Source organism: Peromyscus californicus, unplaced genomic scaffold (genome assembly GCF_007827085.1).
Source record: "Peromyscus californicus insignis strain IS unplaced genomic scaffold, ASM782708v3 Scaffold_4__1_contigs__length_199733344, whole genome shotgun sequence".
Taxonomy (NCBI): domain Eukaryota; kingdom Metazoa; phylum Chordata; class Mammalia; order Rodentia; family Cricetidae; genus Peromyscus; species Peromyscus californicus.
The window spans coordinates 195,530,683-195,586,763 of NW_026294562.1; the positions used below are offsets into that span (position 1 = coordinate 195,530,683).

Sequence of the window (56,081 nt, forward strand, 5' to 3'; positions counted from 1 at the left end):
GCTGGCAAGTTCTTGCTGCTAGCATAGCCCAGAAAACACCACCGAGGAAACGTAATAAATTGGAATAGATGTTGTGCCGTTTGGCCCACATTCTGATGGCTCTCAGAGTTAAACTGATGTTGTCAATGTTTGGTACTAGATGTAAAATCACATCGGTTACCCTGCAACCATTAAGGCTTCTTATGTATCTTTTATCTAGGTTTTTAAGCAGACTGTCATCTGATAGGTACAAATCTTCTGGAATAGGCTGCAGTGCTAATGTTGCAAACAAAATATCAATCTCTATTCCATCAAAACAGAGTTTGATAACTGGTACAAATGCCTCTTCAACAGCTCTTAAGTCTTTTACTTCTTGTAATTTCAATTTATCATAGAATGAGGTGAAAAAGTCACTCCGATCAACATGTCTTGGTGCAACACACAATGCATTAATATCGGACCTTTCGTATGTACTCCTATTCTGTAAGATCCAAATGTAAAAATTTTTCCTCCAACATTTTACAGATTGTGGAAGATTCCTGCTTTCACTAATTTCTCGTATCCATTCTTTCACCAGGTTATTTAATTTTCCCAAAATTAAAATCGTGCGCTGCAGTTCCTCTTCTTCTTCAAAAACCCCAAAGAGCTTCAGAGTCTCATGAGTTTCTGTGTGAGTAGGCAGTCAGTCTCCTTGGGGGCCGCTAAGCTGGTAGGAGAGGTAATGCCATAGTGCCTCTGTTGGGGCTGCATTTGTTGTGATCCCTGCGTTGTAACTGGAAAAGGCATCATCTCGGGCGACTGCACCACCCAGTCACTTACCACCGCCTAAGCTGCCGCACTGGGCATGATCCAACTAGGCAGGTGGGATAGGCCTGCCTCAGCCCTAGTGCCAACCCAGTCCCACAACTGGCCCCGCTGCTTTAAGCGCTTCTCCTCCTTCCCCTTCATCTTAACATGGGACCCATGAGCTACCACAACAACATTCTAAAACCATCTTTGGGATTTTTAACTGGAGAGAGAGATTTGATTATAAAGGCTCGTTAGTTAAACCAATATGTATATTTTAAAGGTATCTTGACTTTAAAATTTGTGTCTAGGAATATGTTGCTTTGGAAAAGACATTCTGCTTTTGTTTCCACAGAAAATTAGAACCTGTGGAGTGCTTCTAGTCTAATATGGTTTGATCAACCAAGAACCCCTGAAAGGTCGATAATGGCTCAAACACTACTACAGCCATATTTTAACTATAACTCTTAATTTTCTCAGGATCCCCATAAGATTGCCAGAAACCCCAACAAACAGGAAGTAGTATTAGAAGCTATGCCCAAATTTCCAAATATTGTTTATAAATGTTTATTTTTATTTAAAGGTGGTTGATTATAAATGCAAACTTTTTCTAAAAAGAAAAGGGGATATAGATCTGATAGGATAAAAGGGTAGATTAATGAACCTACTTTTAAAGAGCAACAATTTGTTTGAAATGTTTTACATTGCTATGGATTTGGGTTTATTGATACAAATTTAAAGTTAATTTTGTTACACTGTTTATATATTTTTATTTCTGTTGAAGGTATTATGTTTATGTACCTCATTTAAAAATGTAATATATAGTTAAGAAATACAAATTAATAGTTAATTGTCTTTTTTGGTTTTTCGAGATGAGTTTCTATGCATAGTTTTGATGCCTGCCCTGGATCTCACTCTATAGACCAGGCTAGCCTCAAACTCACAGAGATCCACCAGGCTCTGCCTCCAGAGTGCTGGGATTAAAGGCATGTTCCACTACCACCCAGCTAATACTCAAATTTATAGTCATGTTAAGTTTTTTTAGATATACAAATATGTATTTCAAGTGGGTAGGTTTTCGTCAAACACTTCAAAGACATACAAAATATGGCATTTGCAGTGTTTTAAGAACTTAGACTTTTCTGAACATTGAGACATGTCTGCTCCTCGCAGCACCAACTACTTCAGAGATGATGGGCATTGAAGAAACTCGACATGGAGCTTGCTTTCTTTATGGCAAGAGTTAGCCATTTGGGAAAAAACTGCTCTTGCCTTGATTGCTTGATAGTATGTCTTATAACTTGGACATGCAGGACCCATAGGAAAATGAACACTGAATTTTGCAAAAACAAGGCAAGGTGGTCCTCCAGGTTATTGCTTTGCAGAGGAGACTGCCAGACATTGTTCAGGAAACAGGGAGAAGTAACTGAGAAGCTATAGGCCTATAGGCTGAAGATAGATGCCCCAACATTAAGGAGGAACTTTGAATGACTTTCCAGGCAGCCAGATGTCTCTGTCATTTCTAGAATTTTGGAAGTTGCTCACAATGCAATCCTGTTTACTTAGGTAATATTATATCTTTCTGGGTCTTTGATGGCGTTGGACTAGATAGTTATAATTATAGTTTTTTCTTTGTTATGATAAAAGGCAAATAAGATATAAAAGTTTAGCTCCACAAATATAGGATAGATGATAGAATATTTTCTTTAATTTTACCAAATACAAACAGATTAGATAATGTAACTCTTGCTTGATAACTTTTGTTATATAAAACTTTACTGTTTTATATAAAAAAAGGAGAAGAGTTGGGGGATGTCTTTCTATATGCTGTGAATATTTGTTGCTCCCATTTGTTAATAAATAAATCCGCATTGACCTATGGCAGGACATAATGGAACCAAGTGGGAAATCCAAATGAAAGAGAGAGAAGAAAATTTGGGTCAGGGCAGATGCTGTGAGCTGCTGCCAGAAGAAGCAAGATATGAGAGAATAAGTAATTCCACAAAGCCATGCAGCAACATGTGGATTAATAGGAATGGGTTGAGTTAAGTTGAAAGAGATAGCTAATATAAGCTAAGGCCATAGGCCATAAGATTGTAAATAAAATAAGCCTGAGTTATAAGTAGCTGCAGGACCATGGGTGGGAGAAATTCATCCCAACTGCAGGGCCAGGCAGGAAGAGAGAAACTTCCACCTACAAACTCTACTTGCACAATGCAATATGAAGCATACAACACTAGATCTTTTCTGAGTTACTGATCCCACTTCCAAAGTCTCTTTATCTGGGACATATGCTGTAGGGAGACAGCCAAGGCCTGAGATATGGCTGTGTGATTCCATGTGTTTCCCCCCAATTATCATCTCACCTGTGAAGACAGCAAGTATGCAGCTATGTGGAGTGTACTGTAGGGACCAGCTGACCTGTCCAGGAGTACTTGAATATGGGAGTGAGGATTAAGAAAGAAAAAGACAAAAGAAAGAAGATAGAATCAGGATGGCTCACAGTGAAGACTGCAGCAGCCCCGAATTTATTTATCATAGCCCTTTTATACCCAAAACAAGATTGTGGGGGGGGGGGAGGATGGGAAGACCTTCTTACCATGGTTCAAGCAATAAATAAGCATAAACACATCCTTAATTATCAAAACGTTTCGTAACCACACCTTTGACCAAACACCCTGTTACTTGGCCTTGATGAGCAAGACATCTAGTAACCAGTTCTTTGGCCAAACATCCTGTTATTCAGCCTTAAGGAGCAAAGCCAAATTTGAACTCTCTGAACTTAAGATTGAATCAAGCCACAAGCTGGAGTCCGTTTGGGGTCTCACAATTCTCCCCTTATTTTCTCAGGGTGTCCCGAACCCCTCAGATGAATGTTCCTGTATTAGGTTGCCTTTTTCAACTAACCAGTCTTATCCATCTTAGTCTCATGAATTCCATCATTCATTCACTGTTTAGGTAGTACAATGGTGAAAAGGACTTATGTGTCTTTAACTACCAGCCTCTGGAAAATTTCAATGGAGGATGCAGAGCTTGACATCATGTAACTCTGAACCAACTTTCCACCAAGAGTTCACAAATAACTTGATAATAATAGACAAGCAAATAATGCCTAGCAATACACATGTTCCTGTGGCTGCAATATACTCTAATAAGGGAGTAAAGGATGATTAAGATGGAATGACCTTGTTAAATTGGTCAAGGATGTCTTTAGCAGTTTTAGCTCCATCAAAATCCAACATTTCTTTTTTAATCACATCAAATCAAGGACTCAATACCATCACACCAAATTCCTCTCAAGTGAGCTCTAATCTTTTTCCAACCAGTATCACTTTCATTGTTAAAGAAGAGGTTACAAACAATAATGAGTTAACGTCATAATTCTAGTATGATTATTAAAAATGGACACACAATTGGTTAATTACAATTCTCCTAACTTACATTAAAAAGATTGTGCATTAACACAAACGAATACTGATCTATTCAAGAGACAAGAAAATGTGTTTTTTGTTGTGAGTGTGGTAGGAGTAACTCCATAATTCTGAATGTCTTATTTTCCCTATCCTAAAAACCAATGCATCACTGCCTCTGGCTTCCAAAGGTAACTTTCAGTTGCTCCAGTCCCGAAGTATCAAATACCAACAGCAAAACTTTCATCCCACTCCTCCTATTCATTTTGGAGGGCCTCTTTAGTACCTCCTAATTTGGTTTCCTGACCGGGCTAGCACATATCTCTGAAATCCAGTGATACTATTCTAAGAGATGCTTCAGCCACACATCGCTTTCATAATAGTGTTGGATTGCTCTAATAAGTCTCTCTCCCTCAGAGGGAAAATCTCTGAGGCACTTGTTTTCAGGTCTTCTATTTCCTTTTGGCAACATAGATACACACTATAATAGCAAAAGTGACCTCCTTGTCATAAGATATAGTGTGGATAAGTGGTCAAACACCCAATCAAAGGTTTATTTTGGAAAAACAGGGGAGAATTTCTCAGCTGGATCCAGAATAATTAATACTCACAGGCCTCTGGAATATAGTGTAGCATGTCTATCAAGAAGCTGAGAATCATTAACCATAACCCTAATCTCCTTCCTTTTCCAGACTAGAAGATGAAATATTGGGGGATCAGGAACATGGGTTCAGTAAATCTCACTCCAACCCCTCTGGGAAAGCATAAGCAACCACAGTATCATCTGGACTGGCAATCCTCTCTTCTGTACACCACCCCAAATGATGAGGCAGCCATCTAGCTTCATTTGTGAAAAAACACAAACTTGCCCTCGACCCCTTATCAAAAGAGGATTGATTCCCTTCCATAACCCAGTGAAAAGGTCCTTCCATTTCACCTCAGCAGAAGTTGTTCGAGTGCCATAATGCAAAAATCTATATGTGGAAGATTGCTCATGGGCATCCAATTTCAAAATATTTAAAATAAAAGGGAATAATTGAATGGATTTTATGGTGACTGAGGATATAAGTCCCCCTTTTGATTTTTTGAAGATGGATCTTGAGACTACCACGGGCTCATTCAACAATAACTTGTCCTTTAGGATTATAAGGAGAGACTGTTTTATGCTCAGTTTTCCATTGGGAACAAAATTACTGAAATGTTTACTAATATATCCCAAACCATTATCTGTATTTATAATTTTAGGAATCCACATATATGAAAAACATTTTAAGAAATGAGCTATCCCATGCATGGCAGCTTCCCCAATTTGCCCAATAGCCATCAAAAAACATGAATAGATATTGACTGTCAAATGCACATATTTTAATTTGCCAAATTCTGCATCATGAGTAACATCCAATTGCCATAAATAATTGGGAAGACACACTCAAGGATTTACCCCTAAGGAAGGCACAGGCAAATACTGTTGACACACATCACATTGTTTAACAATCTGACTAGCAACTTCCCTGGTAACGCCAAATTTTTTCTTAAACTTCTGCTATTCTGATAATGAAAGTCATGTGACTGTTGAGCCAATTCAACCTGTGATAAGGTGACCATCTGTGTTAATTTATCAGCTGAGGTATTATCATCAGTTTGAGGGGCAAGATGATTTTAAAGAGCCCTAATGGGAATCACAAAGCATGACAGCTTTCTTCAATAAATGACTTCTTAAAATAACTAACTAACTAAATAAATAAATAAATAAATGACTTCTTGAATTTGCTGAAATAACATCCTAACATGACCATTAGTAGTCCCAATGCAGGAAACAGTCTCTATAAATTGAAGGGCTCAAAAATATAATGACTATCAGTATACAAATTAAATGAGCTATTTACAAAAAAAATGGAAATCCATAGCCACAGCACAAAATTCTCCTAACTGAGCTCTAGCTGGAGCTGTTTGTACCACATAATCTTTACCATTAATGACATAAGCAACTCTTCCATTGAAGGAACCATCAGTAAAAACCAGCATAGCATCTTTTATGGGATCTTTTTTCACAACTTTATGAAATATAAATGAATGCATTTGGGTAAATTGAAACAATCAATCAGATGGAAAATGATTATCAAGTTGACCCCAAAACTGAGCAAAAGCAATTGCCCAAATATCATTATATTAAAATAAACAATCAGCTTGTTGTTTAGTAAAAGGAATGTTGATCACACTTGGTTCTCTACCAAAATATCACTTAGAATCTATAACTAGAGTTTTCCTGCCTGGCCCACAGTCAAGACTAATCTCTCTCACCTGACAGTCCCATAGCCGCTCAGACCCGACCAAGTAAACACAGAGACTTATATTGGTTACAAACTGTATGGCCATGGCAGGCTTCTTGCTAACTGTTCTTACAGCTCAAATTAATCCATTTCTATAAATCTATACCTTACCACGTGGCTCATGGCTTACTGGCATCTTCACATGCTGTTTGTCATCGTGGCCGCTGGCAGTGTCTCTCTGACTCAGCCTTCCACTTCCCAGCTTTATTCTCCTTCTTGTCCCACCTATACTTCCTGCCTAGCCACTGGCCAATCAATGATTTATTTATTGACCAATCAAAACAACACATTTGCCATACAAAACATCCCACAGCAAGATTCTATACATGTTTTCTGTGTTAAACAAGCTGCTGCTTCATAATAAGAGTTCAACAATCAGGCTGGTGAGACAGCTAGATTCAAAAACAATAACAGCTGTTGGAGTATGTCCTGTAGGAAGCACATAGATTCCCCATGGTTTTGCATAGTCCACATAGCAAAGTAGCTGATGTTGAATGGCATGCTCCACCAGAGCCAGTACTTGTCTAGCAACATCTGTAAGATACCTAGGGAAGCTAGGATCACTGTTTCCTGTAAGAATCTCACTGAGGGTTCCAGATCTCCCACAGACAACTTCAAATAGGGCCATAACCATTGAATATCCCCAATAATTTTTTGAAAGCCATTCAAAGTTTGTAAGCTATGTTTCCAAATTTCCATTTTCTGAGGTTTAATTTCTTTAGAATACAATATATGTCCCAAATACTGAACAGGCAGCTGTCTTTGCCCTTTCCTGTAGCAATTAACAACCTTGCACGAACAAGACTCTGCTGAAGCTGTATAGATGTGACAAGCAAAACTCCTTCATTTTTATGGGTAAGCAAAGTATTCCTTAAATAACACAGTGGATTCCTCTTGGTATCCTTCTTTGATTTACATTTTTTAGCCCAATGCTTCCCACTCTTGAATCCACAACAGGTAATCCTCTTGTGACAGGCAAGCTTTGGTCATCAGTTTCCAATCTTTGGTAGGTAAGGCTTATATCAGTCCCTGGGAACATATGAAATCCTTGCACATCCTTCCCTCTGCCAGCTGCTTCTCTAACACTAGCTTGCAGGGAGAGATGCATGATTAAAGGTGAGGGTTTTCCATGTTCCAGGAGGACTTTGCATCATAGCAATCATAGGCCAATATTCTACCCTAGTAGACAGCCCCCAGGTAGATCTAATCCAGTCCCTACAATAGAAAGAGAAATGCTCTTCCAAGCAGAGGAGACCTGAAGAGTCCCCCATTTTGTGAAAGGGAAACTATTAAATCTCTCAAGCCTTTCAGCTCCTCCTTAGTTTCATCACAAAATTTGTGCTTCTTAACATTCATGGTCAGAAGCAGAGCAGGTGAAATCTCCTGATTATGCTATTTAGTGGCTTCTTCCTTAAGCTCAGCTTCATCACCAGGATTGAACTGATCACCATTAAACAATTTTGTAAAGGAGTCTGTGTCTAATGGCTCCTCTAGTCTCATGGAGTATTTTGTTTCACTTTTAACCATTTCAGGGGGAAATGCCTTCTGCTGTTCTTGGCACAAATTAAAAGTGTCCCTGATAGATGCCCACAGAATAAGTGCATCCATTGTGACCTTCCCAGGCCCAGGCTCATTATAAAGCTGATGGATTTTGACTACAATTATCCTCCATGTGTCTGAGTCCAAGGTCCCATGCTTGGGAACCCAAGGGCACACCTGCTCTACAAACTAAAAATTTCTTTACTGTCTGCTGCCCTACTTTAGCTCCTCTGACTTTTAAAATATCTTTAAGAAAATGTATAAACAGCTGTCTACTATTACCCTGCCCCATATTTACAATTCCACTCCCAAGTTACTCAATGCACTTCCACCACAATAATATCTGAGTGCTCCATTCACCTGAATGTCCTTCATGAAAACTCCCATTTTCAGAACCCTGTTTGGGCACCACATATATGGACCAACTGACCTGTCCAACAGGATCTGAAGGGGGAGTGTAGATTTAAAAAAGCAAGAGACACAAGATAGATTTGGGAGGTTTCTCAATAAATACAGCAGTAGCCCCAAATTTATTTTGCAAAGCATTTTTTATACACAAAGCAAGAGGGGAGAAAGACCTCCTCACCATGGTTTAAGGAACAAACAAGCATAAACATCTCCTTGTTATCAAAGCATCTAGTAACCACACCTTTGTCCAAACATCCTGTTATTAAGCCTTGAGGAGCAAAGACAAGCTTCAACCATCTGACCTTAAGTCAAGATGGAATCGGAGTCAGTGCGGCTCTCACAAGTATGTCCTTATGTTTCTCTCAATTTCCTCAGGATCTGTTGTAATGTCATCTCTTTCATATCTAGCTTCATTACCTTAGATATTCCTTCTCATTTTATTGAATAATTGGGCTAAGGCTTTGTTATCTTCTTGATTTTTTTTGAGGAAAAAACCTTTCATTTCTTTTATACTTCATTTGGATTATGCTGTTGTTTCTATCTCATTGATTTCATCCTTGATTTTCACAGCCCTGATTTGTAGCCCTCTTATTTCTTTTTATCTACCATTTTCAAGTATTGTTTTTCTAGAGATTTCAAGAGTGTAATGAAGTTATTAATAAGAAATCACTCCAGTATTTTTATGTAGGCATTCAGTGCTTTGAACTTGCCTCTTAGAACTGCCTACATTGTGTCTCATTGTTTGGATATGCTGTGTTTTCATTTTCATTCTTGGTTTCTGTCTTGACCCACTGTTCATTCAATAGTGAGTTGTTCAACTTCCATGAGGTTGTGTATTTCCTGTTGGCATTGTTGATATTCAGCTTTAATTCATAGTGGTGGACCAGAGTCCAGGGTATTATTTCAATTTCCGTATCAGTGGAGGCTTGTTTATTCCTTATTTGTGGTCAGTTTTGGAGGAAGCTTTGTGAATTCTTGGAAAAAGGAATATTCTCTAGTGTTTGGTTGTTATATTCCGTAGATGTATGTCATGACTATTTGATTCATGATGTTATCTAACTCCAGTGTTTCTTTGTTTAGATTATGTCTGGAAGACCAGCCTATTTGTGTGATTAGGGTATTGAAGTCACCTAGTATCACTGCGTTTGGAACATATGTGATTTTAGCAGCAGTACTGTTCCTTTTACAAACTTTTGTGCCTGGCATTTGGTGAGTACTTGCTTAGAATTGTTATATGTTTTCACTATATTTACCCTTTGATTATTATGTAATATGCTTCTCAACCTATTCTGTTTAGTTTGGGTTTGAAATTTATTTTATCATATAATATAAAAATAGCTATGCCTACTTTCATCTTAGATTCATTTTCTTGTAATATTTTATAATCTTTTTAAAGTATGAAATGACTGACCTTGATTGTGAAGTGTATATATTGGAAGCATCAGAAAAATGCACCTTGTTTTTTACTTAATCTGTTAGTCAGTATAGGATGTTAGTAGAATATTAAGCTCACCTGTCACATAGTTAAAATGAATAAATTATTATTTTCAACATTTTTAAAACAAAAAATGTCTATACTATGAGAAATTTTAGTCTCTTTTTTTGTTTGTTTGTTTTTGTTTTTCAAGAGAGGTTTTCTCTGTGTAGGTTTGCTCCTTTCCTGGAACTCACTTGGTAGCCCAGGCTGGCCTCGAACTCACAGAGATCCACTTGGATCTGCCTCCCAAGTGCTGGGATTAAAGGCATGTGCCACCATAGCCCAGCCTAAGTCTCATTTTTTACTATTAGATTAAAGCTGAGAGTAAGAAGAATTATCTCCATGCATTCATTGTCATTAAAGTATAAATTAATTTATTCCATTGTTTTTATTAAAGGACACCTTTTTTTTTACTCTCTATTGATTTTATTGTCAAGATTTACCTTTTCTCATGCATCTATATTCTTTGGAGGGGTCTGGCCTTAACACACATTCCCTTGACTAACATATTTGGTGTACCCTTTCTCTCCTTTTTTATTCATTTTTCATATCATCCACAGAAACAACTCTCTACCCTCCTTATGCTCTGCCCCTGACTTCCCCCCTGCCCAACCCACCTACAACAGGGTAAGTTCATCCTCTCCTCTAACAATGTAAGTTCTCCGATGGGAGGACAGCTAAGTCTGGTACATTTAGATGAGGCAGGACCAAGCTGTTCCTGGCCACATCAAGGGTGAACAGGATGTCCTACCACAGGTAATGGGATCCAAAAAGCCAGTTCCTGCACCAGGGATAGATCCTGATCCACTGCCAGGGTCCCCTCAAACAGACCCAGCTACCCAATCGTCTCCCATGTGCAGAAGGTCTACTCTGGTTCCATGTGGTATCCACAGCTGTAGAGGACAACTCCTTCAAAAAAAAAAGTTTGATGTAAATGGAAGGATAATTTATTTCACAACATATTTAATTACTTAGTAAGGAAAGCTAAAGAACAACATTAAAATTATTGACGATATAAATCAACTTTTAATGTCAATTAATAGAACAGCACTGTTATTTTTCTTATTATAGTGAAATACCATCATTTTTCCTTTCACTTCTCTCTGACTAAATGATCCTGAATACCTATTCTTTCTCTATTACAAACTCATGGACTTTTTTTTTAGTTGTTATTACATATATGTAGCTAGAGTTTTCCTGCCTGGTCCACAGTCAGGATAAATCTCTGCTACCCGCCAGTCCCACAACCACTCAGACCTGACCAAGTAAACACAGAGACTTATATTGGTTACAAACTGTATGGCCGTGGCAGGCTTCTTGCTAACTGTTCTTACAGCTTAAATTAATCCATTTCCATTAATCTATACCTTGCCACATGGCTTGTGGCTTACCGGCATCTTCACATGCGGCTTGTCATCATGGCAGCTGGCAGTGTCTCTCTCACTCAGCCTTCCTTCCCAGCTCTATTCTCCTCCTTGTCCCGCCTATACTTCCTGCCTGGCCACGGGCCAATCAGTGATTTATTTATTGACCAATCAGCAACACATTTGACATACAGACCATCCCACAACACTTCCCCTTTTCTTTTCTTAAAAAGGAAGGTTTTAACCTTTACACATCTCCAAAGTCAGCTTGGTATATTTGAGAATTTGGGCGTAGCTTCTCTTACTACTTCCTGCTGGAGGGGGGCGCTGTATCTTCTGGGGAAACAGAAAATTTTAGGATCATGGAGTAGTCCGTGAGGCTGTATCGTCTGAGCCAGTTGCCTTGAAACCATTTTGGACGTTGGATCATCTGGGCCTTGGTGTTACCTTTCAGGGAGTCTTGGCTGGTCAAAACTGATGTATCTTAATCTGGAACAAATCCATAGCCTCTGGCTTTCTGTGGGAACAAAAGCAGAATCTCCTTTCCAAAGCAACATATCCTTATATCCAAATTTTGAAGTCAAGTTACCTTTAAAATATACATTTTGGCATAACTCAACAGCTTTTACAATCAAATGTTTTTCTGCAGTTAAAAATCCCAAAAACAACACAATCTAGATTCTCTGTGTAATATTCATCTTTACGTGGCTTATTTTTTATATTAATTTTACTGTCTCTTTAAAGACTTTATTTTTTAAAACTATGTATTTGTTTTTATAACTCTATATATCACCTTTTTTGTCTTTTTTAAGCCTACGTATATTTTACACACATTCTAAACTATTACATCTGAATCTGTCTTATTGTGGGTCTATTGATTTAAGCTGCAGCAGCTGTGACTGCTGGCTCCGCCCATCTCAGCTTCCCAACATGGCGGTGGTATTACCACCAGCTCTGGGAGCCAACGTGGGTCCATGCCTTTATCCAAGCAGCGTGCAGCCCAGAAACCTCCCCTTTTGCTCTGCACCAGCAAAGGCTAAATCCACCATGCAGCTCAAAGTGCCACTTGCAAAGGTCTCATTCCCGCCATACTGCAGATCGAGCGCACATGCCAGCAGCTCATTTGAGAGAGACAATTAGGAACTGTTTTATCTCCATTTTAGAATCTTTTTTTTTTAGTTTTTAGGTGGAAACTCTTGCCCCACATTGGGCGCCATTTGTAGCTAGAGTATTCCTGCCTGGCCCAGAGTCAAGATAAATCTCTGCTACCCGCCAGTCCCACAACCGCTCAGACCCGACCAAGTAAACACAGAGACTTATATTGGTTACAAACTGTATGGCCGTGGCAGGCTTCTTGCTAACTGTTCTTACAGCTTAAATTAATCCATTTCCATTAATCTATACCTTGCCACATGGCTCGTGGCTTACCGGCATCTTCACATGCGGCTTGTCATCATGGCGGCTGGCAGTGTCTCTCTCACTCAGCCTTCCTTCCCAGCTCTATTCTCCTCCTTGTCCTGCCTATACTTCCTGCCTGGCCACGGGCCAATCTGTGATTTATTTATTGACCAATCAGCAACACATTTGACATACAGACCATCGCACAACACATATATACATTCAAATATCTGTGTACATATTAGGAATATAAATGTATTATAATTCCTATATAAAAATTATACCTTATATAACATACATCATATACATAAAATTTCAATTATAACATATAAATTATGTACTATATGATTCATATATATTAATACATATAAATATACAATCCTAAATTGTATATGAATACCATTTTGTCTTACAAATCATTTAGTGTGCTCTGCCTCAGGGAAGACTTTTTCTTCCTCTGTCAGCTTTACTTTGTTCCCTGTAATCCTTGTATTGTTGAGGTCTAATGAGGTTTGCCATTCACATATGCATGCCTTTTACTGTGTTCCTAATTCAGCTCATATTTATGAAGTCATGTTGATCAGACATTATGTGTGTTTATGGATAATGTATAAAATTCCTAAGAGACATAATCTCACAGCAAACTCACAGGTCCTCAGGCACTTAGATTCTTTCTGTCCCATCTTCACCAATGAAACCTGAACCTTAGGGGAGTATTTACTTTAAATGTATCAATGGGAACTGGGATCCACAATTATTTAATTTGATTGCTTGTGGCCATGTATAATTGTATGCATCTGTTTAAATATGACATATCCTTAAAGAGATCTGAAGAATACACTTAATTGTATATGAGAACAAATATTTAGAATGTTTAGGGACTATGCTAATTTAGTAAAGTGGCAGTTGTAGCTTCTCCTCTGAGATCCAAGACTTCAATAGTTCTTGGTTGTTGCTTTGGTTTCCATAACTAGGGTTGGTTTCCCTCTTGACAAGCAGTAAATATGTTCAATTACAGCTAACAATAGCATTTGTGAAACCTCCTAACCTGGTATATACACAAAAAAGCAAAAAGTCACCACAGCAAGGACAAAACTCATAGTAGTAAAAGTCTAACAATTTTATACAATTTTGCATTTATTTAATGATGTGGAAATAGAAAATATTTTACTTCATATATTGTATGTATTTGTATAAAGTGTTGATGAATTGTGGAAAAATATGTAATAAGAAAGTGGCACGTTGTAAACTATCCATGATTTTAAATGAAGAGTATATACTAATTCAAGGAAAAGCAGTTAATTAGAACAAGCATTCAGATAAATGGTATGAAATTCCCAGATTAAAAGGGAACTGGGGGGGAAGTAGTTAGCTAGACTTAAAACAGGTGGAAATGTGAACATACATCATATGAGGGCAAATAAGGGATACATGTAGTTAGACCTAGTTACTTGTCCTGATTGACTGACATTTGACATTGGGTAATAAAATATAATTCGAAGTAAGTCTACATTCTAACTTAGCAAGCAACATGTTATTCAATGACTGATGAAATATTATGTTCAAGAAGATTACATTTACATTTTGAAAATCCCATATTCTTCAGTATAATTACATAAACATGAATGAAAGCATAATAATTTAGTGAAGAGCTTTGAGACTTTAAAAAAACGGTGGATGTTCTTGTAAAAATCTGTTATATTAAAATTTGAATATAAAATAAAATTTTGATCTATATATTTTACCACTGTGATTGAAAGACAAGATAAACTTTTACTATGATACACTTTCAAAATTTAAAACATGTGATGTGTGCAATTGGAAAAGAGAATATACTGGATGCTTTCAAGCAATTTAAATCAATAACATGAATCTTAGCACTCTATATTATAGAAGGTTTCAGACAAGCCCAGATACATACTGAGGTCCTCCTCTTATGAAAATACAACCTGGATTTCAAATGTGGATAACTCCAATAGCTCTAGGACAAAGAGGCTCTAATAAAATTGGATGACTGTAGACAGAAATTTTCCTATAATCAGACTACCATGTAAAAGCACAAAGAATCAAACCCTTACTCTAACTGCATAACACATATTTTCAGTAGAGATGAACTGGACTTCATCTTTGAAATTCATGTCTTAATATGAGAACTATGTTGAGTTTTAAACTAGGTTTTGAGAGGGTTATTCTTTCTAGAATGTGGCCTGTTCCTGATATGATGAACTGAGTTCTTATCTGGCCTTATTAAGATAATATAGCACTTAGGGACAAAAATGAAGCCAAGGAGGGCTGCACTAGAACCCAAGATAGAGAAGACTTCCATAGCCACCATGACCTTTCCCTTGGTGCTGTGGTAGACAGGGAGGAATGTGATCCACACACAGAAGAACACCAGCATGCTGAATGACAGGAACTTGGCTTCATTGAATGTGTCAGGCAGATTCTGTGACATGAAAGCCATAGTAAAACTCCCAAGTGCCAAGGAGCAGAGATATCCCAGTATACCATGGAAGGCAAAATCTGAGCCTTTATTACACACAAGGATGATATGTCCATGTTCAGCATGATAGTCTTGGTCAAGGAATGGAGGAGAGGTTCCTAGCCAAATTCCACAGAAGACAAGGTGGATCAGAGTACATATGGGGATGATGAAGTTCGGAGCCTTTGATATTATTAACCACCTCACCACTCTCCTTGGAAAAGTAACCTTGAAGGCAATAACCACAGTGATAGCTTTGGCCAACACAGTGGCAAGAGCCACAGTAAAAGCACCTCCAAAAGTGATCTGCTGCAGGATACAGGTTGTGGTGTTAGGACAGCCAATGAATAGCAAGGAACAGAGGAAACAGACAGTGAGTGCGATAAGCAATGTGTAACTAAGTGTCCTATTATTAGCTTTGACAATTGGAGTGTCTCTGTGCTTCACAAAGAGTCCAAGAACCACAGTTGTGAGTACAGAGAAGCACAGAGCTATGGTTGTGAGAGACATCCCCAAGGCGTCCTCATGGTTAAGAAAACTCACAGCTTTCTGGAGGCAGTGTTTCTTCTCTGTCTCTGCATAATGACTCTCTGGACACTTCATGCACTTTTCCATATCTGATCATGAATGAAGGTGAGATTTAATCCAAGCTGAAGTTATCCCTTTTATTCTAAGCCATTTTTCTGTACTTTTTGACAGAACTACTATCCACATCACTTTCCTTTTTTCTCAGGGACAAAGAAACACAAACTCTGTAGTGAATGTTTTCATATTTATACCACCCAACTTCCTTATCTTTCAGTTACTATTCATGTGAACTTATAAAGTGTGTTGATCCAACTCAGCCCTCTTTCTTCTTGCTCCATTCTTTAACTTCTCCCTCTTTTACTTCCCACCTTAATGTGCTCTCTTGTCTCTTCTTTTTACATTTTAATACTCATTGAGTCTATTCAGTGCAGCTAGTATTTACATATTATGGAGGCAACAACTGGAATATGGGCAACATTTCAGAGTCCACAACCTTAAAGAAAAAGTGATGTCCCTCTTTTGGTAGTAATTATCAATTACTAGTAGATTCTCATACAACCCATCTTCTTTATAGTGATGTAAATTAAATACACCTTAATCTTTTCTTTCTTATACACCTTCAAGCCTCTTGTGCAATTGGTGTATCACTTTTGGAAGTTATTAGAATACTGAATTACAATACAGAACATACTTTATTTTTGAAACCACATCATAAGTCATACCACATCATTAATTTGAGTAGTGCAAAAAAGGGAATATGCCCTTGAAATTATTTCCATAAAAATACTCTTCTTAAATATAGGGTCTCCATTTTCTTATCATTATAAAATGCTTCCTGTTTTCTAATATTGACTCTTCTCAGTGGAAGCTTTAATGAATAGGCATTACTACATTGTTACAGGCTTGATTAGTGCACTAGTGAATAGTCGTCATTCAAACTGGAAAGGTTAGAACTACTGAGACAGTTTTAGGGTATGAAATAAAACAGTGTTATAATATTCTGCTCTTGACAATTCATAAAGTTCATCTTGTATTTGAAGTACAAGAACAGTGATTTATGCATGCCAGATTTCCATTGTCGTTTTTTGTATGATTTTAAAAAGAAACTAATCACCAGATTTTCAATTTTATTTTGTTGCCAAATTTTATTAACATATTATTGAACTCACTTTAGTAGAATAAAACTTATTTTTATATACCTTGTAAATAATGTTTCCTTCAGCTATCGTGACATATTGTTATATCTGTTCTTAGGACCTACTTTCAAGGTATAATCTCAGGCTCTGTTATTTCCTTCTCTTTTATGTGGAGGTGTTCATTTTGTTTTAGTTTTCTAAGTTTTAATGGAGGACTAACATGTATAACTACATTCCTTACTAAAGGCAAATGATACATGTAAGAAAAACGAGTATGTGAGTGTGTGTGTGTGTGTGTGTGTGTGTGTGTGTGTGTGTGTGTGTGTGTGTGTGTGTGTGTGTGTGTGTGTGTGTGTGTGTGTGTGTGTGTGTGTGTGAATTTGTGCATGCATATTCACTAAAAGTTTATTTCTTTTGAATAACAGCTTGACGGCACAGTCTTTTACATCTCAATGTGGGAAAATCCATGAAAGAAGTTGCAGAAAGAATGTAAAAGTCAGAAGTCCTACAATACTTCAAGTGAATAGAAACTTGCAGACACAGCTGGGCAGTTGAATATATAAATTTGAAGTTTGATACCATGCATATAACATATGAAAGCTCAGTGCAGACCAAATATCATTATGTATTGAGAGTTGGCATAAAATACTACACTTAACTGAGAAGTTATTTGACCTCATAGCTCTTATAATGGAAAGACACTTTAAACTTTAAGAATGTGACAGTAGGAATTAGTCCATATTCCATCCAGGATTGCACTCCAAAGAGTATTTGGGTAGCAGAAACTGAATTCAATGAGTTTTTCTTAATTTTTTTAACAAAAGAGAAAAGAAGTTAGGTAGGAAAGTGGAAGATTTGGGAGGGTATGAATATGATCCAAATACATAATATGAAATTCTCAAAGAGTAGAAAACATTTCAAAATTTCAAAATTGAAATAAACCTGTTCACAAATTTAGTATTAGGTATGTAAATACCAGCTTTTAAAGATTTTTCTTCCCAATGAAATATGCTGTGAATACGTTCAGGACCTATTCTTCTAAATGGAAATTCTATATTCCATTGCAGCTCTTAGTTCTTGGTACAACTCTCAGTAACAGACTGTTGGAACTGTTTGAGGATATTGTTTTATATATGGTTTCTCAGAATTGGAGCATAAAAATGGACATAATCCTATTCATTAAGGAAAATTTGAAATTTTAGTTATGCTCTACAGTCAATAATTATATAGTGGGGATATTAATCACAAATTGCTAATTTTCTGTTCTTGCTGGGAAGAATCATTATTAAAATAACCTATCCTACATTTAGGTGAGTTCTAATTATTATTAAAATACAGTTAGGAAAACATCCAAATTGTGTATTTTATTACTATGTGTTAAATTAAGTGGGGAAATAAAGCATATTGATTAGTACAGAGAAAAGGGGTTTCCTGCAGGAAACAATAGCTGAAGTTGATCATAAATGTAAATCAATTATAAATTTCTGTGCCTACTCTGCACCATTTCAAGACATGGTGATGCACATTTCATATCCTAAATAAGAGAAGGAATACATTTGTCCCACTTCTCTATAGATTTTTTTCAGTTTTTAAGATAAGGCAGAATTCTTTAGAAATGTGGAACCATTATCTGTAAGATTTATTCTTACCTGTCTCATTGGAAATCTCATTGTCTGCACAAGGAGTGGAATCATAGCAGCAAACAGCCTTGCCCTCTAGGGAAATTTTCCTGAATCCAGGACCACAGTTCTCAGTGCACACAGACTTAGGAATCTGAGAGAAAATGGAGCAAATTTAAGTTAAAAAATTCTCATGGTTTATTGAAAGTCTCAAGCGGGCCTTTAATCCCAACACTCGGGAGGCAGAGCCTGGCATATCACTGTGAGTTCAAGGCCAGCCTGGTCACCAAGTGAGTTCCAGGAAAGGCACAAAGCTACACAGAGAAACCCTGTCACAAAAAAGGAAAGAAAGTCTCAATAATATTTTTAGTATCACATAATTAATTTGCAAGTTTTATTCGATAAAAGTAGAAAAGGAATTTGAGCATCTGTGACCTATTCAAAATTGCTCTGAGGATTATCCCATTATTATACAGTTTGCATCATAATGAGGTAGGGACAGTTTTGATGAACGGAGGTCATAGAAGACATGACCTAAAAGGTCAAATGATCCTTCCAGATGGATCTTGTCTCTGAGTTTGCTTTCTAATGCATTGAGAAACTTTTATTTCCATCATGATTGTAAGTCTTGCTTGTCAGCTTAGCAGGACTTATCATCACCATGTAAACAAATTATTGGGCATCCCTGTGAGTGTTTCTAAAGAAAAGTTTAAAGGGTTCACTCTAAAAGTGAGCATTATCATTCTATAGGCTGTTTTCTCAGAATTAAGTATGAGAAAAAGGTGATTCATTGTATTTATTTTTTCTATTGACTGAGAATATGATGTCATCAGTAACCTCATTCTCCTAGAGCAATCAATTTCCAAAGATAAGGGCTGAAGGCTCATACTGTCATCCAAAAGAAACACTTGCTTAAGTTACATTAGGTATGTATGTATCTTCAGTAGCAGAAAAAGTAATAACATAAACACATGCACGCTCTAGTATTTCAATTCAAGGGGTGGATAAAAGTAATGGTAACTGTTTATCTTCTGTAATTTTAAGCATGGAATCAAGATGAACTACTCAAATTTCAGAAACAGTGAAGGAATTCTAATAGAGACATTGTGAATTGGTTTGAATGAAAAGTGGCAATTATAAACTCAGATATGTGAATATGTATTTCCTCAGTGGTGGTGGTATCTTGAGAGTTATTGCAAATTTAAGAGTTGCAGACTTATTGGCAGAATTATTTCAGTGGTTGGGGATTTTGAAAATTTATGATCCTCACCTAATTTCAGTATTCAATCCCTGCCTCCAGTGTGTGGACTGAGACATTATTTTTTTCAGCTTCCTACCCATCTCCCACAGATGCAACACACTGTCATGCCTCCTGAGTATAAAGGACACTCAAAACTCCAGAACCATAAGTCAGATAAACTCTTTTTTCCAAAATTCACTTCAGGTGATGGTGTTTGATAATAGCAAGAAAATATAACTTATTCAGTTTTCTGTTGTGAATGTAGAGATTTTCTACATCAGAGTTTTCTGTGAGACATTATGAGGATTGCATATACCACTTCTCAGGTGTACTTAATTTGTGTCAAAGTGACAAAATTTAACCCATGCACCACTTAATATTAACAGACATTTAAATATTAAAAAGTTCTTTTTAAATAATCAGGGGATTATAAAGCACTGTCTTTTAGTAGTAATTTTTTTTGTCTTTGTCTACTGGGATTTTATAGTACTGGGATTTATTTTCAAAAGTAGAAGTTGTTATACTGGAGGATATATTGGTATTATTATGATAAGTTTAATGCATTGAGATAATATATAACCCACCTCTAAATATCTTTCTGGCCATCGTATCATCTTCTCAGATAAAGTCAACTGTTGACTCTGTGGAGCATTGGGAAAAAAATTTCCTACTTTCACTTTAAGTCCAAGACCCTTTGGAAAATTCCAAAAGTTGAGAATATCATACTTATCATCATCTAACTTCTGTTTCCATTCTAAAGCCATATTGGCTCCCATGTGGATATTCCTCAAGAAAGGATGAAGCTGAAAGCAATGCAAGAACATGTTTTAATGTAGGTCTGAGAGTTTGACCAATAATGGATTATAGAATAACTCTCAATATTCATAATCTGTGGTGTAGGACAAAATAATAATGTAGGTATGATTGAAGGTCAGCAATGGTGACCTATGTAAATGAGATACAATTCTACATCTATGGAACAGTCAGCCTCAAGAACATCTTCTATACAAACTTAGAAATGGAATTGGTTAGTATTGATTGAAGCAAATCTCAATTTCTTTAAAAGAAAGCTATACCCATTTACACACAGGATTCATCCCAAAGTTCATTGAGTAAAATGTGGGTACTTATGACTAAATAATAGTTAAGAGAAATCATTTATGTGCTAACAACTTGGGATAATGAGCTTTCATTGTTTCACTAAGAAAATTCTGGTGTAATCATTACAATGAAAAAATTGTGCAGCTATTTGTGACATAATTTTGTATTCAAAAAATCATTTCCTCCTTGCCACTAGCACCTTGTTCCTCAGCAACATGAAGAGAAAGATCTGCACTGACATGGAAGATAGGATAACATGTGAAGAATCTCCTGTGGATGGACACACAAAAACACATACACACACACATGCATATGTGAATGTATACATACTTATACTATATGTAAAATTCTGAAATATGTAATACCTAGTTTGGTGCCTCTGAAGACTGTCAAAATTTCACATTGTTGATGCTCTAATACAATGGAAGGAATATTACCTGCCAGGGGAAGAACACCAATCTTTCCCCATTTCTAAATGATTGCATTTGTACTTGATGAAGGCTCATCTCATGGAGACTCTGGGCCACAGTATAGACAGCCTTGTATGTATTGTAGCTGTCTTCACTCATTACCATGTCAAACATATGTCTAGGCAGTAATTCCAAGGAAGCATTGGGTTGGCAGTTCTCCAAAAGATGACAATCCGGCTCTGAAAATGAGCACTTGAAGAACAAAAACCACAACTTAGGAAGGTAATTGTCTTCTGGGTATTTATAAGGATTAACTGTTTGGATGAAATTTTTAAATTCAGCCACCTGCTCATGGTGTTGTGAAAAAATGAGACTTCCATGGAATGAATCCAGCAAGAAATAATCAGCGATATTAGTAACATCCCACTCAGAGGTCATGACCCAGACTTTACTTGTCAAAATTTGTTGCCCTAAATTTGTCATTAAACCTTGTAATAAATCATTGTCACCATAAATGATGATAATATTGGCCAATGTTTCCTGGATGATGCCAAGACTATTCCAGTATTTGTATGAAAATGAATTCCAGGTGCTTTGGATCATTTCTACAAAAGCTATGCAGACTTGATTTTTCTCCATATTTTCACTGATATCTGCTAGAAATTGAGTCCCTCTGTGATCATCTGGGATAATCAGACCAACCCATGTCCAGCCAAAATGAAGCATCAAAGAGACCATGGCAAGAGACAGAGTTGTGCCTTGGGGGGCCATCTGGTAGAGAGAAGTAAACTGACTTTGGTCACTGAAGATAGGCTCAAAAGGACCAACAGTGAACTGAAGAGAAAAAAAATGGAAACAAGAGAAAGAACAATGGCATTATGCATAATCCTTGTTCTGCAGAAACAGAAGGAAATGGTTAGCACAATGATGGATTCACCCTGATTTTAAAGACAAATTTCTGTGAGAGAGGTTTTCAGAAAATGACTGGCGTATTTTCTATTTTTATTTATCCTCCTTGTCTACTCCAACCTCCCCTTTCTTTTCCCAGTGACTGAAATAGAGGTCTATCTCAAATTGTCTGTACAATTGTCATTGATATCTAACTAATCCAATTATAAACTTTTTACCTATGGACACACCTGAAATGTCAGCAAAGGAGATCTGGCTCTTTTGCCCACACAACTCCTCACCTGTGGAAATTTGTAGAGCTGAAGCAGTGTCCCAATATGGGCAGATTTTGCCCACGATGGTCCTGTTATTACAGCAGTTATCCTTTTCTCCTTTAAACAGTTATAATTACAGTGAAGACTGTGAAGGTTGCTCAGGCCTGTGAGCCAAATAAGAGCATTCATAAGAATGTTTTTCTCACTGTATGGGACGTTATAGAAGTCAAATCCTTGGCCGGGCGGTGGTGGCGCACGCCTTTAATCCCAGCACTTGGGAGGCAGAGGCAGGCGGATCTCTGTGAGCTCGAGGCCAGCCTGGTCTACAGAGCGAGATCCAGGAAAGGCACAAAGCTACACGGAGAAACCCTGTCTCGAAAAACCAAAAAAAACATAAATAAATAAAATAAAATAAAAAAAAAGGAGTCAAATCCCAGAGATATGTTTGGTAAAATGTGAGGGTTCCTGTTGATCTCCTCAATGGCAAATACCAGGGCCAGAACCAACTGGTGTATTTTAAAATTATAACTGCAGAGATTGAATAAAAATATATCCGAGGAAATTACAGACCACACAGAACTGCAGATTCCAACTACGAAGACTAAGGCACAGATGCCAGAATTCCTGGGTGCAGCTGGGTATTTCAGTGTTTGTGGAAACTGCAATGCCTATACATAAGCACAGTAGGAGAACTAAGACCCTAATCTTGACTGAGACTAAATGAAAACATTCAAGGCTTTAAACATATCTCTGATTTTGACTCCAGCCCTAGAACTTCCAGACGCCCCAAAACCTTTTCATTGCCAAAGCATGACACAAAAGACAAAGAGGTTTTACCCAAATGTTGGGACCATGGAAATTCCCTGTGATACATCATTCCAAATGATTGGCCCCTGTAGCTATATGTTGGTCCATATGTCAAATATGTGTGGATAGTCCTGCTAGCTTAATAAAAGAATGCAATCGAGTTAACTATTTTAAGACCTGATAATCACAGTATCTAGTAAAAAAGAGGTCTTCTAATGAGCAAAAAAAAAAAATTACCTGTTTAATGACTGTTTGACCCAGTACAAGACTCTACTCCTGGCCTCAACTTGGGTTCAGTTTGCCAACAATCAAGCTATCCCTCTTGCCTGATGATGACCTACAGGGGCTCAGATAAGACTGTCACCAGATGAATGATGAAACCAGGAATGTGGGAGATGCAATATGTACTTTTAATAAAATTGTTTGTGCCTAAACCAGGAACCTCATCCCAGGAAGAGGAACTGATTGTTCTAGCCCAGTATCTCATATGGGGAAAAGGAAACTCTACTACTATATACATGGATCATCAGTTGTTATGATTTTACAATTGGGTATGTCAACTCTGTGATCTATAGAGAAAGATGGTTTCTTACTGCTAGAAAAAAGGACATTAAAAAATCTTGGCCCTCCTAGGGGCTATGTGGCTTCCCCTAGAAATTGCTGTCCTCCATGGACACACAGTTGAACTCACTGTCTGACAGCTGACACTAAAACTTATTGATGTTCTGATGCCACATACCACAAAACAGTGCTACCTGAGACTGCAGGGTAAAGAAAAATGGTCCGTACAAAACTATATGTAGTCAGGATAATTCCTATGTCCGGGCCTGATGGCAGTTGGGGCAAATCTCTCCCACTTGCATCCCCCAAGTAAACACACAGACATTTATATTAATTATAATTGCACAGCCATGGCTCAAGGTTTTTGCTAGCTAGCTCTTATATCTTAAATTATCCCATAACTATTAATCTATGTATCACCACATATTCTGTGACTTTACCCGCATCCCACTAAATGTTGCTCCTTCACTGGCTCACTGGTGTCTCTCCCTGCCTTCTTCCTGTTTGTCTCCTTGAATTTCCCACTGTCTCTAAGCTGCTTTGCCATAAACCAAATGGCTTTATTTGTCAACCAATCATATCAACACATATTTGTAGTATACAGAAAGACATTCCTCCATCACCTATGTGTTGATGGAAGGTACCAGAAGAAAAGTTCATTCTCTCAGAAATAACTAGCTGGATTCTGGTAACAAACCCTTACCAGGCTATTCCCCTGGGTACCACAAAACCTTCTTATTTGTTCAAAACAATGTTTGTTATACCTATATGCGACGCACTAGCATGGTATATATCAGCAATATTCCAGGAGTGTGTTAAAGTAAATCGAAAACAGAGAGTCCTTACCCAGGAAGGGATCCAAATGAAAGAACAACACCCTGTCAAACATTGTAAAAACTGATTTCAACCAAGATCTGCCTTGCTGGGGAAGGGAAAAATATTTGCAACTTTCTTAAAGATATCGTTTTTGAGTGGTTAAAAGTATTCCCCACATAGACTAAAAGTGTTCAAATAGCTAAAAAGATGAGGCATAAATGAGTGTTCCAATTTGACCTCCTTCTAGCAAAAGGGTCCAACAATATCCTGATTTTCATAACTCAAACCCTCTTAAATAATAGCTACGGCTTTAGACATAGAGCAGAAACTTCACTGTGTATCTAGACCTCAGAGTTCTGAGCTGACAGAAAGAATGAACAGGACATCAAATGAAACTCCAACAAAATTCTCATTAACATCCAGAAAAAGGTGGATAGGCTTCCTCCTTTACTGTTCCTCAGTTTACTGTTTCCCATATAGGGAGGGATTAACTACCCATGAGATTATATTTGGAAGAATTCCCCACCTTCTTCCAAGGCTCAGCGACAAGCAGTGGACAAAACTCTTTAATCATTCCCTTATCAAGTCACTAAAGGCATTCCAGTTCTCCACACAGGCTATTCACTGATTATCTGAGATACTCAGCCATCTTCTGAGTGCATCACCAATTTCACCTTGCTTAAGTAGAGTGATATCCTCTGTGTCAAGAAAGTAGCCAAAGGGACACTGGAGCTAATCTGTTAAGGATCCTACAAGGTCATTCTCTCCACTCCTCTTGTGGTGAATGTAGGTGCCCTTACATCACAGACCCACCCCACCCAGATAAAGAAAGTGGAAGCCACAGATACTATTCTCAAATGGAATGTCTCTGAACTATGGACCCATTAATAATAAGGTGTCATTTGTCCCCAGGTTCTTGCACTCCCTGCTCTTATACCTCTTACTGAACATTGTGGTTTTCACTATAGGTACGAACACAGGGTCACAGTCCAAGCCTCACTGCTCTCAGGACTGGACAGGAGATTGAGGATGACAGATACATGGAAGGTATTATCTGATGTGACTACAGACCAGCAGCCTTTATCTCATCTTGATCTTTACTTGCTGATGCCTACTTTAAGTGTTTGTCTGTATTGGAGAAATGAAGGACTTGAGAATTTATCATTTCAGAGAGTAATACAGAGTTTATGATTCCATGCATTCTCCGTGGCTTTGTCCCCTAGTTGCCAGCATCAAGGCGGTTTCCATTGTAAAACTGGAGAGTCCTAAAAAGTTTGATTTAAAATGATTCGGGTTTTTGGGAGTTAGGAATAACCTAAGAAATCAGACTCTATTCTTCAGGTGGGACCTTAAGGATAGAGTTATATCACTCCCATCCAAAATCAGCCAGAATTGCTGGTTATGCTTAGACCATGCCCTCATGCTACTTAGGGATATGAATTAAACAGACTGTCAGCCCATTGACTGACATCTTATAGTGACTGGGGGTAGCCTTAATTAAGAATAGGACACTTACAAAGGACAAAGTAATATACTATCCCAAATTTTTAACCTACACACTTTACCTTATTGGGTAGCTGATATTCAGCTTAATGGGATGATTCATAACATTATGTGTGTGTATATATATATATATATATATATATATATATATATATATATATATAATAATTTGTATATGCAGTATTACTGGGCCTCTGGGACTACTTGGTGGACATATGCAAATGGTTTGACTCAATGGTTCATCTAATTGTTTCCAAACTAAGTAGATATGTTAATCAGAACTTAGAGGCCTTAAAAGTTCCTGTTTCTGAATTAAAAAAAAAAAAACAGATTTCTTTGCAGAAATGTTCCTGCAAAATTGGAGAGGCTTAGAGTTCTCATGAAATACAGGAAAGTATGTATGGATTTGGGAAAACCTGGTTTGTCTTTACTAACTGATCAGGAGCAATTAGAGAAGTTCTTGGCATGGTTGTGAAAATGTTTGCTCCTCCTGGCAAACTACTCTGCTATCAGCACTGGGTGGGCATCTAACTCTCATTCTGATTGGATCATAAAATAAATGGTCATGATTGGCTCATTCCCTGAGAACAGTGGTGAATGTAGCAGAGCCCCAGTCCTTAGTAGGCCTCCAGAGCTTAGCACATCTGACTGGATGGTGGAAGTGCCATTCAGCTTGTAAAGCTCAGCAAATGGACAGCACCACCTGATGAAAATGATAACAACACACATAGTTTTCAGAAAGACTCTAAATATGTTAAACTTGCTTTTTGCTTCTGTAGTTTGAATTCTAGCTCACTGTTCTTGTTAACTGATGTATTTTAACACAGAACATGGGTTTTTTTGTACTTAAAAGCTCATCCTGAGAAAGTCTCCATGCTACCCTGGGATTCTGATCACCCAGTATAGTTGGGGGCTGGCTAAGAAAGGTTTTCTATTGGCTTAAATCATGTTCCAAAATTCTTCTCTGGTGAATACCCTAAACACTAAATTGTATACATCAAACCAGGAATAAAAATTAGTTGATATCATCCAGTTATGAGCCCTGCAAGGTGCAAAAATAACTGACCTAATAAGACATGCCCTCTGATGCAATAGGAAAAGAAATGTTACAAGAATATTCAAATAATTTTCTGTTTGGATCAAGGGCATGTTCCATGAGAAGACATTCATTCATAGCATGGTTAATTGGAACACAAAAGAGACCATAAGCCCAAGGAGAGATAAAAAAATATTATTATGTTAAACAGATGTAGAATTATCATGATTCCTAATAATTTACTTTTCAAACCATAGATGAGAACATTGATCCATTTTTCTCACAGAAAGCTCTGCTGGTAGGTGTAAATTAACAGAGACCTTCAACTGATCATTTTGGAGAGAATGAGGCTCTGGATAATGCTCAGCTTCAGATGAGGAACACACATTATTCTCAGGTGCAAAAATCTCAGTGTTCTTCCAGAGGTTGTAGATAATTAAAAGAAAATTATTTTCCAGAAAGAACAGAGTAATTGTAGATACAAATGCATAGTATCAGTGGCACCAGAGCTGCAAAAGGTCATACTAGAAAAAAAAAACTCAAACATAGAGAAGAGAGTTTTGTGTGAAATCACACCACTAGTTGTGGGGATTTTGTCCTTGATAGATTTTGTGATAGTCAGTTATTATCAAAGCTTTGAACTCCAGTAGGTTTACCATAGTTGAGAGAAGGCTACAGTTTTATGGGTAATACCACAACATAGACAGGATTCTTTGGGGAAAAAGAAGAAATGTCAAATTGGTTGAAGGGGAGGGTTAGTATAAAGGAGCACATATGGAAGGAGTGGGGGGTGCTGTGGGATGGTCTGTATGTCAAATGTGTTGCTGATTGGTCAATAAATAAATCACTGATTGGTCAGTGGCCAGGCAGGAAGTATAGGCGGGACAAGGAGGAGAAAAAACGGGGAAGTGGAAGGCTGAGAAGGAGAGACACTGCCAGCCGCCATGATGACAAGCCACATGTGAAGATGCCGGTAAGCCACGAGCCATGTGGCAAGGTATAGATTAATGGAAATGGATTAATTTAAGCTGTAAGAACAGTTAGCAAGAAGCCTGCCACGGCCATACAGTTTGAAACCAATACAAGTGTCTGTGTTTACTTGATCGTGTTTGAGCGGCTTGGGACTGGCGGGTGAGAGAGATTTGTCCTGACTGTGGGCCAGGCAGGAAAACTCCAACTACAGGGGGGAGGAGTGAATATAGTCAAAACACACTGTACTTAAGCTCTCAATTAATTCATGAAAGCATTTAAACACCAAAAAAGCAGCCAGACACACCAAAATGATAAGTAAAGAAAGGCATGTACTGGAAGGGAAATGGGCACAAAAGTCCTTCATAGTAGAAACCAAGAAAAATAGTGGAAACCAAGTTATCTTTCCTAACAGAAAGATTTAAGTGTGTGTGTGTGTGTGTGTGTGTGTGTGTGTGTGTGTGTGTATGTATGTATGTATATGTATATATGTACACACATAGGATGCATGCATTTTGAGAATTTCTTACATGTATGTAGTCTTATGAGCATATTATATTCATAATCGCTGTTGTATTTTCCATGCAAAGACAGAAGAGGTGCTCAAAGCCTCCAACCACTAAGCAATGATAAGGGGATGAAAACTTTAATCACAAAATCTGAACAGTATATGTTAGATCTCTGTTTTTTCTATATATAGAACATCAAAAATTATGTCAAGTTCATATATGATACTAATATGTGGGTTTTTTGCTGCTTGAATGATTTGTTATTAGGTTTTTAAAATGAAGAAGCACTAAGATAGGTGTGGAGTACATCATATTAGTTTCTTGGAAGAGGACAATGGGAGAGAGAAGAAAGACAGCCACGCTTAAGTACTTGAGTTCATCAAACATGGAGGTCAGACAGAGATAGAGAAGCCACATTGCAGGGAAAATGGCTTCAGAGAAACAGAAAGGGAGCCCAAGATATCACAGAAGCATAGTGAGGATCTGCCCAGAACCCAAAAGAAAGAAATAGAAAGAAAAAAAATGAAATTAGGATTTTGAGAATGAGCACTCAGCTGCGTTCAAAACCAATGAAAGTTATGACACACTCAAGTACGTAAATGTTGGGATCTGGATATTCACTATTGTTATACCCAAGAAAGTTCAATCCTATCTCCTATGTAAAAGTTAAAATTGATTTTGGATTTTAATATATTTCATGGACATTAATTTTTAAAAATTTTGACCAACATGAAAAACATAAAAATTGGCAAAAATTGTGAGAAATAAAAATACAAGATTCTGTCTTTTCATAAATATATTTTAGTAACCTATGATGTACAATATTGTCCCTGGATGATTGCTGTAGAAGATGGACAGACATATTGAAAGGTATAGAAATCAGAGAATGTGTTGTAGGAATTATTGTCCCTGCATTGCCTAATTTCAACTGGAAATCATAGATGTCATTATTTATTAACTCAATTACATTAGGTATGAGAGTGACATTGGATAAATTAATATTTATTAATCTTATTAGACAAAATCAGTCTAAAATGGTCCAAATTATTACTTAATGTGAATACAGTGATAGATAGACACATATATTTCTGCAAGTGACACATTGAGGTAAGTAATAAAAGAATTCCCATAGTGCTAACAATAACAGCCATCAGTATTCACTTCTGTGAGAACCCCCAAAACATTCTTACACCAGGTAGGCTGGTGTGTATCTGATTAGCTGTATGTGTGTTTCTTGTTGTGTTGTAAAATACCATGGCAGATTACACATTTTTTTGTGAAACACCCTAAGAAAAGAGGAGCGAGCAAATAAGATCTCCATGCTAATGAAAAGTACAAAGTGAGGATAAACAAAGCACACGGGATACAACAGAATGGACACCAAAGAAAGGCTTTCTAATAAATTAATGCAGTCCACACAGACCTTCATACAAAGATGTAGAGAGCATTCAAAGTTCACTGTGCCCATATGAAGAGAAAAGGCCACAGAGCTTCAATTCATGGAAAGAAGAGATTGATTATGAGGCCACAGCCAGCAGTGGAGGGAAGAGCTCAGAATCATGATATAGATAGGCATCGAGATATTTTCACTGGTAATACACAAAAGGAAGACAGATTGTGAGGAAACATGAAAGCTGACTTTACTGTCTGAGTTATGCTCCATGAAATTGATAGTTATATCTCTTTATTGCTTTTTTTCAATTCCACAAAAATATATTGTATATATATATATATATAGTATTATATTATATTATATTGCATTATATATATAAATATATATATATATTTATGTGGTGTTGTTCTTAACTATTTGTCTTAAAAAGATAATGAAAACATTTATTGTTATCATTAAAAAGCAATGTTGATAAATCTTGGCCATTCCAAGTTAGATTATTTGTTTGAAAATTTTTACATTTTATAATCAATGTTTTATCCTGAAAGTTTCATGAACATGACTGCCTGAACATGATATGAATTAAGAATACAATAATAGATATACCAAAGTGGCTGGGAGAAAGATCATATGGTCTTATTTCTAGACAAAGAACTGGAGGGAACTATGGAAATCAAAAGTTAGAGAAATAGTCTTCTACAGGGAAAAGCAAAGCCATCAAATATCCAATAGCAAAATGTCATCCTCAAAACTATGCATAGGAGTACATTAATGTAGACTGATCTGTTTGTAGTTAGGAACATGTGTGTATATATATACCCTTATGTTTATATATTAATGATTTTTTAAACAGTCAATAAATTTGGAAGGAAGGAAGAAGACTTATGTGAGAAAGTTTGGAGGTAAGGAAGGAAAAGAGAAATACTCCAATTGCATTACAATTTCAAAAATAAATGAAGTAACAAAAAATTTTAAAACAAGCATCCCACTGTAAGGTGGTATTTTATTTGCACTGAAATGTGATTTTAATTGTATGTTAATAAATAAAGTTGCCTGGGGTTCAGAGCTATTAGAGCCATAGCAAGAGCCTGGTAGTGGTGGCACACGCCTTTAATCCCAGCACTTGGTAGACAGAGCTAGGGAGATCTCTGTGTGTTCAAAGATACAGCCAGCATTGCAGACACATGCCTTTAATCTCAATACCAACCATAGAAGACCTGGAAATCTCTACAGACAGGTAGTGACGAGGGCAGTCATGTGTTTGGGTTTACAACCAATGAGAAGGCAGAACAGAAAGGCTATAAAGACAAACACACAGGAAGCAGCTCCGTTTCGGAGAGCTCTTTGGCTGAAGAGGATCGCTGAAGCAGGAAGGTTGAGGCTCTTAGCTCTGACCTCTTGACTTTCTTCTCTGAATCGGCTCTGTGTTTCTTATTTAATAAGATGGTTGGTTACATCTACACCACTGCAATGCATTTTAGAATAAGCTGCAAGGAAATGCTTTTCGATTTTGATGTGTGAAACTGCTCACAAAAGGGCATATACTTATAGTAGAGGAGGAAAAACTTCTAACATCCAAATTTTAAAAGATAATATTAATGTGATACATGGATTTTTGTCACATTATTAACATAAGAAATGTTTGGAGATTTGGGGTAATCTACTTTGATATATCTAGTGAACCAAAATTTAAAGACAATGGGATAGACATGTTCTTCATCTCATTAATTTCTAGAGACAGTAACTATTTTAATTTGGAAGGATAACAGGCACCATGCATACAGGATTTGTCATATGGAAAAAAAATATTTCACCTAGGGCAAAAAACCTAGCACTGGGTATGGGATGAATTTGATGTCGACACACACATGGTGGAAGGTTAAGTTGTCCTTCCACAGATGATCTCTCACCTGCATGTGAGACTTGAGGCATGAGTGTACATGGACACACACAAAAATTTAGGTAAAAATGTCTTGTAAAGTCTATATTATGTGCAGTCCATTAGACTAAGTCATGCTGCCTCAAAAGAAAACTTACATTAATCTGGAAATTAATATATAATTTTATGTTTGTATATCATATTATCTGAAGAGTTACAATAGCCCTAAAATAAAATCTGTTTAAAAATTTAGACCACACAAAAACCAAAGTAGTGAAGAAAAATTCCTGCCCACAGCTAAGTTGTTTTTTAATCTTGATAATTAAGTTGATCATTTCTAGGCATGTAAAAATTATATGCATGAAAAAGACAAAGAAACTTAGAGAGCAGATATAATCCCTCTTTGAAAACATATATGCACTCTCTCAGTGTAATAAAGAATGTAATCAGAAGCCTTACAAAATAATTTTAGCTTTGAGATACATACATCTCTTGTTCCTCAACATGTACGAAAAAAATTAGGAAAAGTATTGTACAACGGAAGATTTTGAGGGAGTAATGGAAAATGAGAAACACACACATATTACTCTTTTGTAGTAACAAAAATATTTCGCTACCACAAACTTAACTTTATTTCTGACTTAGTAAGAAACAACCTTAAGTGGCTACAATCTTGTCAATGTGTTTTATGACCACATCCATGTAAATGAGATTAAAAACTTGTTAGAAATGCATGGAAAGACATGCAAAAGGGAAAAATGCTTCTGGTAGTAAAATGTTAGTAAATAATTAATTTAATTAAAAAATTTTGAAGACAGGCATAGCTGTTTTGACAAGAAGAAACTATTGCCAGCTTCTAAATCTGACAATTACTGCTAAATCAGTGGTATCTAGCAGGTGCAAAATAGTTACTCTACCATCACATCCCTCCATAGTAACAACTTTTGGAGGCATCACCTTTTTTACATGAGTACATATAGACTTTTAGACTGTCCAGAAGAGCCAGGTAAACTTTGATAAAACTATCCTTCCTCTAAGACCTAATATGAGAAACGTTACTGTAAAGGCATGGCCAAGAAAGATCCAATATTTCAATTGTCATATTTGGAAACAAAGATCAATAAACAAACAAGCAACTTACTGTATCATCTTTGAGAATACAAAATAAATGAAGAATAACATACAATTACATAAGGATTTTTGAATTAGAAGAGGGTTTTTCATGATAAAAATAAGAAGCATAGGAGCTTGAATACACATATCACCTGGGTCATTTGTAACATGAAATCTAAAACAGCATAAATGAACAACACTTACTGTATGCGAAAGTCGGTGTAAATGTTTGGCAGATAAGGATGTGGAACTTTGTTGTCTGTGTACAAAGTATGAACTGGGAAAAATACACCAATGTTTTCATCTCCTTCATGGTGAAAATCTTCTTTGATTCTGAAATAACACTCAGAGGAGTTATAGGCGTATGCATGACTGTGATTAAACAAGATCCTGATAATAATAACCAAAAGAAAACATCCCACCAACACATATGTCTGCTCAGACATAAGTCTGATGGATCCAGATCTCACAGGGTCCTGCAGGTTTATACTTAGCTCAAGTGTTTGTGACCCTCTGCGCTTCTAACTTTGTTGATGGGTGAGGCTGTCACAATAATCCAGAGAGCTGTCACACTCTGAGCACTTACTTATACCACTTCCACTGCCACTGAGAATTCTGGAACTCTTTCTACCCTTGGGCTATGCATCTGAGGCCCTGTATTCAGGTGAAAAACAAGCTGGAAAATATGTTTATAGATTTTCTTCTGCACCCTTAGGCACCATGATTTCACCTAAAACAACAGGCAGTAAGATCTCAGGGATGAACTCCTCTTTGGATTATTTGGTCACAAGAATGAAGCAAGAAACTTTTCATATCAAAACAACTGAGATAGATGTTAACAGTGGACATTAGAGGATGGCATTCCAAGTGTAGTGAGTAGAGAAAGGGTCAAAATCCCATGATGGAGGGAACCCAGCAAAATGATTGAGACATCATGATTTTCCAAACCAAAAGAAGTCAGTAGATTCTACCTTGCTTAGTGTCTGTGTCTCAGAGATTCTTTGCTTCTATGACACATCTATACATGCATATTAATATAATGTCCACATCCAGTAAAATCTGCTTAGTTCTCACTTTGAGAAAATTAATGATCTTACTAAATTATTCAGTTCCAAATTGACCAACTAACTGAGACATGAAGCTTCTTGTTTGGATTCTATGCTTTGAGGTACTGTAACTCTGCTGTCCTAGTTAATCCTCAGTAAATAATTGGGTAGATGTGTTGTTCTGATAAATACCTGTACCTAGTTCAGTGAGTTGACCAGCTATTTACCCTGTTTTGAGAACATGAGGATGATAGGAAATCCTTCTCTTTTCTCTATAAAGCATAATAATTTAATAGTCTCTAAATGTATCCTTCACACAATGAACCAAATGAAGCTGTTATGACAATCGTTCTATTTCCTAGTTCACAGGTATGCTAACACAGTCAAAGTCTTTTGTATTATGTTGTATAAATAAGTTGGTGCTCCAACACATTGATAAGTTCCCTAAAGAAAGGATGGAAGAGTGTTGTGAATAAAAACCCACAGACACTTGTCTGAGGATTGATAAACATTATTATTTCTTTTTCAGTCATGTGCACTAGAAGACAAACTTAAACATCAAAATAGTACAGTTGGCAGTGAAATTAGTAAATCCCTTCATCACTTGAGTTTCAGGAACATAGAAAGCAGGAGGAACTGAATTACCAAAACAGGATATCTAGATGCTGTGTGAATGTCTTCTAAGGGATTGCTGTTTATGCACAACCCTCTTTGAACTTTGTCACTGAGATTCTATGATATTTTGTTTTTTGTTTTAGCATATTATATCTCACTTTATATTTTGTTGTTACCTCTTAGAAGCTCATTCTTTTTAAATGAGAGACAGAAATCAAGTGGATCTCAATATGATCGAAGAGTGGGAGGGAGTGGTATGAGTAGAGGGAAGGAAAATTGATCAGGATATATTATATGAGAAAAGTATTTGTTTTTAATAAAAGGAAGAAAATTTAAAAGAAGAAAGCAAAATGTTTTCACCTTAATGGACTACATACTTATTCTTGTTATGAATTTGCTTATCCAGAGCATAATGCACATGTCAACACTAACATTGAGTGCCTTGTTGAGTATCTTACACACCATCATGGTATTCCAGACAGCATTGTTTCTTTGTGTGTGTGTGTGTGTGTGTGTGTGTGTGTGTGTGTGTGTGTGTGTTTCTTTTTTAATCACAATCAGTTTCAGGTCCCTCCCCTCTTTAAGAGTCCTCCTCTCATCCCTATTCACACAACAGACACATCCAGTTCTCCTTCCCTGTTTCTCTCCAGAGACATGTGGGCCTCCCATGGATATCAGAAAGCCATGGTATATAAATTTTCAGTAAGACTGGGCACTTCCTTTTCTATCAGTGCTAGAAGAGGTAATCAGAAGGAGGAATCAGTTAACAGAGTCAGACACAGCCCCTCATCTCACTGTTAGGATTCTCACAAGAAGACTAAGTTATACCACTGTAACATATATGCACAGGGATTAGGTCAGTCACATGAAGGAGAGTACTTAGATAATTGGAATCTGAGGACAACTCTGTGATGAGCTAGAAACCTAGAGCACTGAAAACTCCCAGGAATAGATGAGGGTGACCCTAGCCCAGTCTCTTAGCAATACAGGATATGTAGACTAAACCAGTCATCTCCAGTAACAAGACACATCTTTCAGTGGAGGGACTAGGACACTAATGGAGCATTATTTCTTACAAAGGAACTCTCTTCACAGGAAGAGATTTACAACATTAGGCCCATATTCATGGAAACCACTAGTTTAATATGTCCTCCACCATCCTTTATCAACAAGCATGGTGTAATGGTAACATAGCTTTTCACAGGTAAGATACCATTTATGTGGTGTTTGCACAAAGGGCTGTGACAGCACTTTTCAGAAGGTGGTAAATGCTTTGAATCAGGATGCAATATATTGTATGCTGTCTTTCTTATCCATCAGTTATGGGTCAAGGAATTCTGGTGTGGAAATTGGAATGTTTCCACTCAACATTACCTCTCATGTAGCAGGGAAAAATGCTTATTTATGCAAGGACTTTATTGACTGCTGTCCTAGAAATGTGCTTTCAAGAGCTGGAGTACTACTGCCTGGAAACAATATAAATATTTCTTCAAATTAGAACTTGATATTTCATCCTGGTCAAGTTGAGCTGTCAATGGCCTCATGTGAGCAGGTTACTGTAGGAATAATGGTGCTAGGAAATGGGATTAGTCCACACTACTGAGGGAAATACTGGTTGTTTTTGTACAATGAAAGAATAGAAGATTATGTCTGGATTAGAGAAGATCCTTTAGGAATATGGTCTATGTTACTATGTCCTGTGATTAATACTGTAGGAAACTGAAACCAAAACCAGTCCATGTAGGATGTTACAGAGCCCATGACTTTCAGAATGAAGTTAGACATCATACATTCAGGGAAACAGTCAAGACCTTCATAGGTGCTTTGCTATAGTGTGGGGGAAATGAATAATGGGAGATAGTAGAACAAGTTCATTATTATAGACTCTCACTCTACTGACTGTAACAATTCTTTTCCCTTGCCAGCCTCTCAGGTAGACCCAAAAGTCTGGGATACCCAAAACCCTTGTATTGGTGGACACCATCTGCCTATTATTATCAAGCTACAAGATCCTGCCAGATATATCACCCAAGCTCAGTACCCTCTCTCACTCCAGAGCCTAAGAGGACTTAAACCTATCATTTCTGACCTTCTCAGGAAAAAGCTGCTCTGCCTAACCTCTTCACCTTTTAACACCCTCATACCTGCAGTTAAAAAGTCTAATGGAACCTAAGGCCTGGTTCAAGACCTCCAGCTCATTAATTCTACAGTGTTCACCCTCCATCCTGTAGTGCCTAACCCTTATACTCTCCTGTCCACTATCCCTTCGGGAACCTCTCACTTCTCAGTTCTAGATCTCAAAGACACCTTCTTTTCTATTCCTCTCAGTCCTCAGTCTCAAAATATCTTTGCTTTTACCTGGACTGACCCTGACACGCAGCGGTCCACACAGCTGACCTGGACTGTTCTGCCGCAGGGATTCAGAGACAGTCCACACCTATTTGTTCAGGCTCTGGTCTCTGACCTGCTTTCTCTGGCTCACCCTGGCTCTAAACTAATACAGTATGTAGATGATATTTTACTCTGTAGCCCGTCCTTACAGGTTAGCCAAACTAACACCTTTGCTCTCCTAAATTTCTTATCCAGCCGAGGTTACAGAGTATCTCCTTCTAAAGTTCAGTTATCAACTCCCCAGTTCACCTATTTGGGTCTATCCATTACTCCAACTCGCAAGGCTATTACTATAGACAGAAAGCATCTAATCCTGTCCCTTACAGTCCCTTCTACTAAACAGGAGATTCTGTCTTTCCTAGGAATAGCTGGCTTCCTACGGTCTTGGGTTCCATCTTTTTCTCTCCTTGCTTGCCCCTTGTACGAGGCAGCTTAGGGCTCGCCACATGATCCTCTCCTCCATCCTGTCACTAAACCTTTCCAAAAGCTCCAACAGGCCCTTCTTCAAGCCCCAGCACTTCATCTCCCAGACTTAACCCATTCCTTCTCCCTCTATGTAGCAGAGAAGGAGGGATTTGCTCTGGGAACTCTAGGACATCAGCTGGGACCCTCCTTTGCACCTGTAGCCTATCTGTCAAAGAAGCTAGACACTTACCAGTCAAGGCTGGGCACCTTGCATCCATGCCTTAGCAGCTGCAGAGCTCCTTATTTGGGAATCAAAAAAGCTAAGCTTTGGGTTACCCATTATTGTGTTTTCTCATCATAATCTGTCCCATCTTTTAACTTCTGAAGGATTACACACTTTACCTCCTTCCTGGGTTCTTTCTCTCCAGGTGGCATTACTAGAGGATGTCACACTTACTTTCCGGACTTGTCCACCTCTTAATATTTCAAGCCTCCTCCCTCAACCTAATGCAGACTATTCTCCTTCTCATTTCTGCACTGAAACCTTAGAGGAACTCTTAACTCGCCCTTCAAACATACAGGAGGGCACATAGCCTCAGGCTACTTATACCTGGTATACAGATGGCAGCTCCTTTTTATATGAAGGGACCCATAAAGCAGGTTATGCCATAGTGTCAGATACTGAGATAATAGAGGCACAGGCATTACCCACCCACAAAACTAACCAACAGGCTGAGCTGATAGCACTCACCCGTACTTCCAACTGGCACAGGGACAATCTCTAAGCGTTTGCACAGGCTCTAAATATGATTTTCATATTCTCCTTCCCATGTTGCTATGTGGAGGTAGCGTGGCCTTCTCACAGCAAAAGGGGGATCCATATCTAACTCAGGCCAAATAATGGCCATGATGGAGCCTTTCCACCTCCCCAGGGCTATAGGAATTGTCCACTGCTGGTCTCACCAGACCGATAGCTCCATCATCTCTAGGGGAAACAACCGGGCTGAGCAGGCAGCCAGGACAGCGGCCCTCCAGGGCCAATTTTCATCTCACCCACCACAGGGAATCCATACAGTACAGCCTACACCCTCATTGGGAACCCCAGACACTAGACAAATTCTTTCCTATCTACACCATCTCTTTCATCCTAATAATTTTGCTCTGTTTCAATTCATAAAAGCTCACCTGCAGCCCACCTCTGAGGACTTACAGTTCTTAAGAACTATTACTGCCCCTTGTGAGATCTGCTAAAAAACAGATGCTAATTCCAAGTACAGGAGTCAGCCTTTTCCTACCCACCAGGCTAGAGGTTCCCTTCCAGGGACTGAATGGCAGCTCAATTTTACCCATATGCCCACCGTCAGCAAAGTTAAACATCTCCTCGTGATGGTAGACTCATTTTCAAATTAGGTGGAGGCATATCCGGTTTCTAATAAGTGGGCTCAGACAGTTGCAGGCCTCCTTCCCTGAGGAATTATTCCTCGTTGTGGGGTTCCTGCTTCTCTTCAGTCTGACAATAGCCAAGAGTTCACCTCTCAGATTTCTCAGACACAAGCTAAGGCTCTTAACATTCCTTGGCATTTTCATATCTCATACCGTCCTCAATCCTCAGGAAAGGTGGAGCATACCAACCATTCTTTAAAAACTATTCTTCCTAAGATTTCACAGGAACTTCATCTCGACTGGGGAAGATTATTGCCTCTAGCTCTTCTCAGGCTCAGGATTCTTCCTAAAAAGCTTCTTTCAATTTCTCCATTTGAACTAATATATGAAAGGCAAGTTCTAATACCAGGTCTTTTATCCAACCTTCCAACTGTTCCTGATAGCCTGTTAACTCCCCTTTATGTCATCAAAGGTCTATCCTATGGAGCTATGCAGACTGTTTATTACCTCAGCCATGTGACAATAATTGTCCACCTCCAATACACATTGAGGATCAGGATCTTCTCTTCCCTCCAGGCCAGTGCCCTTCACCCCTTTCCCCTAAGTGGCAGGGACCCTTCAAGGTAATTCTTGTGACTCCTACAGCTGCTAAACACAAGGGATTTCCTCACTGGGTCCACCTGTCTCATCTAAAACCTTTTATCTCACCTCCATCCCAGAAAAATCTCTCTTCCTATACATCAAAACCAACAGAGCCTTGCAGTCTTAAGCTCCAGAGGACATCAGGATCCACTGCCTTGTCACCAATTCCAGAGGAATAAGGTATCACCCCTTCCTTTCCCAACTAGGACCACACAAAGCCGGAGACAAAAAGAAAAATAAAAAATATCCAGGTGGTAAGGAAAAATATAATACAACAATCTATCATTGTTCAATATTCAGTAACTGATCACCTGCGTTTCCTAAATGCTAAACTAGCAAAGGAAACAGGTGCCTTAAATAAACTACCTCTAATAAGGTTTGTCTCCGATAAAAATTAAGCAGAGTACTAAGGCCAGGTCTACCTCAGATAAATGCCAACTCCAAAAATAAAATAATAATGATTCTTTTTTCTCTAAGCTTTTTCTATGTCAATAGTATCTTGTCAAACAGAAGGTTCCCAGCCAGAGCATGGCTGGACAGCTGCAGAAAAAGGGGATGGCAGAACTTCTGAACTCCCCCACCATCCTCCCAGGACTTCACAAGCTACACTACCCATTTCCCCAAGAGCCAACCGATGCCCACTCTTCAGCCGCAAGCATTCTTTGAGAGAAATGTCACCCTATACACACTCAAACACATTTTTTTCTTTTTTAAAAAAGAAGAGTCAGGGGTAATGGATTCACAACACGCCCCCAAGTTTGGGCATGTTTACGTATGCCTGGAGGACCTAGACACTTCCACCTAGCCAGTTCCAGGTCAAAATCGCCATTTCTGAGTCAAGGCGTCTTGCCTGACCAGGATCCCGTGGCTTTGCATGGTTTCCAAAGAGCGTGCAATGCAACCATGTGATCTGTGCATGCGTGGAGTAGCCACATCGACCTGTGTACGCATGTGCCACCCAGTCTTTATAAGCCGGCACCATATTCCCGGCCTCCTTCTTCCGCTTCTCCACACATGTGTCTCTCCAAAGGCCTGAGCACTAGTTTGTCTCCTTTATCTTAGTAAAACTCTTGATAGTGGATTCTGTCATGTATCATGACATTTCCTCACAGGGTAAGAGCACCGCTAAATAACTAACACCTACACCTGAGTGCTTGTTAGGTCCATTTGCTTGAAATATATAGTTCTGATCTTTTTTTTTATTTTTTTTTAATTTTGCAATACAATTCAGTTCTACATAACAGCCACGGATTCCCTTGTTCTCCCCTCTCCTGCCTCCCTCACCTTCCCCCAGCACACCCCCCATTCCCACCTCCTCCAGGTCAAAGTCCCCCGAGGACTAAGATCAACCTAATAGACTCAGTCCAGGCAGGTCCAGTCCCCTCCTCCAAGGCCGAGCCAAGCGACCCTGCATAAGACCCAGGTTTCAAACAGCCAACTCATGCAATGAGCACAGGACCATGTCCCACTGCCTGGATGCCTCCCAAACAGACCAAGCCAATCAACTGTCTCACCTATTCAGAGGGCCTGATCCAGTTGGGGACCCCTCAGCCATTGGTTCATAGTTCATGTGTTTCCATTCATTTGGCTATTTGTCCCTGTGCTTTATCCAACCTTGGTCTCAACAATTCTAGCTCATATAAACCCTCCTCTTTCTCACTAATTGGACTCCCAGAGCTCCACCCAAGGTCTAGCCATGGATCTCTGCATCCTGATCCCTCAGTAGTTTAATGGGGTTTCTAGCACGACAATTAGGGTGTTTGGCCATCCCATCACCAGAGTAGGTCAGTTCTGGCTGTCTCTCAACCATTGCCAGCAGTCTGTTGTGGGGGTATCTTTGTGGATTTCTGTGGGCCTCTCTAGCACTTTGCTTCTTCCTATTCTCATGTGGTCTTCTTTTACCATGGTCACCTATTCCTTGTTCTCCCTCTCTGTTGTTGATCCAGCTGGGATCTTGGTATCTATCCTTGATGTAAAGGGATGTGTCCATAATGTAACAGAGGAATGGATTCTATTTTCACATCCATTCTATCAGTGTGGGTATTTTTATTGTGGAATTGAAATCATTGAGATTGAGAAATGATAATGATGAATGATTGCGGATTTCTGTTATTTTGTTGTTGTTGTTGTTGTTATTGGGGTGTTTGTGTTAGTAGTGCAGGTTTTGTGTGTGTGTGTGTGTGTGTGCATTTTTATTCTTTTAATTTGCTTTTCTGGAATTATTTATTCCCTGTGTTCCCTAGGGTGTGTTTAACCTCTTTAGGTTATATTATTTCTCTATTGACTTTTGTAGGACAATATTTACAGACAGCTATTTCTAAAACTTAGTTTTATCATTGAGTATCTTATTTTGTCCATCTATGGTGACTAAATTTTACTGGGTATAGCAGTCTGGGTTGGCATCAAAGGTCTCTTAGAGACTCTATGATATTTGCCCATGACTTTTTGACTTTTAAAGACTTCCCAGGGAAGTCAGGTGTTAGGCTCTGCCTTTATGTGTTAATTGTTTAGTTGATTCTTTTCCATTTCAGCTTTTAATATTCTTCTTTGTTTTATACATTCAGTATTTTGATTATTATGTACGAAGTGAAATTTTCTTTTTGGTCCAGTCTACTTGGTGTTCTGCTGGCTTCTTGTACTTTTTTCATTTGTTTGTTTTTCATGACATTGTTAATCAGTATTGTTTTGGTGCCTGTCCTGGATCTTGCTCTGTAGACCAGGATGGCCTAGAATGGCAATATTCCACACTACATGTTATTGTGTCCTCTGTTTAATCACACTCGGACTCTTGTACATGCTCATGTTTCATTACCAATCTGTGTTATATTTTGTAGTAAAGTGTGGTCTATTTAGACTGTTATTGGTCACAGGAAAGAAACCAAAAGTGTAAGTATAGAAGAAACACTGGAATTTCTCACAGCTCCTGACAAATGACAGCCTCAGTAGCAGGTGCTGTGACAGGCCAACTCTACCAAGTCTGTAGCTATCAGATACACCACTGCTGCCCAAATCTGTTCAAAACTACAGATGATGACCACATCAGAGTTCTCACCATTTCTTCCACCTTTCCCAAATCCACAAAAGCATAAAATGAGAAAGAACATAAAGAGACTGGGATATTTGTCTTCCTGATGACAACCATATGACTGGGGGATGGGGAATAGCACATATTTTTTTAACTTGCAGCCAATTGATGCAGATGGATATAAACACTCTTTATTTCTTCTGTTGGTAATTTATATTTCTTCAACCAAGATCTCTCTTTGCTATTTATTAATGTATTTAGCAGTTCCATAATTCCTGGGACTCAGTGTATTTAAACTTTCATTTCATGATTTATACATTAATATGTCTTAAAATCTTTTCTTAACAAGGATTTTATGCTCTTTTTCTGTTTATATTCTTGTTACATTCATTTATTTATTTTGGGGAGGTGCTTTCTTTTATGAGTTTGGGGGTTACATGTCAAGTGTTCTCTCCATTCCACATGAGGGCCACCACAATTGAACACATGATCAGGATGATGATTGATTCAGTGATTGAGTTTTACTGTGTTTCTTCTCTCTCTGGTTTTCAGGACACTCTTAAAACATTGGTGTCAGCTCTTTAAAGGTTTGGCAGAAGTCAGCAAAGGATCCATCCAGTCCTGGGTTTCCTGAGTAAAGACCGTTTTTATGATGATTCTTCAGTCTTCTATAATTGCTTATACAATTTGGAGTAATCAAATCAGGTCATATGTATCAGGAATTTGTCTACTTCAATATTTTTCACTTTTTTTTATAATTGAAATTTTAATGTGTTCCCTAATAATTCACTAGATGTTGTTGGGATCTGCTAAGACACTTGTTTTCACTGAAAACTTTATAATCCTTGCTCCTAGTTCTCCTTCAGTTTTACAAATGGCTTCTCTTAGTGCAGCAAACTTGGCTCTAAGCCATCTCCTTATCTTTTCTTATTTAATAACTTACTAATTTTGAGACAGGGTCTCTCTATGTAGCCTTAGCTGCCATCCATTTATCTTCCAAGAACAAGCTGTCCTTGAATGTATAGACATCCACTTGTCTCCAACTTCCAAGTGCTTAGATTAAAGCAGTGCTCCCCTTAAGTGTTGAACTGCATCTTTCCATGTCTTGCTGCTAACTAGATGCTAATGAGAAGCCTGACATCCTTCTGTTGTATTTTCACTTGCAGAGTGATGTCATTTCTCTTTATATCTTGTTATTTGTTTTATTAGTTATGTATTTCCCAATATCTGACTACAATATGAGGGACAGAGTTTCTTCTCTAGCCATAACTGTCTGGACTCTAAACACCTCTCATGCTAGAATGTCCATTTCTTTCTCTTCATTTGGGAAATTTTTACACCTCTGTTAAACATAATCTCTCTGATAGCTTTTAACTTAGTTTTGTTCTTTTGATCATATCCTAGAAATGTTGTGTTCTTTATTTACCTTCCTTTCCACTATTGGTGTTTGAATGTGGTATTCTATAGCTTTGTTGTCCATCTTTCATGCTCTTACACTGTCAAGTCTTTCTGTTTTGCATTGTGCTTTCTTATTTGATTCAGTATCTCATGCAATTCCACCATTTTCTTTTGAAATCAACTTTACCTAGTGCAGTATATATTCTTGATTTTAGTTAATTGGATAATGTTTAGCCAGGAAAGATTTTCTTTTATGCTGTGATTCCTCTTTATGCTGATGATTGTTTTCTTTGTGAAACACATGAGTTTTCACTTTCTATCACTACTTCCTGAAGTATTTCCATACTACTCAGGAAGTCACTGTCTTTACATCAGTGCTCAAATGAATCTCTTTTCCTAGAGTAGTTTTAAGTTCTTGAATTATGTTAAGGCATTTCATAATCCTAAATTGAGTTATTCACTAGGTAATTGGTGAGGACTTAGTTAAACACAGTGCAGGTGGACACTGACTTTTATAGCTTCTTCTCTTCCAAATGCACTCTTTTCTGAAAAGCATTGTTTAGATTCCTTATCAAGATTCAGAGGATTATATTCAATTAGGCCTTTGTTTTATAAACTTCTATCATACCTCATAAACTTATGTGTCTGCTCTTAATTCACCTTCAAGGATTACTTTTTTTTTTGGTAACTAATTTTCCTATGGCAGTAAACATAGTATATTTGATTTTAAATACTATGGTAACTTTGCTACTACCTTTCTTGCTGAGGATTGATTTGAACATTTGGAGGTTTGGGGAACTGCTTTATGAAATTTTGGACTAATTTTCTGTATGTTTGAGAAGACTGCACAGGGATTTCTATAGAGATTGGACTCAACTGACTTATGTAGCCATGTGAACTGTATGATATTACTGGACCATGAAAAAGGGCAGTCTTTGGAAATACTTAGGTTGTTTCAATTTCTGTGTTCAGTGTTTCATAGTTCCCATTAGTAAATCTTTTATCTCCTTGTGTAAGCTATTTGGGTTTCTTAGACTTCTTGAAAATATCATGAGTGTTGATTGTTCGGTTTTGTTTTTATTTTGCTTTGCATTGTCTTCTTGGTTATTCTTAATATTTCTTCTTGCAGATTTTTTTATTTTCTTTCTTTGTTTTATTAGACTTTTTTATCTCTTCAGTCTGTTACTTTACATTTCAGACAGGATTTCTGTGTGTTGAATTATTCATTTGACCTTTCAATCAATCACATGTTCCTCATTTTTAACATATTCTTAATGAAAATTAGATATTTGTAACTGTTCATCTTGTTGACTTGGAAATCAGATACATACATTCATGAAGATTTTGCTTCAAAATATGGCTGCTTTGAATTTCTTTATTGTTACAGGCTGGCATTGTCCCTCCCCAGTTTTGATATTTTATTTGTGATCTAACTAAAAAGCTTACCTGCTAATCACAAGGTTTAGCTAGATGCTAGTTAACCACAGAGTTCTGGATGTCTGTGCAGACAGACAGGAAGTAAGAGAGCTGGGCAGAAAGAGGAAGTGATAAGGCAGGATTGAGAGAGGAGCTTGCTTTCTTTAGGCTGAGGACTCCATAGGGGTAAGTAGTAGTGGCTTGATGTTCTGCCTCTCTGATCATTTCAGATTTTACCCCAATATCTAAATTTGTTTTTTTTTTATTAAGAAGACAATTTAGCAATTCATGTTACCTCTAGGAACCCAACATTTGTGGAATGAATTCACTAAAAAGCCACTTTTGGCCTTGTAGGTCCATGCCACTGGCCCAAGTTGCATGTAGCCAGAGTCTTCACACCATGTGGGCCAGGTTCTCTTTGGCTTCTTCTCTCCTGGTGGGTTGTGGGCTCTCTCTGGATCCCCACCTCCAACTGCTACCACACTAGGTAGCTGCCTTGAAACTCACTTGGGCTTCTACTGCTCTACTCTGAAGCAGTCAGCCTCACATCAAAATCGTTATTATCAGAAAATTTGGTGAGTCAAAGATTTCTTAAAAGGAGGAATTAGTTAAAAGAGAATTTTTTCACACATAAATTTGGTCTCTGTTCGATAGCACATTAAGTGATTTGAAAATGGAATAATTAAATGAGAGGATAATTAATGTTGATGGGATTTACATAGCATCAATTATGAATATTATTTGTTTGATCATTTTCTTTTTATAATTTAAAAAGTTGGTTGCTGTGGGTTGGTCTGTATGTTGCTCTGATTGGTCAATAAATAAAACACTGATTGGCCAGTGGCCAGGCAGGAAGTATAGGTGGGATTAATAGAGAGGAGAATTGAGAGAACAGGAAGGCAGAGAAGAGACACAGCCACCTGTGCCATGACAAGCAGCATGTGAAGATGCCAGTAAGCCACGAGCCACATGGCAAGGTATAGATTTATAGAAATGGGTTAATTTAAGATATAAGAACAGTTAGCAAGAAGCCTGCCACGGCTGTACAGTTTGTAAATAGTATAAGCATCTGTGTGTTTACTTTATAAGTTGGCTGTAGGACTGCCGGGGCTTGGCGGGACCCAGAGAAAATTCTCCAGCTACAATTGGCGCTCAAAGTGTTGGCCTTTGAGACTTTCCACCTAGAAACCTGAGTAAAAAGATTCTAAAACAAAACTAAAATCAGTTCCTAGTTGTCTCTTTCAAGCTAGTTTTCAGCCTATGTGTTTGAGCTACTATTTACTATGGTGGGTTCTTGGCGTGAGTTTGCTCCCACGGCAGTATGGCAGGAATAAGGCCTCTGCAAGTGGCACATTGAGCTGAGTGGTGGATTTAGCCTTTGCTAGTACAAAACAAAAAAAAGAGGTTTCTGGGCTACATGCTGCTTTGATAGAAGAATAGACCTAATATTTCTTTTTTTATTTTATAATTTAATTAATTTTACATATCAGCCATGAAATCCCTTGTTCTCCCCCCCCTCCCACCCCACCCCCTGCCTTCCCCGCAGCCCACACCCCATTTCCAATCACCTCCAGGGCAAAGACTCTCCTGAAGATTGAGTTCAACCTGGTAGATTCAGTCCAGGCAGGTCCAGTCCCCTCCTCCCAGGCTGAGACAAGTGTCCCTGTATAAGCCCCAGGTTTCAAACAGCCAGCTCATGCACTGAGCACAGGACCCAGTCCCACTGCCTGGATGCCTCCCAAACAGATCAAGCCAATCAACTGTCTCACCTATTCAGAGGGCCTGATCCGGTTGGGGGTTCCTCAGCTATTGGTTCATAGTTCATGTAACGAATGACCTACTATTTCAGAGAGTTGATGGCTCCCAAAGCTGGTGGAAAATATACCACCGCCATGTTGGGAAGCTGGGCAGAGCCAGCAGCCACAGCACAGTTTCAGCCTTAGAATGCTGTAGTTTAAAGCAATAGTCTCAAGGTAATATAAAAAATAAGCCACATAAAGATGACTCCCACACAGAGAATCTGGATTATGTTCTCTTTGATATTCGTAACTGAAGAAAAACATTTGATTGCAAAAGCTGTTGCGTTATGCCAAAATGTATATTTTAAAGGTACCTTGACTTCAAAATTTGGATGTAAGGATATGTTGCTTTGGAAAGGAGGCTCTCCTTTTGTTTTCACAGAAAACCAGAGGATATGGATTTGTTCCAGATTAAGATACATCAGGTTTGACCAGCCAAGACCCCCTGAAAGGTCACCGATGACACCATGGCCAAGATGATTCAACATCCAGAATGGTTTCAAGGCAACTGCCTTGACGATACAGTCTCACAGACTACTCCATGATCCTAAAATTTTCTTAGTGTCCCCATAAGATACAGCGCCCCCCTCCAGCAGGAAGTAGTAAGAGAAGCTATACCCAAATTCCCAAATATACCAAGCCGGCTTTGGAGATGTGTAAAAGTTAAAACCTACATTTAAAAAAGAAAGAAAGAAAGAAAAGGGGAAGTGCTGTGGGATGTTCTGTATGGCAAATGTGTTGCAGATCAGTCAATAAATAAAACACTGATTGGCCATTGGCTAGGCAGGAAGTATAGGTGGGACAAGGAGGAGAATAAAGCTGGGAAGTGGAAGGCTAAGAGAGAGACACTGCCAGCCGCCACGATGACAAACAGCATGTGAAGATGCCGGTAAGCCACGAGCCATGTGGCAAGGTATAGATTAATGGAAATGGATTAATTTAAGCTGTAAGAACAGTTAGCAAGAAGCCTGCCACGGCCATACAGTTTGTAACCAATATAAGTCTCTGTGTTTGCTTGGTTGGGTTTGAGCGGCTATGGGAGTGGCAGGGGAGAGAGATTTGCCCTGACTGTGGGTCAGGCAGGAAAACTCTAGCTACAAATGGCGTCCAACGTGGTGGAAAGAGTTTCCACCTAAAAACTGAGAAAAAAGATTCTAAAACGGAGCTAAAAACAGTTCCTAATTGTCTCTCTCAAATGAGCGGCAGCTGCTGGTTTGAGCTCCTTGTGGGTTTCTGGTGTGCATGCTTGACCTGCAGTATGGCGGGAATGAGGCCTCTGCAAGTGGCACATTAAGCTGCATGGTGGATTTAGCCTTTGCTGGTACAAAACAAAAAAAGAGGTTTCTGGACTACACGCTGCTTGGATAAAAGCATAGACCCACCATAGCTCCCAGAGCTCGTGGTAAACCACCACCATGCTGGGAAGCTGAGGTGGGCAGAGCCAGCAGCCACAGCTACTGCAGTTTAAAGCAATAGATTCACAGTTAGACAGATACAGATGTAAGAGTTTTCACTGTGTATAAAATATACGTAGGCTTGAAAGAGACAAAAAAGGTAATATATAAAGTTATATAAACAAATACATAGTTTTAAAAAATAAAGTCTTTAAAGAGACAGTAAAATTAATATAAAATAAGCCACGTAAAGATGAATATTACACAGAGAATCTGGATTGTGTTGTCTTTGGGATTTTTAACTGCAGAAAAGCATTTGATCATAAAAGATGTTGAGTTAAACCAATATGCATATTTTAAAGATATCTTGACTTCAAAATTTGGATATAAGGATATGTTGCTTTGGAAAAGAGTCTCTGCTTTTGTTTCCACAGAAAGCCAGAGGCCATGGATTTGTTCCAGATTAAGATACATCAGGTTTGACCAGCCAAGACCCCCTGAAAGGTCTCTGATGACACCATGGCCCAGATGATTCAACATCCAGAATGCTTTCAAGGCAACTGGCTCAGACGATACAGCCTCATGGACTACTCCATGATCCTAAAATTTTCTTTGTGTCCCCATAAGATACAGCGCCCCCCTCCAGCAGGAAGTAGTAAGATTAGCTATGCCCCAATTCCCAAATTATATGTAATTTTACTTTGTTAAGGTTTAAACATTCCTTTTTGAAAAAAAAAAGGGGGAAGTCCTGTGGGATGTTCTATATGGCAAATGTGTTGCTGATTAGTCAATAAATAAAACACTGATTGGCCATTGGCTAGGCAGGAAGTATAGGCGGGACAAGGAGGAGAATAAAGCTGGGAAGTGGAAGGCTGAGAGAGAGACACTGCCAGCTGCCACGATGACAAACAGCATGTGAAGATGCCGGTAAGCCACGAGCCATGTGGCAAGGTATAGATTAATGGAAATGGATTAATTTAAGCTGTAAGAACAGTTAGCAAGAAGCCTGCCATGGTCATACAGTTTGTAACCAATATAAGTCTCTGTGTTTGCTTGGTTGGGTTTGAGCGGCTGTGGGACTGGCAGGTGAGAGAGATTTGCCCTGACTGTGGGTCAGGCAGGAAAACTCTAGCTACAGGGAAGTGCTGTGGGATGGTCTGTATGTTGCTCTGATTGGTCAATAAATAAAACACTGATTGGCCAGTGGCCAGGCAGGAAGTATAGGCAAGACTAATGGAGAGGATAATTGAGAGAACAGGAAGGAGGGGGGAGACACTGCCAGCTGCCACCATGACAAGTAGCATGTGAAGATGCCAATAAGCCACGAGCCAGGTGGCAAGGTATAGATTTATACAAATGGGTTAATTTAAGATGTAAGAACAGTGAGCAAGAAGCCTGCCATGGCCATACACTTTGTAAATAATATAAGCTTCTGTGTGTTTATTTTATAAGTTGGCTGTAGGACTGCCAGGGCTTGGCAGGACCTGGAGAAAACTCTCCAGCTACAGTTGGTTAATATGAATGCCAAGAAAAAGGTTTTAGAGAAACTTGTTAAAACAGATCATAGAGAAATTCAGACCCAGACAGAGCAATTTAAAGGTGAACCTATCTCAGAATTGTATTATATGTTTACAGAGAAATAGCCTAAGGCTTTCAGTCAAAGTTTGATCTATCCAGTAACCATATAGTAAGTGCTAAATACTCAAGGCTGTGTACAAGCTGGTAGGACTTATGTGAAAACATTAGATTTCATGAGATTCATTGAAGGTACGGTGTCATATGGTATGCATGCTCTGTATGTGAAGCAAATGTTAAACTTTTGGTCACTTGTAACAGAATTATTCCTTGAGACTGGAAATATTTGGTTATAGCTGTTTTAGAGGCTGGTGACCATTTATAATGGAAGACATGGTAGAAAGATGAGGCTAAGACCATTGAACAATGATGTAGGGCTAGAATATGGAAATTTCACAAGTTCAGCTTCTTGGAGAAGGTGTTTCTATTGATATACAAAAACAATATTTATTTAATGACCACACCCTAATTTTATACCTAATGGCAGCCTTGAATACTTGGGACAGAATTGAAGAAGTAGGAAAGAAAATTGAGTCATACAATGTCATTCAAGGCCCAAAAGAAACCTTCACTTACAAAGGCTGTCCTCAGCAGTAAATAGAATGATACCAAATTCAGAAGCCAGATGGATAATAATTAAATCCTGGCTTTTGAAAATGCTAATGCACAAGGAAAAAAAGTGATTGGGCCATTAAAGGCAAGATCAGCATCCTTGGAGGAATGGATCTGAGATACAATGAATATTGAATTTCATGACCATGATGATACATGGATAGAGGATATGATTTCCATAGTCTTGAAGAAAAATAGCAATGTCAGATGTTTCAATTTTGGTAAACAACATCACCTAAAAAAGGGACTGTACACATGGTATTCTTAGAAAAAAAGTTTTTTTCAAGGAACAGTGACAACAGACTGCCCCTCCCTTATGTAACATGCAGAAAGTGTGGTAAAGAAAAACATTGAACTGATGAATGTAGATCAACACAAGAAAGTCAAGGTAATCCCTTGCTTTTGCCATTGGGAAATGACTTGAGGGGCCTCTTGCAGGCCATCATGACACAAATTCAGTTCAGTCCCTTCCTCCAGCATAGAAGAAACCTCTTCCAAGACCAATTAAATAAACTAATGCCTATTATAAAAAACAAAACAAATCAAACAAAAAAAAGACTGCTTGGGGATATAGAACAGATATAGAATGGAGAACAAAAAATTCCAGAGAAACCATACAGTGAATTTTTTGGCAAAATTCTATAAATGAAAAAAGACCAAAATTAAAAATATGAATAAATGACATTCTCATTGAGGGTCTTGTAGACACAAGTGCAGACATAACAATAATTGCACTAGAATCTTGGCATCCAAATTGGCCTCTTCAGGAGGTAAATGTTCAGCTCTTAGGGATTGGAACATTATCTCAAGTGAAAAAAAAAAGAGTGTGAGATAGCCCAAATATATAAGGCCAGAAGGAAAAGGGGCAAAATTAAAACCACATGTAGCTAATATAGCTTTGAGTCTATGGGGACATCATTTCTTACAACAATAGCATACCCAGATTAACATTCCTTAAACATCAGAAATAAACCATAAACTAACATGTTTCTGAGAAAAATATAGAAAGTATTATAAAGAACAGTCACCAATCATCCAGATTGTACAAGAACAGGGCACAACAGATTCTGATCTTTCAAAGGCACCAAGAACCTACCTTTAAAATGGTTAATAGAGAAGCCTGTACAGATTCAGCAATGACCTTTAATAATAGAGAAACTAGAGGCCTAGGGCAGATGGTACAAGAGTAGTTAAATGCTCAGCATATTGAAGAATCAACCAGCCCTTGGAATTCTCCTGTATTTGTTATTAAAAAAATCTGGTAAGTGGAGAATGGTAGCAGACCTAAGAGCAATTAACAAGGTAATTCAGCCAATGGGCTCTCTACAATCTGGAATTCCTTTGCCTACTCTGTTACCCAAATGATGGCCTCTTATAGTTATTGATTTAAAAGACTGTATCTTCTCAATAACCTTAAAGAACAGGACAGAGAAAAATTTGTCTTCATAGTTCCTACTTATAATAATTCCCAGCCAGTCAAGAGATATTAATGGATTGTTCTTCCACAGGAAATGTTAAATAGCCAAACACTGTGCCAATATTTTATACTAGAGCCATTGGAATTAGCATGTAAACAATTTCCTAAATCTATAATTTATCATTACATGGACACATTTTGCTAGCTGCTTCAATTGTAGATACTTTAAAATCAATGTAGGATGGAGTACAGAAAAATTTGCCTTGTTTAGGATTATAAATTGCTCCTGAAAAGATATAAAGAGGCCATTCTATTAATTATTTAGGATATAAAATAGGTTATGGTGAAAATAGATTGTCACGTGAAAACCAGGAACTAGTGCTGGTTAAGCTTTGAGGCTTTTGAGTAGGAGTTCAGCTGAGATCTATTCAGATGAGGACACAGAAGCTTCCATTCTGAGGAAACAGGATCAGCTGAGGAATTGGCAAGGTGAGGTGGCTGTGGCTTGTTCTGCTTCTCTGATCTTCCAGTATTCACCATGATACCTGGCCCTGGGTTTGTTTTTATTAATAAAACCTTTTAAGATTCGTGCTACAATATGTCTACAAATATTAGATACCCAAAAGTGCTAAGTAGGAGAGATTGATTACAGACAATTAATGAATTTCAATGATTATTTGGAGAATTTTCTTGTCTGTGGAGTACCATTTGGGTAAAAAATTATGAATCAAGTAATTCATTCAAAACATTAGAGGATGGCAAGGACATAAATAGTCCAAGAGAATTATTAGCTGAACCTAAGAGAGAGTTATCTTTAGAGGAAAAGAAAATACAGGATGCTCATGTGGATCATGTGGATCCAAACCTTGTTTCCATTTTGGTGATTTTACCTTCTAAGCATTCTCCTATAGGCATTTTAATGCAGAGGGGAGATATTATATTGGAATGCAAACTCCTTGTATCATGCCAGAAGAAAAGAGCCATCTTCTGCTATGGGACAGGAGAAAGGCCAAATTAATTTAGGGACTATTCTATTACTAATCTCAACTCTTTGATGCTATTCTGATTCTTTAAACTTTTCTTAAAGTATGAATTTTATATCAAAATTTACAAGAATAATATATATATATATATATTAAAATTTGTGAAGATATGAACGGTCATATAGAGTACTAACTAATTCTAAAAAGAAAAAGGGGCTTCAATTAGCTGTATATATATGTATTTGTGTTCGAGTCTCTTATCAGTTTTCTGCAAGAATTCACAGCCAGGCCTAACATCAACTGAAGTATCCACGAAGAAAACAGGACCCCACAACAAAAACAATTCCACGTGGACAATAATAACATCACTAAGCTGACAAACATCATCTACAGATCAGCTTTGAACTACAAAATGCTCAGAGCAATTTTGAGAGGGCTAGCTGAAATGATCCAGTCTCAAAGACTACTTGAATAAGGATTTGAGATAAACCCTGAAATTCGGCATTTTACACAGACTGGATAATGAAGGATAGAGTTACCTTTCCCAGAATTTGACAATTAACCGAAAATTTTTCTCTTCAGGATAAAGATACCTTCGCCCATACCCAGCAGGAAGCATTTTTTAAGAATACAACGCACACATTCCCAAAGTGGTCTGCTGCCTGTGGTTTTTTTTTTTTTTTGGTCTTTTAATGTGTTTTGGGTCTGGGATGATTTTCATTGATTAGGGGGGTTGGTTACAAGTTGTTGTCAAGGGATAGGAAAAGGCCTAAGAAGCAAAGGAGACTAAATTTAAGGTTCTTCTTTTAAAAAAAGAAAGAAAAATTATTACTAGTTTTAAATACTTTACATTGAATTGGATTGTTTTATATTGTATACAAAATATATATATTGAAATTGATATTGTTAGAAAATGCTATATGGATGTTTCTAACTGTATTTATGCTGTTCATTTAACAATGTAATACAATTTTCTGATCCTTGAATGGTATTATTACCAACTACTAGGATATAAAGAAATGAAAATTAGTAGTTAGACCTTATAATAAATCTTGTAGTCATGTTAGGTATGTTTTCAAGATTGAACAGATATATTTTAGATACAGAGGTTATCTTCAAACCCTTCAGAGATCTATAGAATATGGCATTTAAAATGTTTTAATAACTTAGAAAATTTTTCTTTTTTGTTATGACTATGAGACATGTCGGCTCCTGGCAGTACCAATTTACTTCTATGAGACATGTCGGCTCCTGGCAGTACCAATCCACTTCAGAGAAAATCACCATCTGTGATGTAGCCTTCGCAATTCGGAAAAGATACAGTGCCCATTCTTCGAAGGCAGCTTAACAGGCAGTGGGCCGATGGCTTCTGATGTGCAATGGAACAGCAGCTGAAACAGTTATTCTTGAAGAGTAACTAAGCTCACGCCTCTCAATAGTAGACTGGCATTTGATAGAGGGATGTGGAGAAGAATGGGATGCTGAGATGAACTCACATACACACATACCCAAGAAAAATGGACAGCTGAATTCAAAAAACATCAACAATTTCCAGAATTTAAAAACCTGAATCATGACATGACACTAGTGGAATTCAGGTGTTTCTGGTATATAAACTGCTCTCACCCAATGTGAGGTTGAACTGTTGACCTTGTGTACATCCTACTTCACAAATGAGTCTGTCAGATATGCTAAGCCTATGAGTTGAAGATGATGCCCCAACACTGCAGAGAAAACTCAGATGACTGTCCAAGCAGCTGGCTGTTTCTGTCAACTCACAATTTTTTGGAAGTTGCTTGCATGTATTTCCTGTTTTTATTTTTGTTAGCTAATATTATTTCCTTCTTGGGTCTCTGAGGGAGTTGAAGATTAGTTAGTTACAGTTGAAGATTAATTAGGATAGATAGTGAATTAGTTACATTTTGGACTTACCAAAATAGAATCGATAATGGAATTATATTCTCTGAATTTGTCAAATACAAATGTGTAGAGAGCCATGCACGGCCGAGCCTCAAAGTTAGTACCAGCATCCGACTTCTGCCTTCCTGATGGCAGGTGCTCCTTATTTGGCTAAGGCTAGGATCTGGCTTGCTTCCACACACCTGGACCTAATCTGGCTTTCTGGCTTGCTTGCGTATGTCTGACCCTATCAGGATTGTCCATGTGTCACTACAGGGTTGATTGCCCAGTGGATATAAAGGGTGTGGGCTGGATTTCCCTGGGAGGAAGATCAGAGGAGATGGGAGATCAGAGTGAGAGTGAGAGAGAGAGAGAGAGAGAGAGAGAGAGAGAGAGAGAGAGAGAGAGAGAGAGAGGGAGAGAGAGAGAGTGAGAGTGAGTGAGAGTGAGAGTGAGAGTGAGAGTGAGAAAGAAGAAGAAGATGGCTTTCCCCGGGGTCAGAAGATTGTTCAAGGTTCCTGAATAAACTGCTTGGAGAAGAGCCTGGCGTTGCGTCTTCCTTGCTGGTCGAGGCGGACGCGACAAGTGGTGGCCCGTACTGGGAACCTTTAAGGCTCAGAACTCTTCGCAGTCAGGGCAGTGCACTGGTAAGTCTCCAGGTAAGGTGGGGATCCGCGACAAAATTGGACAGGAAAATTAAAAGGAAACGTAGAGCCGTGACCAAAACGGACAGGAAAATTAAGTAGAGCCGTGACCAAAACGGACAGGGAAAATTAAGTAGAGCAGTGACCAAAAAAGACAGGAAAATTAAGTAGAGCCGTGACCAAAGCGGACAGGAAAATTAAGTGGAGCCGCGACCAAAGCGGACAGGAAGGTTAAGTGGAACCACGACAAAAGCGGGCGGAAAAAATAAAGAAAGTGAAAGCAGGTGAAGGAAAAGTTGCTGCTAGTATCATGGGTGCAACTTCTTTGTCCCCAATTTTTCTGGCTCTTAACGAGTTGTTCCTTTCAAAGAAATTAGAGATTAAGAAGAGTAATCCAGAGGTTTGGAGAAAGGTTAGAACTGAAATGCAGCTAGCTTGCCCAGTGTTTCTCAATGCCCAGACTCAACAGAGATACCGTGAC

The 56,081-nt window shown here is 38.1% G+C and overlaps 1 protein-coding gene and 1 pseudogene across 1 annotated transcript; both read right to left on the reverse strand.

Annotated features, from left to right (window-relative positions):
• The window catches only part of LOC128125694 (poly(A) polymerase alpha-like), a 1,450-nt pseudogene extending 682 nt beyond the window's left edge, over positions 1-768 (reverse strand).
• Positions 769-14,861: 14,093 nt separating this feature from the next.
• On the reverse strand, positions 14,862-38,396 carry LOC128124299 (vomeronasal type-2 receptor 116-like). Its single transcript, XM_052760456.1, has 8 exons — positions 38,377-38,396; positions 33,161-33,346; positions 22,806-22,898; positions 22,398-22,605; positions 21,235-22,041; positions 20,281-20,499; positions 18,487-18,610; positions 14,862-15,790 (listed from the first exon to the last, which is right to left on the reverse strand). The coding sequence occupies exons 1-8, from the start codon at positions 38,394-38,396 to the stop codon at positions 14,862-14,864; spliced, it is 2,586 nt and encodes an 861-aa protein (XP_052616416.1).
• Positions 38,397-56,081: the final 17,685 nt, after the last annotated feature.

What these genes read in the sequence shown, in the direction of transcription:
- LOC128124299 (XM_052760456.1), bottom strand. Translation starts at nt 38,396, where the DNA reads ATGATGGAGCTATCGGTCTG. An exon ending in ATGATGGAGCTATCGGTCTG is followed by an intron (nt 33,347 to 38,376) that starts GTGAGACCAGCA and finishes TATTATTATCAG; the next exon opens with GATCTTGTTTAATCACAGTC. An exon ending in GGCCAGAAAGATATTTAGAG is followed by an intron (nt 18,611 to 20,280) that starts GTGGGTTATATA and finishes ATTTTCTCTCAG; the next exon opens with ATTCCTAAGTCTGTGTGCAC.